This window comes from Nuphar pumila, chromosome 13, assembly GCF_984573655.1.
Source record: "Nuphar pumila chromosome 13, dmNupPumi1.hap1.1, whole genome shotgun sequence".
Taxonomy (NCBI): Eukaryota; Viridiplantae; Streptophyta; class Magnoliopsida; order Nymphaeales; family Nymphaeaceae; genus Nuphar; species Nuphar pumila.
Window position 1 is genome coordinate 16831258 of NC_143261.1, and position 72089 is coordinate 16903346.

Sequence of the window (72089 nt, forward strand, 5' to 3'; positions counted from 1 at the left end):
ACCCGGTAGCTTCCGTATCTGGGTCGGACCCGGGGGTCCTTGATCCGGGTCGGACCCGGTGCATACCAGATCCAGGAAAGGAACCCGATATACTCGTGAAATACGAAATGGGGATTTTGAAAAACCCTATTTTGTATTTCACTCACTGCCGCCGCCGCCTGCCGGCGATCAACACCACCGCCTGCCGGCGATCAACGCCGGCGCCTGCCGGCAACCAATGCCGCCGTCCGCCGGCGACCAACGCCGCCGCTTGATGGCGTTTCTTCTTCGGCGAAATCAGCCATCCGCCGGCCAAAACCAATGCCGCAGAAGTCTTTAGAAATCCGGCGACTCAATAGTCGTCGGCGACAGCTCCTGCAGCCTTCTGATGGCGGATGAAGATGAAGACGCCGGCGGGGTCCTCGCCGACAGGAAAAACCCCTCAAAAAACCAGAGGTAAGTTTTTTTTTTTATATTATACTGTCGCCCAACGGCGACAGTCGCCGGTGCCGGCGATAGGCGCCAGTGACCAGCAGCAGGGTCACCCTACGGTGACCTGCGTTTCTGGTCAAAACCGGAGCACACCCCACAACGGAAGCGTTGTGGGCCCATAACCCAAATGTGGAGTCCGGCGTGATTTTCCGGCGAGGCGGCAAAACAGACGGCGACACTGTAGCAGTGGCCCTGCAAAAAACAGAATAGAAACACAGGAAATATAGACAGCGTACCTGATGCTGCCATTTACGGAGGTTGGAGGTCGCCGGAGAAAGGGATTCTTCAACTCAGTCTGTCCTCAGCCACCACAAGCGCAGGCCTCCTTATGCAGACGGTGAGTCGACCTCTTCCCTCCTCAAAATTTTTGTATTTTCGCTTTTGGAAAGGGTTGCTCATGAAACCCTTTTATAAGCCACGAAATGGGAACGGTTGAGTAACCGTTCCCTCTGTTTTCAGGTTTAACGGAAGGAACATTTCATGTGTGAAGCGTTACCCACATCGTGGGTAACCACCACCAACGTGGTGGTTTAACCCAACACTCCTCACTAACAGGCTTAAGGCCATCACTAATTGGTGTGACAACATTTTTGCTTTCTACATATATTCATCGATAGAACTTGTGCCTTTCTTTAGTCATTGCAATTATTCCTTCAGATGCATGACTTGAGTGAGTGTGCAATGTAAGTGACCCTGAGGCAGTTCCAAACTTCATACTAAGATTTGAGTCCAACTATATGAGCGTGGTCCGGTTCAGATAAAGAATAAACAGTCCAACTCAACAAGAGTTTGTCGTGTCTCAACCACGAGACACTTGGCATATTCAAGATTCACTCCTAATGATTTTCCATCATACATGCGAGGAACTTTTGAAAACATGGTTTCGACCTGTCTATATATTTATAGAGGTCACATGATAGAAGTTAGGGAGTGAATTGAGGCTCTCATAGATTTTGTAGTGAGGAAATGTTGTAGACTACTCAGTGCAGGCAATAAAGGCAGCAAGAAGGAAGAACTTATCTCAGAGGATGTGAGGTTCATCTGATGGGATTTGTGATGAGTTGTGGAGCTTGATTCAGAGTTTTTGCCCTTGTAGGAAGGGGGCTTCAGGGGCTCCCCCCGGCGCGGGTCCTGCTGCTCAGCGGGCGGGAGTCCAAGGAGAACGCCCCTGGCGGGGGGTCATGGGGGGCAGCGCTCCTAAGAAGATTTTTTTTGGGTGCTTATGTTTGAGACCCAGTTTCTTATGAATTAGACCCGATTTGTTTAGGTTTAGGGTTGTCGCCCTTACCTTGTATAAATACTTTCTTTTCTTTCTTTCTTGTAACAGTCGAAAAAGAGTAATAAGATTTCTCTCTGGACGGCCATGGTTTTTTACTCTCTCTCTAGTTTGAGGGCAGGTTTTTCCACGTAAATTTGTGTGTCCCTCTTCTTTGTGATTTGATTGTTTTTGTTTTTTCGTTTTCTTGCATGAGCGTTTCCTAACAATTTGTTGCTAGCCATTAACCTTTATTGATGGCTATGATACCATTAAAGAGCAAACACAGTAGTTGAGAGAGAAAAAAGTGATGATCTTCGATGATGAGTATTTGGATGGAAAGGAATAATGAGGCGCTCAAGGAGAGAAGAAGCGACAGAGAAGTGGTCCTTATCAAGATCAAATGGGAATCAAAGAATAGAGCCAGACTCAAGTGGCCCAGCCTGAAATAGACTATCTTTGTGATGAATGGGCCCTGCTTGTGATGAGACAGGTGGAATGGCCCCTTGCTTGTACTCGGTTTCTGCTATGGTGTTTGTTCTTTTTCTTGCTGGCACTTTATCTTTGAGAGTGATATCTCATCACTTTCTGCACTGCAACAAATTTTCCAATCTGATTAATGAATTTCTTTTTCTCAAAAAAAAAAAATCACAAACTTTTAACTTATTTAGAGAGAGAAAAAGTGTGAGATCAGTGACAGTGAGCATGAATAAAATGGTTCGTAAGTCACACTCACTAATTTCTTAAAGTAAATCACACTATTATGCAAAATAAATCAAAACTACCAACAAGCTCAAATGGCATTTATTTTCCTACATAATAGGGAATGTTTGGTTGCATCTCGTGTGATTTGGAGCTTTGATTTCAAATCACATATTCCACCTTGTGATTTGAAATGGCATGAGATTCACTATAATTATTTCTCATTCTCATTTTCTGATGTTTGGTCAGTTATACAAATGAGATTCATTCTCTCATTTGCATGAGATTCTGAATCTCATAAGAGGTTACCATACATAATGCTCAATTGTCGAAAAATTTCCACAGCTGCAAAAAGAAACTTTGGAATCTTATAGTCAAAGGTCTAAAATATAACAGGCTAAGCCAGCGCAACTAGATCCCATATGTTGGAGGCGGTTTCTTCGTGTCATGAAAAAAAAGACCTTGAAAAAACTGTGGTGTTGCTAAAATATGCAGTTGCCAGAGCCCGCTACGGCACCCAGTGATTAGGATAGTGAAATGGTGTTTGGTGAGATGGTGGAACTCTATCTTATTTAGGATTTATTCAGCTTATGATCATACTGGTGGCTGGCCTGGTGAGTTTACTTTGCAGAGTAGGACACCTGGGGTTTATTGCCTACGAGGGTAGGAGCATCAAATGACCTCCATTTCTAAACAGGTTCCTTGTTATTAATAGAAATAAAAAATAACTTGGCCAAAATGTGGTGTTGAAGATGGAGTTATCAAAGGCATTATCTTGTGAATGGTGTTGAAAAGTGGTGTTGGGGTAGTCAACTCCATCCCTAACTAAATGTTTTGGCAGCAACATTGCTCCCAAACAACATAGGGCTCGGAAAAACGGCGACGACTGCCTCGGAGCGGCAGAGGGTGTTTCTAACACCACAACACACCTCCAATTCAAGGCTCTCAAACAGAGCTCGTTGGAAGTTGGATTTAGATTTAATTGTATCAATAATTACCAAGTACATAACGACTGGTTTAAATAGCCAATGCGATATGCAAGTTACAAGCAATGGGATTCTGATTTGGGGTTGGATTCATATATAAGAGTCCCTATACCAGTTTAGAAACCAATTAGTAATCGGAGTTCATGCATATTTTACAGGATCCACTAAATGAACAGTTGGGCACTTTGGTTTTCAGCTTACCCGAGATTACACTGACGTCCGTTGGCGGGGAAACTTCAAAATTATCGTTCAACGGTTATAAAAAGTGGATTCAGCCTACCTACCTCTCTCTCTCTCTCTGAAAACAAAGGCCAACAAAATGCAACAAAAGATCAAATGAAAACCGAGGGCCAACTATTCGAGGTTTGACGTGACAAAAACGGATGAGAAAATGCAATTTCAAGGACTGAATTGGGCTTTCCTTTCTTTGAGAACTAGGAATTCCTTGCGTGTGAAAAACTTAAAAATCCTTTACTTGCCTTTCCATATAGATTGATATCCTTCTTTTGGAGTAGCAAGAAAATAATAGACAACTTAGTGCGCTTCATTCAGACTGACTGTAGTGGCTGCCTTGCCAATTTGCAAATGCTTGGTGGTTTTGATAAAAGAACTAAGCACTTGTTACTGTTGATTTGCAGGGCAAATGATGAGAATTCTCTAGAACTGGATTTCGGGTCTCTCGAGTCTGCACTTCCCCACCTTAGTTTGCCTTCTTCAATCGGAGATGGAATGCATTTCATAGCCAGATATTTGTCTTCAAAACTCACTAAGGACTCTTACGCAAAACAGTTGCTGGAGTTTCTGCGTTCACATAATCACAGAGGAGATGTAAGAGTCATGAACAAATAAAGATTTAAGCGATACATTCTACAATCTAGTCCTTTTCTTTAACGCCGTGATCCTCTGATTTGTTAATCAGAATCTCATGATCGACCAAAGTATCGATACCGTGTCAAAGCTTCAAACGTCGCTCCTCATGGCTGAAATTTTCCTTTCTTCACTTCCCAAAGACACTCCCTATCATCAGTTTCAGGAGAGGTAGTTAAGAACACAAAAAATGGGCAAATCTTTCAGAGAAACTTAGGCCTGATATGTGTCATAATTCTGAATGTCTGCACAATTTTCACTTGCAGGCTTCATGGATGGGGGCTGTTGAAAGGTTGGGGAAACACTGCAGAACGCGTGAAAGAAACAATTCATTCACTTTCTGAGCTCCTCCAAGCACCAGATCCAGCATCAGTGGAAAAGTTCTTTGGCAGCATTCCTACCATATTCAATATCGTTATCTTCTCACCCCATGGTTACTTCGGCCAAGCAGATGTTTTGGGCCTACCAGATACCGGTGGTCAGGTGCGAGTTCTACTCAAGCGTGAACTTATATACACTACGTAATCAACAGATATTTCCATCACAATTCATCTGATTTATTGCCATTATCCAATTCTCAATCTTCGGGGAACAGATAGTCTACATATTGGATCAAGTTCGAGCTTTAGAGGAGGAGCTGCTTCTTAGAATTAAACAGCAAGGTTTGGATGTCAAACCTCAAATACTAGTGGTAAGCAACTTTGTTAAAAGTCTCTTAGCTTCGTTCAAAAGGAAGCACGACTGGTGTTACATCCATGGTTTTTAAATTCCACAGGTAACGCGACTAATACCAGAAGCTAAAGGGACTAAATGCAACCAGGAAAGGGAGAAAATTTTCAACACTAATTATTCATATATCCTGCGGGTTCCCTTCAAAAAACCAAATGGAATTTTACGTCAATGGGTTTCCCGCTTCGATGTGTACCCATACCTTGAAAGATTTGCCAAGGTAAGTCTAGCGGCATGTCCAACACATACATTAGAATTCATATTTCATTCTTAGATTACTGAGTTTTCCTGAGATGTCAGGATGCTGCTGATAGAATTATAGAAATGATGGGAGGGAAACCTGATTTGATCATTGGAAATTACACTGATGGTAATCTGGTAGCATCCCTAATGGCCAGCAGACTTGGAATTACTCAGGTACAGTTCTAGTTGTGGACCATTTGCATATGTAAATCACAACCTTGACTGCAAAGTTATGTATATGTTGGGGAAACAAAGATTCATTCATGTACTTCAAAAAGAAAACAGTAACGGAGAAAGGAATCCCTCGCATAATAAACTAAATTTGATTTTTGATTCTTTTCCTTTTGTTCTTTTCATTGTTCATTTTGCTTTCGGCAAAAAAGAAGCCTTCAAGCATAGTGAAATCCAGATGTCATTATTTATTTTTGTCAGTTTATTATACATGATTATCTGTAGACTGAATTTTGCATTCCATGTTTCCACTGTCTTATAACTGATTGCTAATGCATTAAAATGCTTTGACAAACTCAGCTCCAAGAGTTAAAATAAGAGAACAACCAATGACTAATCTGCTTTTATCTCATTCAGGCAACCATAGCACATGCTCTCGAAAAAACAAAGTATGAAGACTCAGATGTCAAATGGAAGGAACTGGATGCCAAGTATCATTTTGCATGTCAGTTTACAGCTGATATTTTTGCCATGAATACTACAGATTTCATCATTACAAGCACATTCCAAGAAATTGCAGGGAGGTTAGCACCTGACATGAATTAATTGGGTTACATATTTTCATGATATTTTTTTTATAGATATTTATCTTTTATGATAAAAATCATCTCTTGACAGAATGTGATCAAATTAAGATGGTTTCTCTTGCAGTGAAAATAGGCCAGGACAGTATGAAGGCCATGCTGCATTTACCATGCCAGGCCTTTATCGAGTCCATGGAATCAACGTCTTCGACCCCAAGTTCAATATTGCTTCACCAGGCGCTGACATGTCTGTTTACTTCCCATACACTCAGAAAGAGACGCGGTTAACACACTTTCACCCAGCAATTCAAGAATTACTCTATAGTAAGGAGGAAAACAGTGAGCACATGTAAGTTTACAACTCAAAATAGTATTTTTATTCTTCGAGCATGATTTCTTACTGCACATTATGATTTGTACCATCTGAAATGTGCATTTAAGTTATGATTTATAAAAAATTTGAACTCGGTTCTATGTAATTCATGAACTGTGCACAGCGGTTTCCTAGAAGACACAAAGAAACCGATTATCTTCTCAATGGCAAGGCTTGACACAGTGAAGAACATCACTGGTCTAACTGAGTGGTACGGAAAGAACAAAAGCCTAAGGAGCCTTGTCAACCTTGTTGTCGTTGCCGGCTTCTTTGACCCAGCAAAATCAAAAGACAGAGAAGAAATCAGTGAAATAAAGAAAATGCATTCTCTAATTGAAAAATACCAGTTGAAGGGCCAAATCAGATGGATAGCAGCACAGAATGATCGAAATAGGAATGGTGAACTATATCGCTGTATTGCTGATACCAAGGGAGCATTTGTTCAGGTCCAGTGCATGAAAGAAATTCTCATAGTTTTGATTTATTGCTGTATATTACTCATTTCACCATTTTTTTCCACCAGCCTGCACTATATGAAGCGTTCGGCTTAACAGTCATTGAAGCAATGACTTGTGGACTACCAACATTTGCAACAAACCAAGGTGGACCAGCCGAGATCATTGTAGATGGAGTTTCAGGTTTTCATATTGATCCAAACAATGGAGATGAGTCTAGCACCAAAATTGCTGATTTCTTTGAGAAATGCAATCAAGACAGCCAATACTGGACAAGATTCTCTATTGCAGGACTCCAAAGAATATATGAATGGTAATTATTATTTAAGATTAAAAACAATGACTAAATTCTGGTTCAGCTTTGCCTCATGAGGCTGATGCTTAGCTTCTGATAAGCATAATTATGCACTTTCAGCATGCTCAATGGCAAGTCAGAATTAATTTGCTCAGTGTTGGTTGTGCCCCATAAAATGTCACATATTGTTGAGTCTACAATTTTGCCATTGGATCACTGTCAAACTGGGCCAAGTCATCTGGGTATGGGCTCATTGACTATAATCTTTCAGTGTTGGCAGCAGGAGCTAAGTTAAGCTGCATTGATCCATGTAACCAACCCTGCATCCACGCCACCCATTTTCATATCACGGATGCATGCTGCATGCAGACGCACACTCATGCACGTGTGCTGTTAAGATCCTGGTGGTTTACGGACTTGATTACCTGCACCTTAATCACCTTAGAACTTTTAGTTGGTTAAACACCTAACATTTAGCATCGGCGCAACTATCGTGGTCTCAAGTTCAATTCCCACAAGGGGTGACTTAGGAAAAGGGCAAACTGTACCAGAGTGAGAGCCACCAAAAATGGAAAAGACTACCTAGAGTTAAAGGGCAAAGTGAAAGACATTCTAAGGTGGTAGTCTCTCAAGATCCTGGTGGTTTAAGGACTTGACTTTACATACCTTAATCATCTTAGGGAACTTTCACCTTTCGGTACATTGGTTAAAACCTTAGCAGCGAACACATGCATACTTGAAATTTCATTAGTTGTGCCATGCCTAGAAATCAGTTCCTACGAGGAAAGTTCTATACATAGTGATTTATTTGCCACTCACACAAAAAGTAAAAACTATTTTTGAATCCGAACAGTTTTCAAAAACCAAGCTGCAACAAGTGGTCATGCAGGCGAGTTCTCCAGGAACTCAGAGAGTTCTTGGTTTCTTGAGCTCGCATAGGAGCACCATGCCTCAGTTTCCATATAGCTCTCCTATATTTTGATAAATTCATCCCTCCTGTTTTGCTCAGTGGATTTATAAGAGAATTTCACATTGGATAAAACTGATCCCATCGATGGACCATATGATTGTTCGCAGTTATACATGGAAGATTTATGCAAGCAAGGTTGTTGACATGGGCACAATCTACAACTTTTGGAGGCAACTCAACAGTGGAAGCAAGCGAGCGAAGCAAAGATATCTACAGATGTTTTACAACCTTCAATTCAGAACCTTAGTAAGCATTGATGAACAAAAGTCTTCTTTTTTATTCCGGGTGGGGGGACACACACCCAATCCCTTACAGAAACTGATGACTTTCATTTGTAAATTAATACAGACGTGCCACCCCCCCCCACCCCCCCACACACACACACACACGTGGTTTTTCTTTCTTGTTCGGATCAACGGATAGAAACCACTGTTATGATTCGGATGATGGTTATCACTTAGAGGTGCCAAAGTCACTGAAACCCTGTTTCAGTGTCTGCAGTGTAAAACTCCAGAAACGCACACTGTCTGCCCGCCAGGAAAAGTGGCTGCTTTTAAGTCGCACCTCTCAGCTTAGTGGTTTCTCATCATTATTAAAGGAAATACTCACATAGAAGGCACGTTTAATCAATTGTTGTGAAACATTTTCATGCAGGCAAGGGCAGTTCCTATACCGGATGAGCCAGAATCCACCGTGGTTGTGCCAATTCAAGGACCTCTAAGGCCGGTACCTTCTCCCTTTTGTATCTAAAACAGACAGCGCTTGAGATACCCTTGAAGAGGATCCTTGCACATTATTTCAATGCCTGTTCCCACCAGTGGCCTTATCTTTGAGATGAACCATGTGGTTGATACAACTACCTTATGCACAAATATGCACCGTCTTACCAACCACCAACCATTAGTCACCTTTTAAGCAAGAGCCTTCCATCTTGATTAGATCAACCAGTAAGCCATAAACCGTAGCCAAGAGAAATCATAAACCAGAATAGAAGAGCTTGCCCCACCCATCAGTAATTACAAGTCATGGCTCTAAATTGGTGAACCATTAAGAGGGGCGTGCTTTACACACTCACTAAGGAAGCCTCTTCCTTTGAACATATATTTCTCATAAACATGCTTGTTTCACTCTTTGAAAAGAGGCCGTATAAAAGAGAGCCTCTTTCAGAGGAAAGCATGAAACAAACGGCCATTAAGAGGGCCTCCAAACCCCTTGGATCTCTATCCATTCTAAGATTCAGAGTTGAATCAGCTCAGGAAGAAAACTAATGAGTTTCATTTATTAATTCCACAGCAAACACTCTTCGTCCAGAATTAAGAGGTGAGAAGCAACACCGAAGAATATGAGACAAAGAAAACCAACATGGAAAAGAAAAGCCATCGATCAGCATCAACTTATAAGACAATTTCTTGGATATTGCTTTTATTAGTTACAGAAACCATGGATGCCTCCACTAACTAGTATTTTCCACGATCAATCGCAGATTCCTAACCAGATACTCAACTTGCGCTTAATACAAAGCTTCAGGCATCCGAAAAGAAAGGAAACATATTGGGTGGCGTCTTCACGTGTACTCCATTATTCAGCAACTGCTACTTTCATGTAATGTCAGTTTCTTTTTAAATTGTACTTCATAAAATCGAAGTAAAAGATGTATGGAAGAACGGAAATATACACAGAATCAAAGGAAACAGGAAATCAAACGGAAGCTGTGAATGTTCATATAATCAAAGCAAAAGGGAAAGAAGGTCGAAAATATAAGCAGAGAATGAAAGGAAAGCAGCAAATCAAACAGAAACTGTGAATTGTTCAAGAGATTAACACTCCCCATGACCGACACAATAATTAGAATCCACTCTCAAAACACAAAATAAGCAGACATAATCCTGAATACACGTGTTGCAAGGCCAACAACATGGCTTTGAGGTGGAACTAAATTTTTTCAGCAATAAAACATCACCCTCTTGACGTTCTCCTTGAGGGCAGGCAGAGGTCTTACGATGGACCCAGCAGGAACACGGGTGCTGCCACCACGTGAACCCGAACCACCGGCACCTCCTGCACCTCCCCTCCCAGGCATCCCACTAGACAATGAGCCACTATCTGATGTCTCTGGTTCCATATAGAAGCGTGCTCTGAAGGCAGCAAGATGTGCATAATAGGCAGGAGGCACTGTCATAACGAATATAATAGATAACTGGTCAGTCCAATACAATATATATGATTGCCATTGCATAGATAAATATTACGCAAGATTCACGGAAATGGCATTCTAATGATAAATGTTTACCTATGGAAACAGAGCGAGTGCACCTAGCATAGCTGCAAAAAAAAAACAATCTTAGTAAATGAAGTATCAAAATCAACCCAATGTGGGGCAGTAAATCAGGGATCACAGAATCATCCATAAGAAAACCGATTCAAGAATAGGTGAATCCAAATCACAACAGCATGGGTTTTGACTTGAAAAGCACCCTGAGAACTAAAATGAAACATTTTGAACGGTGAGGGAAGATGCTTATGGCCTTGTATAAGGTGCAATAGAGTTGAGCAAGGGCATCGACTCCATGAAAACCAACAGGGTTACCAGGTTCAATTTTTCCAAAAACTTGTCAATGTCAATGCCAAGCAAGAAAAGCATGCAGATAAGGGCTAAGAATGTGTACGTGTAACAGAGGTTGTTGGTGAGGGTTTGAAGCCCATCAGCAGTAAATTTGTTTTCATCCCACAGCACATGGTAATGAGCTGGACGACTAGTTCCCTGTTAATTCATAATGCACAACAATCAGGCGATGACAACCGTATACCAAAGCAAATATAGACCCATATTCACAATAGCAGGCCAGGAATTTGCCCGCAAGTAAAATCGGCACCTGGATGCCAGCATGACTACAGAGATAAAAGTCAAATTCAGTCGGATGGCATATCTTTGAGTCCACGACAGTTCCTGCAATATAATGGTGCAAAAGATGTCATAATTTATTTATTAGGATAACCTCCCACACCAACCGTCAACAAGCATGACAGAATGCCTAACCTTCAGAAGAAAATTGAAAACAAATTGTAATTCATATTTAAATAGACAAAGAAAGCTAGACTTTATACATGCACAGAAACAGGTATAAGATGTTATGCCCATTGCCAACTGCCAAGTACACGAGTTAGATTGAAATATACCACATTTACTTGGGAAGATGAAACAAAACAAATTATTACTAGTTTCCAAGAGAAATTTCCTTATGAACTATGACCAAATTGTATTCTCAGCTAAAAAAACTCATCCACATACTACCATTTGCTATATATACCTGGCAGTATATTTCCACTTCTATCAATTGACCGGGAATCGTTATGATTATTAGCAAACAACCTTGTGTGATGCCGTTTTTGAACCACGACAAAAGTAACAGGAGGCTGGTAATTTGGCTCAAGAGAAGCACAAGCCTGCAATCACAACATTCTGTATAATTTAGCATGATGCGTCTAGAGTGTGTGTGTGTGTGTGTGTGTGTGTGTGTATATATAAACTCAGGTAGTAAGAGGACATCTCACCTTCCGAATAGCATCCAATTCATGCAATAACACCTGATAAAATTGACCTTCGCTAACTCCATCCCTAGAAGTTCCATCATTGGCCTAGATTATCAGAACACATCGAATCAACAAGACAAACAAGTGTGATAAAAGGTACCTATAGAATATGATTTGCTGTGGCTTCTGACCAGTTGCTCTTCGGAAAGAAATAAGAAGCTCCCTGAGCCAAACAAAATAGCAAAGAGAACACTATTTAGAGTTCAAAGAGCTCAACAAGTCACCACTGGGACAACAAAAACATGTAAATATGACCAGATGGGCACACACACTAGTTGTTTGTGATGTTCAAACATTCTATCACAGAACATAGTTTAAATTATGACTTAGCAAAAGGAAAAGAAAATCACAAACTTAATCATTCCACCGGTAACAGTCCCACGTTGAGGATCATTCCAGACTTTAAAAAGATCATGGATCAGTTCCTGTCGATGTGCTTGTGCACATACTAAACCAGCATATTTGGTTATCTCTGGCCAATCTTGAGATGCCACAACCTACAAGGACATTATGTCATATCACTTTAGAAAAGCAAGATCAAGGAGAAACAACAAAAGGAAATAGAGAACATTGTACGGATACATAAGAAGGAAAACAGAAGAAATAAGAAACTATATCTAAAATCCATTCCACAACGAACTCTCAGCTTACAGCCGCTATAGAAGGGCTTGAATCCTCTCCAGGATGAGGATGTGTAACATCAGCACCAAAGATTATTGTAGGTCTATCACTGACAAGAGGGATACGCCTTGACAATGCATCGACAAGGACGGTGTTTCGGCCTCCAACCTTCCAAAAAAATAAAAAGGCAACAGATCCACATGATCATCTAAATCAAAATTGTTGACAATTGACATAGGTCAGACAATTCAAGCAGCCCCATGATTACCTTTACATTAATTTTAAGAGCAACATTTGCAAGATATTGCTTACTCATCTTGAACACATGCTTTGTGAGGCAGCATTGTGACACCAAGCCAAGATCTGTCTCACAGATCCGCTTCAAATCCCCTTATAACACATTCAGTTGGAAGTCAAGATACCATCATTGCAAAGGCAAAAGGCAAGATTTTAACGGTAAAAGCCAATGGCATTCAAAAGAATAAACTGTTTAAATGAAAAAGATGGTTCATACCATAAAGTGATCCATTGTTATCAGGCAAAATAACAATCAACAATTCAAGTTCTTTGCCACGAAGGATGTGAGCAGCTTCCTGGTACCGTGATTTCAGAGCCTTCTCTACTTGATCTGGACGTGTAGAGTATACAGGAATTATAGGTTCCGGATTGAACATCTGCACAAGGGGGAAAAAAAGATTAAGCAGACACAAAGAAGCACCACTAATGAGAGACCTAATGAACAATTAATATTTCCCATGACCCTCCCAAGGAGGATATCACGAATACATGTATGGCTTGGCCTATCATACCATTCCAGAAGTCTGACACATCTGAGCTAGTTCTTGACAAAAGCCCCGAGCAACACCATCTTGCACATTACGGGAAAAGTTTATACAAGTCCAGTAGTTCACATTACCACCATTAACCATTTTCTGCAATTATTAATATGAAGCAGAAAATTAGAAAAAGAAATCCAGTCATCATACACATATAGGATCCTATGAATTCTGTAGAACACTCTCGACTGCCAGTTCTGCCTCCAAAGGAAAAACACTTGAATTTACATGAGGTAAACTTTCTTTCTCAAATCAAGAAATATTCACAGACTCAACATCACAGCTAGGTTGAGTTAAACAAAGGGCCTCACAAATTCTCAGATACAAAAGATAGACAAAATGAAATATTTCTATGTGAATGGACAAGCATGAACTAAACACATTGAAGGAAACACGATAGCTACATGTCCAAGCATATCGATGTTGGAAGGCCAAACAGATGTATCTACATGTTAGTCATACTGCAGTTTGTAACCGTTCATACATTTCAAAGTGCTAAAATTACTTATTTTAATGCCTCATAGGGTAACCATGTAGGAGAACCTGCCAAAATTTAGGGGAGAAAATTTCAAGATGGATAGAACTATAACAGCTGCAACTATCAAAGACAAGGCTCTACCTTATTCATCATATTCCATTGGCCCACACGTGGCAAGCAATCTCTTTCCCTACCCGTATCATGATACTTAAGCTGCACCAGGACACAAATTACAAGACAAATATACTAAGTACAAAAACATAAAATAAACAAACAAGATACCACTAACCACATAAAATATTCATCACTTACCCAAGGAGCAGGTAGGATGCGAGCTTCAACTGAAGCAAGCTTCTCATCAATCTTGATGCCAAACTCCTTGGCATAAGGGTCTTGATGATAAGCATTATGACTGACAGTCTGCAATAAAGCACATACAAAAACCATAATATGAAGTATAAATTAGCACCATGCAGAAAAAGAAAAAGAAAACTACCTGTAAAAATATGTTCATGCAACAGCTGAGTAATGAACATCAAACTTTATAATGAAAAAGGCCAATCAACTTGTTACTTAGGTCGTGTTTGCTTCGGACCCCCAACCCACGGGAACTGAATCCATAGAAAGGGGTTCCAGCGCGTAAAATGGGGGCTGCTTTCCACGAGAAAAGCAGCTCTCACGTTTGTGTTGCATTGTGGGGCTCGCGGAAATGGCACGGGTTCACATGCATTTCTGCTGAAAACTCCCCTTTCCCGTGACATGCAAACGGGTCATTAAGGCCATCTGCCAGGATTAAACCGCAAAAATCTTGCAACAAATCACTATCCATAAGAGAAGGATATTAGAGATAATGCAGCACCCGAAGAATATCGAGCTCCCGATCATGTGGTCTTTGGCAAGTAACCTTGAGCAAAGCAGTAATTTGGCGCTCATTCAACCTTTTTGAATATCTTTGCCCTTCAACTATTTTGCAGACCTGCAATCCAAGATAAATCAAGAAAATTGAAAAAAAAAATATAACTGAGATGAATCACATTGTGAAGTGCTTTAAACAATTTAACCTCCATTGGCAGATAATTTGGTCTCTGCTGATTTCCAACTTGCAGACAAGGCCAATTTGTATGCTGGATGGTGAAACCATATGTCTCTTGGAAATATTGAACTACAGACTTTGTAGTACCTCTATCATCAACAGGGAACCTGCTCCCAAATACAAAAGAAACAGCCAAATATTAGATGCCAAGACAGACCTGGCTGTAAAAAGAAAAAGGTGAACATACAGATAGAAGAAAAACTATGACAAGTACATAACTAAAAGAAATACAATTTATCATCTTTATGCAAAAAAAGATCTTGATGGATAACTGTCATTGCCAAACGAATTAAAAACATAAGATTGAGGGAAGGAAATAGAAAGGTTTAGGCTCATTACGTCAACTCCCTTGTCGGTTGAGAAGTTAAACCAGAAATGCGGTATTTTCTGCGCATGTTGCCACGATGAGTTACCTCTACTTTAACACCTCTCAAAGCCTTCTTGATCTGAGATTGATTAAGGCACGCAGTTAACCTCATATGAATCAGAAACCAAGAAGTACAAGTTTAAAGTTGTAATAAATTTTCTAAACTTCCAGATTTGGATGCAACATCAAAGCCGCTCTATACTTGTTATATGCAACATTTGCCTTGACCATTAACATCAGGAGAACTCTGATTTTAACCACAGGAAATTGTGAGATGTCAAAATACTCAAAACTAACTTAAGAACATGGGTCTTAGAAGCTAGGAATGCCCATGTGTGGGATGGCTCTCATTTGACAAGAAAATCCACAACAAGGCATATGGCCAAACATTATCAACCCGAGAAAATGTACACACACCACAAACAATTCAGACATATAGCCACTAACTATGAGTAAAATCAGCACTTTTAGGAAATTCAGCAAGACAAAACCACATGCATTCCAGAGCACATAACTATTGTTATCAACGTTCTACTTTCTACCACCAAATTGGATAAAATAACAATTGCCAACCAGATTAATTAATAGAAGACAAAAGTTTCTAGTGCACCTCAAATAATAGCAAAACATTTTGAAATCAGTAAAAGGATTCCTGACTTCAGTGTATGACCACCAGGGTTAACAGAACAGAACAACTGGCCAAAGACACCCTTAAACACTGCTACAATTCTAAAAGAAATTAAATGAAAGTTAACCACCATATAAGTCATGTTAGCACCAATATCATTAAGACTAATCATCATTCAAATTGGTTGTAACTGAAGCCCTAGAGGCTCTGCCAGGTAATATTAGCTCTCCCAAGACTTTTTTTCTAAAACATCAAAGGGCACCTTTTTGTGCTTCTTTTTTAATATCCACATTTTCTCAAACATCATTATCGCCAACTATTTCACAAGTTAGCCCTAACATACATACTTTTTACAGTTTTCAGAATTGACACATTAAGTAGCAGCATTACCACAGCCCTCGGCAAGGTCAGTTTATTTTTTAAATAGAATAGGAGTCCAATACCAACGCAAAACTTAATTGGGTCTATATTTTGGATACCCAGACTCAACCTGAAGAATATGGCTGCGTCCAAGATGGGCCAGTTCAGCTGACTTGCCCACCCTACTTCCAGGTAAACAACATAAGCAACAAACACCCAAATCCCAGAGCACTCATAATAAAAAAGGAAAAGTTGGACTGATTGCATACTTTAACTCGGTCAGCATCAGATAATGGCCTGGACAAAACATCCCTGTTCAACAGCTGAGTAACAAAGTCAATCACAGGCAAGGGCTCAATGAAGGCAGTTGAAGACATATCTGCAGGACGTACAACATCAAACAATATAAGAACAGCAAAAATAGCATTTAACATGGGATGGAATAAACAAGAACAATGATAAGGGGGGATCACAAAATAAGATTCACACATACCAATGTTAAGAGAGAGACCCATTTGAGTGGGTCTGATGCTCTGATAAAAGCCCCTCCAACTTTCCAGCCCTTCACCAAGTGTCTGTCTTCGCCCCAAATCAGGTGAATAGAATGACCTTCCAACCGGAGAATACCTGCTTCCCACTATCAATAGATTAACCACTTCATGCTGGATAGAATATCCAAGAATTAAAGTAACTTCAGCTTGCATGGAATGTTACCTGTTTGTTGGCAGCTCACGCAGGACAATATCCAGGACCTGAAGGGCTTCTTGGGGAGCATCAGCCTGCTTGCCGGCCAAAAACAGACCCAGATGATGTAGGTCCGCACGTGCAGCAAACTTTATGACAACCTTGAATTGCCTCTCTCTTCTGCAAGCATCCACGAAAAATTAATGCAGATCCAACTTACACATGGATTGCTGAGTCACCTTCATGTAAGTAATATGTAAAGCTAACAAACCAATAGACAAAATGAGTATCAAACTTTTGAAAGAAGGAAAATGGGAAAAGACAGACAAACTGGCACTGGAATTAAACCACAAAATAAAAACTAAAGAAATGGAAAAAGAATGAAGAAGCAAATCAAGTGTGAAGTGGATGGCATACCGTGGGGCACCCATCCCATCATCTTCATCAATCAAATTAATCATGAACTCTTTTGATGTAAAGGGAAGGGGACCTGCTGTATACAAGCTCTTCCGACCATCATATGCAGGAAGCCTCTTACCAAGATGAGATTCTCTGTACAACTTCACGAGTTGATCCATTACAGCCCTGTTGACACCCCTCGATGTAACTTCAGGTGTGATGGATACCTGGATTACATAAATTCAACAATCAACAGAGTATTTTAACTAAAAAAGAAGAAAACTGAAAATGCTTTATAGTGTGATAGTTTTACATCATATTGATGAAGATCCTTGTCTGGAAGCTCAGCGAAGAAATGATTAGCTTTCACAATACATCTGATTCCAGTCTGGCCCTTCCCAGGTCGAAGGGGGAACCGCATGGCTTTGCTTGAAGAGGGTGCAGCTGCCAGCTCAGAAGAAACTTCTGATGGAGTGATGGAAAGTTGCTGAAACTGCTCCTGCATGGGCTGTGATTCTGGCAAACTGGATTCACCAGCAGAGGAACCAGGTTCTTGCAGCCCAGCAGACTGTGAGAACTGAGGGGTGGGGGTGCTGGTACCATATTGATGGACAGCTTGGCGCAGATCGGGAACCACCACCTGCGGGCGGACAGTAGAACCAGACATGCCAGGAGACTGGAGCGGACCACGCTGGCCACCTCCACCGCCTCCGTGGCGTCTGCCACCAGACTGAGGGGGCCCGCCAGGTTGCTGTGATGGTGGGCCAGAATAGTGAGGAGTAGGTCCCCGAGGCGCTCCACGACCTGCATACGTTTGCTGTGGATATGGCGGCCGGGGTTGTGGCTGTTGCGGAGCCCAACCCCGACCCTGATAGGGCCCTGGTTGCTGAGGAATGGGGCGCTCTACTGGCGGCACTGCAGGTCTGCCTCCTTGTGGGCTACGATGAGGTTGAGGGTCTGAACCCTCACCACTAGAGGATCCCTGACCTTCAGTTTTCCGACGCCTTGGCATGATGGTACTCCTTTTTCACTGTATCGACGAAGAAAAACTAAGGCAAGCACATGAAAGCCAAAAAAAAAGCCATCAGAATAGGAAAAAACAAACAGTACACATACAGGAAAACTGATAGCAAATAATGCAAAAGAAAATACAAGGCAACCCAAATGAAGAAAACCTTAAAGTGAAATGAGATATTGACACGATAATACCTAAAAAGAAAACCATATAATACAACCAAGAACAAATGTCATTTTGTCATATACACAACTATTCCAACCAACCAAGCAAGATGATCCAATTCATTTAATCGGTGAGACTACACAAGCATTGAAACCCAAACAAGAATAAATCAAACAGGATACAAACAGGAAAATCAGTAAAAAAAACAAATAAAGCAAACTGATAAATGAATAAGAAAAGGAGCAAACTCCCAAAAAATAACGACACCGAAAACTTCTGCCACGAGGTAATACCGATCAAAGCAACGCACAGGAAATTTCCCAGCATGTATTGCTCCAATTAATCCCAGGAAGAAAACCCAATTAACATATCAGAAGATAAACATACAAAGCGCTGTGTCTGCGTGGAGAAATACCCCCAAACTCACCAACAAAAATAGAAACTACCACACCCATCAACACTAAGATTCCTTCTAAACAAGAAAATACTTTTACATTTGCCGCATAAAACGAAAGCATCCGACTATCGGCACGAAATGAAAACCACAGTCCGAACAGGCAAAACGAAAAGAAGAGATCAGAGAACAGTTTCCATCCAATACTTACACGAAACAAAAAAAAAAATGCATACAAATATAGAGGAGAAACCACACAATCCCAAAAACAGAACCCCCTAAAACGCACAACGCATGTCACCGATCATTCTAAAGCAGTTAAGACTAAGAGCAAAAGGCACCAAAACAAAACTAACAAAACCCTAAACCTCCAAGCATCTCCAAAACAGAAAGAAAATCGCAGCACATAAAAACTTAACCCTAGCCGTAGGACTAAAGATAAAACACATTCGTCCCATGATCCTCCCATTCTGAGGCACGATAACGAAGACGCATCAACTCCAAGCCTTTATCCGTACCGATAATAAGAAGAGAAAACGGGAAAAGGGGGGAGCAGAAAATAAACGAAGAATGAAATCCGAAACCCTAGCTACAAGCCGCAGTAGTGAAGAGCGCAAGACCTCTACAGATAGAGATCCACCGGCAAATGGGAGAGATTTACCTCGATTGAACGGAAAACTACGCCGAAAACCGTCCTCGCAGGATCGCTCAGATAGAGAGAGACTCGACCGAGGGTTTAGAGCCGGGGGCTCCTATCGGTAATTTAGGAGAGATATAGAGAGAAAGCCCAGAAGCAAAAAAGGAAGAGAGAGAGAGAGTGAGAGTGGGGGCAGTCTCTCTCCTACGTGGCATCGGGAGTAGGGTTTGACTTGACTTTACAGTGGACGAGTTTGGGTTTGGCTCCCTTCTCCACCGTCCCCTTTCAATCCACGGCAGGAGATCCTCATCCTACTCTTGTAATACCCAAATATCAAGCCCTTTCCAGCTTGATCAACCAAGAGTAAAGACGAAAGGATTAGTTCCCATATTTTACCTAACATTTTAATTTAATACCTTATCGAGCAACTACGGTACATTCGTGGCGTTTTTTTATTGATGGCTTGTTTCTTATTTGGTATAGTTTAACACATTTGTGGGGTGATGTACAAAGGAAGAACCCACTGCGAGACGTGCTCACATGATTGGCTGCACCGCATCTCGAAGCGATGCGGGGTTTTTTTTCTTCCCTTTTTCTCCTTTTTGTAAAAAAGGAAAAGATGTGAAATGACTGAAAAGGATTTTTGTTTCGGGTGAAATGACGTCTGTGGAAGACACTTATTCCCGTCTTCCTTCGTTGGGGTTCGGTGGATCGAATCTCACAGAATCTCCAGGTCTTATTGGATCCGGACCTGGACCCTGAGCAAAAACTGTACCTTCAACAGGCTCGTAGCGTCCATGTCACTATCAGACCTGCATTTCATTCGTGTCGAGATCCAAACCACGAAAGTGAGGTTCTACCTTACAAGCTCCTGGATTTCGGATATGGTAGAGGTCTTTCGACATTGTATATGGATCCGGATCCACGAATGGTAGAGGTCTAACTATTCTTTCACCTTACAGAACCAGAAATCACTAATCCAGAAAAGTTAACCCTAGCATAATGGTATTAAAAAAAGTTGGAGAGAAACTGATTTAGCTGGGACCCACGCGCATCCACCTTTAGTGAGGCACCATCCCAACCGTCGATAATGCATGATGACGTTACTAGACAATCTCAAGTGGAGAGAGATGAGCAGTGTGGTCCGTCCGATGCTCAAGATGAACGGGGACGGGCAAATCTGTGTAGCACTACAGGGTATGGATTTGTTTGTCGTCTTCCGTTTCTTTTTAGAACGAAAGGGAACAACGTTTATATCGCATATTTTGCGTTAGCTTCGTCGTTGGCAATTCATTGACTTAACGATAAAATTTAACGGTTCGGATTTTTAGCCTTTTTAGTAGGCCACGTTAACGTCGGGATGGCCCCACTGTGCTTTTCCGTTGTCAGCGATGTAACCAAATGTGTTTTTTTTTTTTCGAGTTGAGGTTAGGCAGACCTACCAGTTATACAACCATTTCATTTTGGGTTCGAACTTGCAACATCCAACACAAGGTGACGTGCAATAACTGCTCCTGCCAGACAACCCGATCCCCTGTTATAGAAAAAAATATTTTTATCATGATAAGTGTTTTCTCGTATCATAATGTCACAAATCACAATCTAGGCAAAAATCTTGGTGAGGCAAAGTCTCATGATATTCTAAAAAATCTTTTGTAAACTGATAAATAAAATATTGCATGAATGTTTTTATCATGTTAATATCGTGATAAAAATATGATATTTTCATAATAACAATATCTTAAATATTTGTGTGTATTACATCAACTATCAACCTTCAAAATATCATGGTGTTTCAAAAATATCGATGATATTTGTGGCATATGTTTTCAGTTACCAAGGGATAGATGGGGCCTCTTGGGTCCAATCTAGGTCGACCAAAACCAAGACCATATTGAGATGATAGGTTGCCTGGATCCACATTGTTTTAAATATATGGATATGGGTATTAAGCATATAAGTTGCAACAACAACCTAAATTATTCCATAATATCTTGATTTTTTTTCTCATACAGTTCTTTTGTTTATACGAGACCTTTTCTCTATTCTTTGCTTTCATCATGAGTGTGGCCTAGTCCAACATTTAATTTGTATTCTGAAAGTTTGTGCTTTTATAAGACTTGCAGCTGACAATGAACTTCGGATCAGGTAATTGTAACGTGCGTGTAGTTTTTTCAGGAGTTTCAAAAATTAATGGCCCATGATACACTAAAAAATTCATGAATCAAAAAATTATATATATTTTTTAAGTTCAAAACGCACGAGGACAAGGGTTATAGCCTCAGAATTTTATGCTTCTAGGGCAATGATCGACTAGGTATGGTTGGCTGAGCTAGTGCAACCAGGTCTTTGATCTATTTCTAAAAGATTCAAAACACCCATGCAAAAACACAACGATTAACATGGTTCTGTTCAATATGAGCCTACGTCTACAATCTGAAAATTTCAAGCACTCTCTCATCTTTTTTCATTCATTTCATTATGCTTTTTATGTACATCACATCTAACACAATGGTAGTTTACATGTTTTGGACTCTGGTTACCATCTTTGCTGTCATTCTTAGGTGGTGCCATATCAGGTAAGGTTAGATGATCCATATCAGTTAATATCCTATCTTTGGTAGGACTCTTATCACTACATATGTCACCCACATTTGATGGTAGGCGATTTGTTGAATCAGGTAAGTCTATCTCCACTTTATCTTTCTTTCTTCTAATAGCCTCCCTCAAGCTGAGAGTTCTTTGATTAACATTGAGCTTGTTACATAAATATTTGAATCTTAGACTTGGCAACGGCTTAGTCAAAATATCTATCAGCTGATATGATTTATACTTTTATTTCTTTCTTGGCCAGTTTATCTCCCACAAAGTGCAGGTCAATCTCTATGTGCTTAATCAGATTGTGATACATTGGATGGGCTGCTAAATAAGATGCTCCAATATTACCCCCCACCATATGATGGGGCACTTGCTTAATTGAACTCAAGCAAGTTTTGTATCCACATAATTTCTGCAGTAAAATTAGCCAGTGCCCTATATTCAGCTTTAATACTCGACTTTGACACAATTGACTTCTTGCGTGAGCTCCGAGATATCAAGTTGGGTCCAAAAAATACTGTGCATATCCCCTTGTAGATTTCATCATCTAATCGAGCCCAATCAACAACTATCTAAATTGACAGAACAAGAGCAACCATTTTCTTTAATTGGAGACCATGTTCTAATGTACTCTTAAGATATCTCATAATCCTTTTAACTGCTAACTAGTAAAGATCTATTGTAGCATGCATAAACTGACACACATGATTAACTGCAAACGATATATCAGGCCTGGTCATAGTGACATATTAAAGTGCTCCTACTACACTCTTGTATAAAGTAGGGTCTTTAAAGGCAAAACCCTGTTTAATAGACAAGGCAGGAGATGTGACCATAGGCGTGAAAATAGGTTTTGCACCTTCTATAGAGACACGTAAAATCATATCAATAATATACTTTTTCTCGGATTGAAAGACTCCTTTTGAAAATTCTACTTCAATACCAAGAAAATAATGAACGGATCCCAAGTCTTTTATTGTAAATTCATAAACAAATCTATCAGATTATTATATCATCTACATAAACTAGAACCATCTACATAAACTAGAACCATCACCATAAAATGAGTCATTTTCAAGATAAAAAATGAAGTATTTATTTTGGCTCCTTGGAAACCCATTGTTTGCAAAAATAAGCTTAATTTAGAGTATAAGTCTCTTGGAGCATGTTTAAGGCCATAAAGAGCCTTTTTAAACTTACACACATGATTTAGATGCTCAGGGTCGTGAAAACCTAGTGGTTGTTCCATATACACATCTTCTGATAGAAAACCATGTAAAGAGGCATTTTGCACATCCAATTGTCTAATAATCCAATTTTTTAAAATTGCTATAGTCAACATGGTTTGAATAGCTATGGGTTTGACTACAGAACAAAAGGTTTCAAAAATAATCTATGCCTTTTAACTTATTGTAACCTTTACTGACAAGTCATGCTTTAGATCGCTCAAGAGTACCATCAACCCTTCTTTTAATTTTAAAAATCCAATTGCAACCCACAACATGTGATGCTTGTTTGATTGGGGCTAATAACCATATTTGATTCTTGATGAGGGCATCATACTCTGATTTGATGGCTTCACACCAATTGCGATCTTGACATGCTTTCTTGAAACTAACCGGATCACTATCTTTGAGGGTCATCACTAAATAGACCATATATGTGGGATATTTGGAAGTTATTTTTATTATAAACTTATGGTTTTCAAGTTCCATCATGGTATCTAGTGACTATATGATGAGTTTTGGTGGTTTGGGAAATATGACCTAGAATTTTTTGGCTAGTTGAACTAGGTAGAGTAGTGTCACATGACAGCTCTGGAATCTGAACTCTGGATGCTCAGGATTAGGATTATTTTCAGCTGCTAAGTTTTTGAATGGTTTCTTGATCGGACACTATGGGTTCACAGGGATCATGGTGGTCAACAGGTAAAGTATGGGTTGAAGTAGAAGTTATCCATACTTGGTTTGAGGCTTATTAAGTCTCTTAAGTTTTTGAAAACTGATATTCACTTGTAGTTTTGAAAGAAAAATGGATCTCATAAAAAATAACATGTCGAGATATATATATTTTTCCAGTTTCCAAGTGAAGGCAACAATATCCATGATGTTGTAAAGCATATCTAAAAAACACACATTTTCCTTATTTGTAATCTAGTTTATGTGACCTGTAGGATCTCAAATTCGGAAAGCATGCACACCCAAACACTTTTAAAAACAAATAATCTGGTTTTCCCTTTAACATGATTTTCATAGGAGATTTAAAATTCAGCACTTTAATAGGTGTGCAATTTACCAGGAACACTGATGTACTAAATGCATATGACCAATAATGAAAGAGAACATTGGCTTGTGCCATCATGGACAACCATGTATCCATAATATATTTGTGCCTTAGTTCCACAATGTCATTCTTCTCATGCGTATGGGGGCAAGTTACATGACTCTCTATACCATGTTCAGACAAAAATTTTGAAAGAGCCTGAAACTTTCTTCCCTAATCGGAGTGAATTTTTTATGCAATGACCCATAATATTTTTAGTATATTTTTTAAATGCCTGAAATACTTGAAATGCTCTTGATTTACTTTTGATTAAATAGATCTATATGTATTTCGCGTAAGCATCCACAAAAGTCACATAATACCAAAAATCATTTTCACTTATTATAGGGGAAGGTCCCCACACATCAAAATATATAATCTCTAAAGGATTAAAAATCACATTAAAGGACTTTCCAAAGGGTAAACTTTGAGCTTTAACATTTCACAAGCCTCACACACACCATAATCTATGTTCTTATAAAAAGGTAAATCATAAAAGCCAAGACTCTTTTGAATCACTTTTAATGCAGGAGGACCCAGATGTTGATGTTACTTCTCCATTGAAGTCCATTCTCCAAGATGTGCCTCATTATTCTATGAATCAAGCTCTCATTTATAAAACCCCTTTTCACTTATTGCTTGTAAAAGCACCTTCCTTGTACGTAGATCCTTAACAAAGAGGTCATGAGGGTGAAATTCAAACATGACATTATTATTAGAAGAAATTTTTTTAACAGATAAAAGGCTTCTGGCAATCTTAGGCACACGCAAGATATTTTTAAGTAAAAAACTATTTTGAAAACTAGTGGAACCAATATTTTTTATATTCAAATTTGTTCCATCACCATTCTTTACTGCATCCGGTCCTTGATATTCAACATGAATAGAAAGATTATTGATGTATTGGTCACATGATGGGTAGACCCTGAGTCGGGATATCAACTCTCAGTGTTATAGTTGACCATTGACCCAAACTGACATTAATGATATACTTGAAGAGACATGTTCTTTCAAGGCAAAAGATTAGTATAATGATAACATGTTTTTTGTTGTATGTCTTAGCTTCTCACATATTTGGCAGATTAATCTTTCTGGTCTTTCACCTTGGTTATTATTTATACTATTGGAAGTACCTCAACCATGATTCCAACTTCTAGGCTAATTTGACTGATGATAGCCATGGCCACCATAACCTCTATTGTTATTATGAAAGTGCGACCTTGGTACAAAAATGTCAGCCGTGGCAAATTGAATTGATTTGGATTCTTCTTCATCATTAAACAATGTTTCTTTGACCAAGAGTAAACAAAAAAGATTATTCAAATAAATTGGATCTTGACGGGTTTCAATAGACGTTTTGAAAGTCGAGTATTCAACTAGAAGACCCTTGAGTATCTGCATAATCATATCTTCTTTGAGAATGGGTTTCTCGACAATAGAAAGTTGGTGGGCTATGGCCCTAGCTCTTTGAAAGAAGTCATTAATAGATTTTGACCCTTTCTTAAGATCCCAAAAATAAGATTTTAACTGCATGACCCTTGATCTTGAATGAGTAGCATATGTGTAATGCCCCAAAAATTTTAACTTGTAAAATTTATAAAAAAATTAAATTTTTTGTAGTTAATCATTTTTCAGAGTTAAAATGATAGTACAACATAATATTTATTTGAAAAATATCAAGTTAGCGAACCCTGGATGGGTTACAGGCAAAATACTCAACAAATAGATTGGGTCTCCAAATGTCTTAGATTTATATCTGCATTTCTAAACAATCATTCAAACCCATAATGATTCAAACCAAAGATTTAGATAGAAATTATTTTATACAAAAAGTTCATATACAAAATGTCAAAATGTGCTTAAGAGCGAACAAGCAGAGAAAGTGGACTTTTGACATTGCGGCATCATCGTTCCATCACCTATAGCAGTTGTCAACTAATCACCTGGATCTCATAAAAATAGTCAGACTCATAAAAGTCTGATAGGTACAACGATGTCACATAGTTATATAAAACTAATACATGTATGACATATAGTCAATGTAATAAAATGTGTACAAGTTGTATCGATAATGTCATAATACATGCAACTGAACGATCCACAAATTTGTATAAGAGGGGCATCATTTCCATTTCGATAAGCAGTGTGGACATCATGTTTTTGTTTCGATATTAATCTACCTGTAGATAATCACATGACAAAACCGTGGTGACAGATTGAGACCATTTGGAGGTTTATTATTTCATATAAATTAATACCTTGAATGACTAGCTAAATCTGATCCAAAGGGAACGATATGGCTATCGAGAGAAAATTTCTCAGAGGCTTAGATAAACACAAATGCATCCTAACTTATGCAGAAGTTGTAGGATCTACCACCTATGATAATTATTAGTAGCTTTGTCCCCTAACTCTAATGATCGGGAAGACCGAATCATTGTCACTCAAGGAGCATAGAAATCAAGTGTCAATGAGTTATCAGATCCTCTTTTATTAAGGAGATTTATCATATTCGTACATGCCTCATTGGCAGGCATCATGTACATGTTCTAGGTAGGCTCTCAAGTGTATTCATTTAAGTAACTTATTCACTATATATGCTCTCATCTTTTAAACTAAATTGAGCATCTTGCTTTTGAAGGCGATCTCATAATTTGCATGGAATTTTTTCTACGTATGGTGGATTGTTGCACTAAGAGATTTGCTATAAACCTCAACTCATTTATCAGTGTACGGGCATGTCTTGCATGTCTTATAGTACACAGTGATGATAATCAACCCGATTTTCAGAAAAGATTAATGTTCTTGTATTTGAAAACCACCAGAGGTATTTTAAGAAATTATCATTGTCAAAACAATTTTTTGAACCTCAAGTCGAGGTGAATCCAAGTTATTCTCATATGCAATATAGGAGAACTTGATGTACGTGCGACTAAAGTCCATGTAATCGAAGTCCCGCATTTACCCATTTAAAACATATGCAAATGTATAGTTCCAAATCGTATCAAAACTCATTCTTTTGGAACAACTTTTAAAGTTTGAACCATGCAGGGGTAATGTTTTATAAAGTTCAATATATAAAAATATATGATGCATGCAAACACAAATCTTTTGTTTATTTCATAAATTATCGAATGCATGCGAATGTGAAATCTCACACACATGCAAACATAAGTCTCTTATTTATTTTGCAATGTATCGAATGCATGAGAACATAAATTCTCGCACACATGCAGATGTAAATCTCTTGTTTATTTTATAAATTATTAGATGTGTGTGAAAGTAAAATTTTGCACCCATGTAGATGTAAATTTTTTGTTTATATTATAAATTATCGGATACATGTGAATGTGAATTATCGCACGCATGCAGACGTAAATCTCTTGTTTATTTTGCCAATTATTGGATGCATGCTTACATGATTTCTCGCATGCATGCAAACGTAAATCTCTTATTTATTTTACAAATTATCAGATGCATACGAGCATAAAATCTCTCACACATGCAGACGTAAATTATTTATTTATTTTGTAAATGATCAGATATATGCGAGCGTAGTATCTCACACACATGTGGATGTAAAACTGTTGATTATTTTGCAAAATAGTGAGTGCATGCGAACATAAAATTTTGCACATGTGCTTTTGAAAAGTGAATTAAAGCACACGTATGTATGTTGAAATGTGCAAACGTAAGTAAATCATGCATAATTTAAATAAAGCATAGTACGCAAAACTGCATACGTAAATAAATGCACACTTAATTTAAATAAAGTAGTGTAAGCAAAACAAATAAATATACATATAATTTAAATAAATCAGTGTCCGCATAAATGTCATCAAAAATAAATATGTGCATAATTTAAATAAAGCAAGCATATGCAAAATTACGTACATAAATAAATACACGCATAATTTAAATAAGGTAGTGTATGAAAAACTGCATACGTAAATAAATAATAAATATATATGTATATATATATATATTTATTTATTTTCATAAATAAGAAATACATACATCTGGACTCTACAAATATGATCATCACGTGTATTTTTTCTACCTTGAAGTAAGTGCAATTTCTTGGCGAATCAAAATGTAGGCGAGCGCTCGATCATGCCTCAAAATTCATGCCACTCGAATGGAGACACATATGTTTTTACATCATAATGCACATTTATTGGTCGTGAAAATGGATCTCACCATGGTGAAGGCGGCAATAGCATGATTCCTGAAGTGATTGTGATCATGGGGCCCAACCAATCCGGTGATAATAGCGGTGGTTCGTGGGCCGTTCATTTCTTTCTTTTTTTTTCTTTCTTTTTCCTTCTCTTTTTCTTTTCTTTTTTCTTAATGCACAGGGCAATGGAAGAGCCAATCGGCTCTTTCGGTTTTATCAAACAATAGGAGAAGGGCATAGGGTGAGTAACCCTATGTCCGTCGAAAAATGTGAAAGGAGGGGGAGTTGCAAAAGGCTCTGCCGCGGTTGAACACGACCGTCAAGTTGCATGCAGGATCACAGTGCACAATCAATAAAACACAAGAGGGTACTGTGATCATGTAGCCTACGCATTGATCTACCGAAGTATTGATAGATCCACCCATCTCGATCCTTGGTGTCTTAACTCCCTATATGATGTAAAACCTACTCACACCAAGATCAATACTAGTGGCTCTCAAATGGCGCCAAATCCGGTGGACAACAGGGCAGTCGAATCACGACAGTAACTGCTATCATACAATACATAACCCAACAGAATCACTGTGATCAAATGAACGTTTTTATGCCTTGTTTCGAAGGAAACCCCAGGTGTCCTAAAATCACCTCTTGTCTGAAAACACGTCGGCCCTCTCCTTGTCACTGGATGCTATCAGACGACAATCCGGTCCAAAAATCTTCTGAAAAAATTGAGACGTTAATATTGCAGATTCTGCATCGATCTTCCAAACAAGATTCGGACACCGTTCTTCCATAGAACTGAGCATGTAAATAGTGAAATTTGGGATGCTTAAGATGAGAAACCTGAATATCAACTTATTTTCAATCTTCATACGACATTCTGACCAGAATTTATACCAGAATCAGCTCGCCAGAAAGGAAAAAAATAAAGAATAAGAAGATGGTGATGGTGGTCCTCCGACCACCCGACTGTGGCAAAGAGAGGCACACAGCATGGGTGGTTGGGGGATGTCGGCAGAGAAAAATGGCTGAAAAGATGGTTGTGCAGTAGGGGGTTCTGGCAAAGGAAAATGACAGTAGACACTTAGATGGGAGAGGGAAAACCACCGGCGGTGGTTTCCGGCGACCACTCAGAGGACGGGAGAGAAGGAGACTGGACGAGAGAGTTCTGCAAAGAAGAGAGGGGGGGGGGGGTGTGCTAATGTTTAAAATGAATAAACATTAAAGGGAGAGGGTTTAAATAGAGTTTCGTAAGGGAGACAATAAGGCAGTGGGCAAATTGGGTTGGGTTGGATCCAACCCAACAGGGTTAAGGGTGATGTGGGTTCAGTGGAGGGTATTGGATTTGGTGAGACCCATTTTGGGTCTTACCAAATCCATAAGGTATGTATGACTTATATATATAATGAGATGTTTGGGTCCAAAATGGACTCTAACCATCTTTGAGATCCGTTTGGATTTCAAATAGATCCGAACAACCTAAGCATAAGTGAGATCCCTTCGAGTCTCATAAATGGGTCTAATTAGAAAAATATGAATAAATTTGAAAACGAGTTTTGGATTCGAAAACATAGCTGAATTTTAAAAGGCACCCCAGAATCTGGGGCTCACTTTTTAAGTAACACGACTTTCCTCTTTCAATGAGCAAAAATCAAACACTCTAGAAACTTTTGAATCTTCAGCGATTGGGCTTTAGCTTGCAAGTGACTAAAACATCATACATGGAATCTAAAAAAAGGTGAGGTTGATGATGTGAGGCACCATCAATGCTTGAAAAAGCACAGAGACAAATACACTATATATAAATTATATATATAAAAAAAGAGGAAAGTGAACTCACGACGGGCTTAAATAGCCCTCCTAAAATGTTAACTATGATGAACAATGAATCTGGCAACACCTTCACTGGGTACGAGTGGATCATAGGTTAGGTGATCTAGACTTGGATTTGGCAAGTAGATTCAATAAAGTAAAGACGCTTTGGTTGGGTTATGCTCACAATGCGGCAAAGCTTCTTTACTCTAGTTATAGATGGCTAGAGTAGAGGAGTGGATCCTTATTTATATATTTTAAAACAAATTTTGGTCTCGATCTTATGAATTTTGAGTCTAAAGATCCGAATATAACTTTTGATGATGTGGTACAATCTTATTGGTTAGGAGTTTTCAAGTCTCTTTATGATTGGTTGAATCTTATTGGTGGAGTTATTTAACTTAAGAGTTAAACAACCTAAAACTGACAAAGTTTAATGAATCTAAGATCAAAGCAATCCTTAAGAGATTGTGAAGACTTGTCTTTAAGATAAAGAAAGAGTTTAATGGGTTTTCTAAAAAGATAATAATCTAAGGGCTTTGATGAGGTTTTCATAAGTTTTTCAAAAACTGGATATAAGAATTTCAGATATCAATATTTCAAATTGGGTCATACTTCAGATCTATTGTAACATGCTAAATTGTTTTGATTATAACTCTCGGTTCAAGTGTTAGATTGAGACACGGTTTGATGGGTTGGAAAGTTAGCACCCTCTACTTTAATTTATCATTTAAGTTCAAAACCAAATTTTATAGTTTTTATAGTAAAAAATATACTCAAACTAGGGTCTACCTAAATACAAGATTTTGGTCAAATATGTCACCTTGTTTTTGTCATCTCTTTATTTCAATGTTGAATCGACCTGGTTTTTATCTCATTTGAAAGCTAAGACTCTTTAATTTAATTCATCTTTTGGATAAAACCCTTGAGAATGTCATTTTGAAGATTAAAAATATATGTAAACATAATTTTGACTTAAAAATGACCAAACAACCTTGTTTTCAAAACTATTTGATTAAAATTGGGGTGTCTACAATTAGCAGAAGTCTTTGACCGCCGTTAATAAGTTGGGCAAAAAAAAAAAACTTTAGCGATGATCGCCGCTAAAGGGTATTTTTTCTTTAACATGTGCTTGTTATTGATTGCGCACGTGATCAGTGGCAGGTGTGCGTCTGAGTAACAGTGGGCGAAAACCTTGTCCATTGTTACTCTCTCTCTCTCTCTATATATATATATATATATACATATATATATAGGAAAATATTTGCTACTAATGAAGGTAAGGAATTAATGAGTTAGAAATCATAGATGCAAGTTGTATTGACTCAATCTAACCACATAGATGTGTTAAATAAGGTTTGTTTACTAAGGATCAAGCCTTGGATCATGCTTTTTTTATGTAAATTTGTAATCTATTGCGTTATAAAACTTTGAAACATTGTGGGCCATTTATTTTTTGACCTTTTTAAAAACTTAATTACTTGTCATAATCACATTATTCAAAACAAGTTTCCTAATAAACGAATCATCACATCCATAATATTTGATTTACAAAAATTAGATTTTTTTTAAGAAAAGAGTGATTTCTACTCATTAGTTCCTTACCTTCTATAGTAGCCAATATTTACTGTGTATATATATATATATATATATATATATATATATATATATATATATATATATATATATATATATATATATATATATATATAAAGAGATAGAGAGAGATAAGGTTAATATTTGGTACATTTGAAGGCACCAAATTATATGAAATTATTGAGTTGAAAATCATATGTTTTAATTTTTTTTAATTAAATCTTATGGAGGTGATCTACAGTGTTTGTTTAGTGAAAATGAGTTTTTAAATCATATGATTGTGACACATAAGCATATTTTTAAGGGCTTAAAAAATGAGAATGCATTAAAATTTCATGTCTCAAAAAATCATACTTTTGGATCAAAATAACATGACCCAAGCTTGATTCTTAGCAAACAAACCTTTATGACCAAATCTATGTGGTCAGATTGAGTTGATAAAGCTTGAACTTATGATTTTTTGGGCAATAGTTTCATATAATTTGGTGTCTTGAAAGACGCTAAATATGAACCCTCACGCACGCACATGTATATATATATAGAGAGAGAAAGAAAGAAAGAAAGATGGCCAACGTAGTAACAGTTAAGGGTTTGGCTCATCACTCAGCGATCGAAGTAAGTTTGCAATACATTTTTATTTATGTATTACAAAAAAATAATGTAAAATAAAGAATACTGGGAATACCATAAAGAAAAGCATAAAAGATGTAACATAGACTTAAAAAATTGTATTAAAGTGATGTTTTGATACCTTCATGGATAAGTAAAACCCTAGTAGAAACTGTAATATTAATTTATTTATTTTTGCACATCTGACCCTCCATATGTGTTCCACGTGTTTCGGTTAGTAGAAACCAGTGATTTGATAATGTTATTCTAATTTGTACATAAATTTTTGTAAGGGTTGAAAAAACAGCAGCTTATAATGTACCAAATTTGCAACGCTTACGGCTCATGCCCACAAGGGCTCCCCCTCATCTGGTAGGGGCAACTTGTGGATGTCACCAAGTTGACGGGATGTCACAAGTTCGAAACCTATGGGTGTTGTCCCTTGCTGCAAGGTCGAAACTGGGTGTACTCTCGGTGGGTAGGGGGGACCTTAAGGGTTTTAATAACCGGAGGCCAGCCAAGGTGCGGTCAATGATTGAGAGTTTTCCCTTGGATTATCAAAAAAAAAAATTTGCAACGCTCATAAATAATATTTTTTCATTGAAAAAGTATGATCCAAACGCTAACTCCTAATACTTTGACTATGCTGAGCACATTGATAGGATTATATTTGGTCAAAACAACCTCTCACTACAAGTTCCAACTAGGTTCCTTACCCATAAGGGTACCAAATACTTTCGATGCATTTGATTGCACAAATAAATAGTCACACAAAACAATTTGTCCCCATTTGGCATGGGGCCACACTACAGGCAAACATGGTCTTCTAGATAATATGTTTTGGACAGATTTTTTGTCCTGCCCTACAAACACCTCCACAATTATAAATTTATAATTGTCAAACTTGCCATTTTTTCTCTAATGAAAGGAATTCTTCAAGGGAACGTTTGGAAGCGAGAAAGATGCGCAAAATGGAAAATTCCAACGAATTCTCTGACCCTTCCAAACGAGAGATACTTTTTTGCTGAGAGAGTTTTTCTAAAAAGTACACTTTTTGATAAGAAACACTCCTCCATGGGGGGTGGAGAAATGTTTCCTACTAAGAGAAAATTTATTTTTTACACTCCCCATCACCCATCTCACCACCACCCACCACCACCCTTCTCATCCTCTCTCTCATTTTTTAATATTTTTCATTCTGTTTTTCTCATGCTACAAAACAAGCGAAAAACTCTCATTGGGAAAACTTCTCATATTAAAAACTCTCATATGAGTTTTTTTCTCTTCCGAACGTGCCCCAAAATAAGGGGTTTTGGTTGTGGAAGTAAGGCCACGGTAAGTGCACGAACATAAAGTGATGTCTCTGGTTGGTTAGTGGTGGATTCTGGTGTAAGGTCATCTGTAGTGCTTTTGTCAAGTACCATTTCAACAATGAGGACAACTAAAAGTTTCTGGTTGCTACTCATGTATCTTTATATCAAGAGTGCCAACAAAGTTGAAATCAAGTAGGTTTTTTTGCCTTTTTATTAAATCCTATATCTTAAATAGAGCAAATTTGATGGTTCCGCAATTTAAGATGGATCCAATGGTTTTAGCTGAGACAAGTGATTTTGAGTCAAAAGTGTAATTTTATTTGACTCACAACTCATTTGAAGGGTGACTCTAACTGCATCGTAGAGTTGACTAGCCAAGTTTACCAATGATGTATGTGTGTGGCAGAGGCGGAGTTATATGATGCACTACAAGAAAATCGTGGATTAGCGACAGACGATATCCATTGCTAATCCGTCGCTAAATAGTTTAGTGATGGATTGGCGATGGATAGCGCCCATCACAAATTTTTGCTCGTTAATTAGCGCCAAAACTTATATGTCATTACTTTTGTCGCTAATTTGCGATAGATTAGCGACGAAAATTATTCGTCGCTAAATTTAAAAATAAAAATAAAAAAAATCGATCCCTGTCGGGCGGTATTCTGGCAGCAATAAGCCGGACTTGTACTGCACCCGACAGGCATTGCACAGGGTCTTAGACCCGAGCGGACCAACCCGCCACTGCGGGGTCTTCTGCACAGAACTGGTGTGCTCTTTGGCGTGCTCTCTGACACGCTCTCCAGCGATCGCTTTGCCTCGTCACCGTCCTTCGTGAACCGACGTGCTCTCCGATATCAGCTCTGTCGTCCTCTGTGAACCGGCGTGCTCTCCGGCGTCACCGTCCTCCAGCGATCGCTTTGCCTCGTCACCGTCCTTTGTGAACCGACGTGCTCTCCGGCATCGCCATCCTCCAGCGATCGTTCTGCCTTTTTGCCGTCCTTCGTGAACTGGCGTGCTCTCCAGCACACTCTCCGATGTGCTCTCCGGCATCGCCGTCCTCCAACGATCGCTCTGCCTCATCGCCATCCTCCGTGATCCGACGTCGTCGTTCTCCAGCGATCGCTCTGCCTCGTCGTCGTCCTCCGTGAACCGGCGTGCTCTCCAGCATGCTCTCCGGTGTCGCCGTCCTCCAACGACCGCTCTGCCTCGTCGTCGTTCTTCGATATCATCTCTTTCGCTGTTCTTGAACTTCGTCGCCCTCCACGAAGAAGTCGGTTTAAATCGAGCGAGGTCGGTTTAAATTTCGAACGAGAAGAGAGAGAAAATTTCGCGCTCTTGATGGGTCAGTTTAAATAAAAAATTAGCAACGAATTTAGCGAGAAAATTTTTTCGTCGCTAATTAGCGACGGATTAGCGACAAAAAAATTCATTCGCTAAATCCGTCGCTAAATTGTTTTTCTTGTATTGAGAATTAGCGACGAAAAATTAGCATCATTAATCCATCGCTCAGTAGCGACAGATTCATGATAAAAGTTTTCTCTAGCTAATTTGTTGCAAATTTGCGGCGGAAAAAAATTGTCGCAAATTTTCGTAGCTAATTAACATTTTTCTTGTAGTGATGGACCTGTGTCCACCCTAACTTGGATTTTTGGCTCTGCCCCAAGCATGTGGACCACTTGTTCATGCATGGGGACCTATGGAGTTGTAGGACACCCAAGATTAGCAAGCCCACCACGACCACCCAGCATTCCCCTCTAATACATACCCTCACGAAGAAAAGAAAAGAACAAACAAGGTTCCCCTCCTTATGCACCTTTCTCCATACTCCGTGACCTCATAGATGCATTCATCATAGTGTGTTTGGTAGTGATTACTCTTTGGGCTGTGTAGTTTGATTTTTTTTTTATTTATTACTTGAAGAAAGAAAGATAAAAGGGAGATCGATTTACATGATTCACCAAATCACTACCATCAAATGTAGGTGACTTATTTGGTGATAAGAGTCTTACGAAAGATAGGAGATCAACTGATATGGTCTATCTAACCTTACTTGAAGTGATACCACTTAAGAAGGACGCAAAAGATGGTAACAGGAGTCCCATATAAACTATCATTGTTGGAGAAGTGTTCTATATAAAAAGCATATTGAAGTGAATGAAAAAAAGTTGAGAGAATGCATGAGATTTTTTTATCATGGACATAGGGTTATATTGAACTGTCGTTGTGTTTTTGTGTATTAATTGAGTGAGTATTTTGAAACTTTTATGTTATCAAAACCATGTTGATGGAGATCACATCATCAGATTCGTCAGCCTGTTCATCAGGCACTGCATCATGCATGAGATATGCTTCTCTTCCTTTGTTTCAGAGCCCTAGTAGTCTTCACGAAATTTTGGCCCTAAAACTTAATGATGAAAATTACATAATCCCAGTCTGTTCTCTGTTTACCAATGATTTAGTGGGGTTGATTGATAGTAGTAAACCGGACCCATCTAAGTTATAAGAAGGGCCAAGTAAAAATGAATCCTGAATATGTTGAATGGTTGAAACGACACAACTTTTGTTGAGCTGACTGTTATCAACTCTATCAAAAATTGTGCATAGTCAGGTCATAGGCATGACGTCTTTTGATGTTGTTTGGAATGCGGTTAAGGAGTCAAATTGTAAAGTTTGCAAAAAATTTTTTGGATTTTTTGAAAAATAATGAGTTATTCTGGTTTTTTCTGGATAACCATTGATATTTTGGATTTTATCAGGTTATTTGACAATTATATAAAACCTATGAGATTTTAAAATATATTTGGATTCGGATCTCAATGAAGGATCCACGGATAGACCCCCATGAAATCCAGTTCAAAACTGTGCAGTTAGAACACTTTAGTTCTATTGGATCTTGTAGTTTAATTGAGTTTGGATCCAGAGAGATCCAAATTTATAAACCGATATGATCATGATCCCAGTCCAAGTTAAAAAAAAAACTTTAAATTTGGATCTATAAAGGGATCCAGGTTATTTGAACCATAAGACTGAGAACAAGATCCATTAGGTGAATCAAATCCCAAAACAAGTTGGATCTAAAAGAGATCTGAATTTTTGGGGATCTAGGCTAATGCACCCATATCAACATAGGGTGCACGTTCGATGTTTTAGAGGTCCAATTATATGAAACTTTATGTTCTTTTTGTCTTCTTCATGTGGTAAAGAAAAAAGGCATGCACCGATTTTTGTTAGGTAAAAAATGGTCACAAGTCAAGAGGTTACGTTTGGTTGCATGAGAAAAAGTTTTCAAACAGAGAATTCTAACTCGAGATAAAAAAAAAATTTTTACCCAAGCAAACTCTTTCACATGTTTGATGTGACAATGGAAAAAGTGTTCTTAAAAGAGAGTGCATTGAGATAATCATTTCTCCAGCAATGTGAAAAGGTTTTAGAGGCAAATTTTATCTTTTTCCTTTCTAAACCCATGCAAAAAGCATAGGCCCCACATATTTTTTGTGATTTTCTTTTAAGTTTTCAAAACATGCTCTATAGTCTTCAAAATTCTTACTTTGCATCCTTACGCTTGCTTAGTACCTAAATTAACTGTTACCAAAATTCATTTTTCTGTATATAAAATATTTTAAAAGAATCCTCCCCTTCTCATTTTTTGTCCAAAAGGTGCTTAACGTACTTTATAACTCAACACTTTTTAATTATGATGGCTAGATTTAAAATTTTTTTTTTTATCTTTTTCTATGGTCAATGTGTGTAAAATCCATCTCTCTTTTTCTACTTCTATGTAGTATTTTTAATCGCTATATTTTATCATAGTAATGGTATTTTTTAATTTCAATTTCATTTATAAAAATATGGGTATAGTAATACTATGCTAAGTGTTTCCTAGCCAAGGGGTTTGGCTTAGTGGGATGGGGCCTAGACCATTTGACGGGCATCGCCCCCTGCCGTTTGACTTGACGGACAATCTAGGTTCAAATCTCATAAGCGTCACTCCCTGTGTAAGCCAAAGCTTGGTGACTTTTTGGGGTCGAGTAAGCCCTCAGAGTTTTACGCCAACATAGACAGCGACCATTAGTATGGCAGGTTGAGCCAACACGGTTAGGTCTATGCGCCTGGGGCTGTTTATCCGAGTAAAAAAAAAAAAAATTTACTGTGCTAGTGTTTCATAAAAGGGGGAATACTAGAAAGGATAATATTATTTAAGGGGGCGACCTAACACAAGTGGGGTTGGCATTACTAGTCTTATTCTTGTTTGGCACCTAACGTGAACCAACCGTATAAGCCGTACACCCTCTTGCTGGAAGGTGAGAATCACGAAGTATAGTTAGGGGTATCAATGGGTCGGGTTTTGTTCTGATCCAGGTTAAACCAGACTTGGACCAGATTTCTCAGTATGGTATCGGGTCTGGACACAAGTCTAATCGGGTCTACTATAAGAAAAACTATACTCAGACTCGATAAAAACAACATGAACCAGACCTGAACCATACTAATCGAAACTCGGGTCGTGAGAAATTGTCTGAAAGTTTCAAATTGCAATTTCTCGCGAAAATTTCAAATCGTGACAAATAACATGATATTTATATTTTAAAAGATATTTATCATGAAAACCCACAAGATTTTTATTTTTAAATGCATTTTATTTATATTTTCTTAAAAATATATATTTTTTCATATTTTTAACTTATTTTTTATTCCCAAGATTTTGCAAAAAAAAAAACACAAGATTTATAAAAACACATTTAAATCGGACCTTCGAGTATGGACCTCTATGACAAATATTGTGAGATTTATAAATACTTATATTTTTAAAAGACATTTATCATGAAAACCCTGAAGATTTTTATTTTTAAATATGTTTTATTTATATTTTCTTATAAAAATCATTTTTAATATTTTCAATTTATTTTTTATTCCCAAGATTTTGCTGAAAAAACATGAGATTTATGAAAAAATTCAAAAGCTCCCAAGTTTTCTTCTTGCCGAGATTTTGCCCTTTTTAACTTTTGTCACTATGGTCCGGACCTGGGTCTTCTTATTTGTCACCACACCTGGACCCTATAGGGTCAGGTCTGGGTAAACCTGACCCGTTGACACCCCTAACTATAGGCACCCTTATAATTGGTTCCAATTTCAAAATTTGCCCCCACAAAAATCCCATATCCAATCAAAGGTATGAATAATGAACCAGAATGTGGATCGGATCCGTAGTCTGATGCACCAGTCTGGGTTATGGATCTCAAAATAAGATCAAAATATAAGTTGCGGTGAATTCAGATTTGTATGATTGGGCACTTTTGGGTCTGGATTCGACCTTGGATTGGCACTACTATGTTCTGGTAGGATGCAATCGATTTGCACCCTTCTACCACTTTATTATCAGATTCAATATTGCCATTCAAAAATTGGATTCGAGTTTAACTCTACTACAACGGATCTGATTTGGATTCAGGCTTTCTGTTCAGTGTTTGGATCTACCATGATCCGGTCAGCATTCAGGCCCTGCTGCCCCAGGGAAACTACAAAAGCGTTACTGCAGCAACAGCATCCTAACTTGACTTGGGTTGGATATCTGATCGATTAAAATGGATCCTTTTAGTTGGATTAGATAGTGCGCTTCCCATGAATCGATGATGAAATTGTTGGGTGTATTATATGTTCCCGAATCCAAATTCGATGAAGATTAGAAAAATATAATCAAGCCAGATAAGGTCCAAATCCAGTTAAGTTGTTCGGCATGCATATTTGGATTTGATGAAGTTTGGAGCTACTCCGAATACCAGACTTGAAATATCCGAAACAGTAACGGACGTGGCCCCCACCCTCTTCCCCCGCTTGTCACGAAACAGTACGAGACGACCACGAGTGGGGCCCATATGTGGTCGGTCCCACGAGCTAAGCAGGGAGTGAGTGGTTGCACGGCCACGTCGCTTCTCTCCCGATGGTGGGCCCGGCATTCAGCACGTGTGCAGTGTATTAGCGTCGAACTGGAGTCGGCTCAGCAGCTTGAGCCGATCTCATCAGCCCAAAAGCCTCGCGTCACACCCAAAAAACAAGAACGAGCAAATCATATATAACTTAAAAAACAAAAGGCGATTTTTTGACTTTTTGTTTTTTCATATCCGGCTGGCTGTTATCGCTCGGCTAGGCTTATCGGCTCGGATGGAGCCAGCAAGCTTGCAACCCTCACCCATAACGGCGTCCCCCAACGGGCACGTGCGTGCAAGAATTAGGTGGCCCGAAGGTGACGGAATATTCGAGAACAGTGACTCCCAACGTGAACTCTGTCGGGTGATGCTGGACCCCACACTTCGTGCTTCCCCATGCACCCGCCGTAGCCGTACGCCAGCTGGCACGCCACCTCCGCCTTCCCTTTCCTATGCGCGTGGGGCCCACAAGTAGAGTGTGGCCTAACGGCCTATACCACGTCATCGCAGAGCTGTCCGGCTCCGTTTCCCAAGGGCCTGCGCCAAGCCGCGCCGTACGCCCGGAGCCAGATGGGGCCCCGGCCCGAGATCACGAACCAAAGAGATCCGAGTCGGTCCGTGTTCCCGAGTCTGGGGATCCGGGCGGGAGGACCAAGTTTGGGTCCACAAAAAAATGCATTTTGAGCTCGACGTGGGTTCGGTACCGGTTTTTCGTCGGTGATTTTTTGTTTTCACAATGGACAATTCTCAAGAGACAACCCCGACCCACTCCCCCCCCCAAAAAAAAAAACATCAAGACCCGAACCAAATATTTCTGTTTTCACAATGGACCTTTATTTTCATTTGCGACTTCAAATATATATAAGATCAAGAGATGTATAATCCACTATTTAAATTGGTTTTTTTGGCAAGTTCATGTAGAACCCCACTTGTTAAATAGGCTACGTGGGTCGGATCCAAATTAGTCCTTTATAACTTGTTTTTTTTTTCGACAGCAGTCCTATATTACTTGTTAAATAGGATACGTAGAGTGGGAACGCGGGCATCTTGGCCGTCTGTTTGTATTTTGGATGAATGCCACGTGGTTTTGTTGACTTTTGAACTTTTTTAAATGCAAATCGGATGGCCACGATGTCAGCATCAGCAAAAACGCTCATTTTCAGCATCACCTGATTCTGCTTCCCACTCTTAGTGTCACCTTAGAGTAGTAGCCTTCGTGTGCAACACTTAGAGTACCACGTTCTAACTAAAACCCATACGGTGCATGTGTTATTTGAACTCAAAAGTATGTTCAGCATGGCTCGTTGACAAGGGGTGTTGGGGTTAGACATACCCCTATCAGATATCTCTTAAGCCCCATGTGGCAGATGGATTCGAACCTGGGCCTTCCCCTTGGCACACGACCCTGCTTACCACATGGGATACCACAGACTTGATTGGCCATTTAAGATTAGTGCAGAAGATAAGCCACTAAGCATCACTTTGAGATAATGACACCACTGCAGAGGACAATGTTTTCAATCTTATTGTGGTACTAACACCTACAATAACATAATCTGCCAAGACAAAAAAAAAAGAAAAAGAAAAAAGATTGGATTAGCTTGTGTAATCTAAAGGTTGCAGAAGTTAAGGTATGATAAACCTCAAACAGGATCCAGATACAACATGATCACAAACACGTGGATCTGGAACTGAATATACCATAACCAATAAAGATGCTTGGATCCTGTGTGTATGGATCTCAATCCAGGGAAAGTTTCATATTCACCAAATGTTAGTCAGATCAATTTGGATTCAAAAGCAAATCCAGATCACGTTTAACCAACCTACATTCGGTGGAATGTTATTCTCATATCTATATCTAACTAAATTGTTTTATGATTATACCATCACTTTTGTGCATTGTTATTCAGAAGTTGGTCTTTTTATCTTTTGGTACTCTCAATACTAGAAATGTACGTTCTGTTTCTTCGATCCAACTTTCTGCAAGCTCTGGATTGGCTCTATCGGCGAAGATTGGTAGGTCAAGTTTGATAAACTTTTCATAAGTTATTCTTTCGAAACTTTCGCTGTGAGGTGAAGACAGTTCTTGCATCTTTTCACGGATGACGACAATTACCAGGTTGTTGAGTATTTCTAGCAGGAACCCTTGCATGTAGGACTCCTCGCTCGGCATGGTCCTCCTCATCGTAGGAGTCATTTATCTATTCGCACACAAGCAACATGATTCAATTTCTCGATGTATATAAAGAAGTAAAATTTTATTTACTTATATACATGTCATCACAAATACATCACATTTACATACAAGTGTCACGCCTCACCGGCAAACATTGACGGTGAGAAACCATACATGTGAGTCTATCGACTCCAAACATAACTAGTTTCTTAAGAATTGAGTTTCTTCTTCGACGTAAAGGATCTCAAATAGGTTGATCGATCGCCACATCGCCTTGGCTTAGGTGCAGTTGGAGTTGGCTCTGGCAGCACTTCCAAACTCTCAGGTGAGGCCGGTGGGTAGGCCGTTGACACCCATCCATTCTGTGGCATGACAACATCATGACTCAGAGAATTTGAAATCATGATGGGCGAATACAATGAGTTGTATCCCTCATCTAGACTATGCAAGCTAGGCGTACATGATGCCGAGTGGTAGCTTGACAAATGATAAAATTCCATAGAGAATATCCAATCATTGTCTCTCATTTCATCTGAACTCGATGGAGTACTACTACTCTCAACACTCGAGTGATGTGGTCCACTGATGCACGAGGTCTCATCTTTAAGGCCAAGCGATGCCCATCGACCCATATTGACAGTATATTTCTGTTGGCATTCATTGATAAAATACTTATCTTCGTTACAATACTGGCAGTCTTGGATTTCTAATGGGCATATTCACTCATCGTGTATGAACCTGCACCAATAATAATAGCCTCATAAATCGTGGGTTGCAATCAATATTTTAACAAAGATGCACCCGATCAGAAAGTATAAAATTATACTTACAGTGCGATACTGTGAGCATGACGGATTTTGAACCAGGTTCCTCAGACACAAGCTCTGATAACAATTCTGTAATGCCCCAGATTCTCAAAACAAAGCTAAGTTGAAAATTTTATAAATTTCTTTTATTTTCTTTGCAGCGGAACTTAGAAAAGGTTTTAGCAACAAAAATAGACGATAATGAATCATCAGTTTTAGAAAACTTTGGGCAAGTCACAGATATGTCTCCAAGCACTCATTGATCACCAAAGTATTTCATTGATCAAAACCACTTGTTTATTAGAAACATCAGTACTTGAAAAAGTAGTTTTTAGTTTTATAAAAGAAGCAATACAACACTATCTAGAGAAACCCTAAAACTCGATATTGTCTTGCTCTGCATATCGCATCGCAGGTTTAACACATGTAAGCACCCATTAAACGGGGTCAGAACCATTGTTGGTTTGGTAAGCAAGCATTCTTCCACACATTCAATCAAGCAAATGAAATCCACGGACTGCTCATGGTCACAGTTTGTAATAACGAGACTCAAGTCTTCATGAATTAGCGTATATCGCGAGAGCCATTTCAGGACTACGAGTTGAACATTTTGCTTAAGTCTCCATGACTTGGCGTGAGCCTCTTCAAGGCCTCATTTGGGATATCAAACTCAAATCTCCAAGACTTAGCACATATGTATCCCACGAATCCAAGTGTGAGCTCCTCAAACATAACTTATCGTATGGATACAACATGGATCTTTGCTCTATCGGTCCAATAGTATACCAATCATGACATATTTCTCAAAGTTATGCAGTACTTGGCAGAACAATGTTCATTCACTCATACATTCATTCATCGCTGAACCTAGAACTAATACATTGTTTCGATATTAACTCGTTCACTCCCTAGTACGCAGAAGAAGCTAGAACTTGGGCATCAACGTGATATTCTAGAGGTTTATTATTCTATGTATTTTAGATACCCCAGAGGCATGTTGATCCTATCCATGATAGGACGGTAGAACTCATACTAGGATAACCCTAACATGTCAGTTTGGATGCATTCTTTACTGCAGTAGTTGGGTTTAATTCTTATATATTTAAGGATAACCACGACTTCCATACCTTTTAAGTGATGGGAGGCCCCTTGAACTCTTCCTGGTTCATAATCAAATACATGTCACTCGCAGTTGTATCATCGTCGTCTTCCACGATGAGTAATAGTTCTGAATAAGTCTGCCGGTCTGACCATTACTTGTCGGATATTTGCATATCATTCAGGCAAGCTAGTGCATCCTGCACTGAGAAAATATGTACCCAACCCAATTCAGTATTTCTAAGCACGATGCATGCTTGACTCTACTCTCAGCATCTACGACCATCACAAGCACCTCACCTCTTTTAGGTGGACATAGAACTCTGACTCTTTGGCTCTTACGTGTATAGTTGTACAATAATATTTTTCATGAGCATGTATATGACATGATCTCAACGAATCGACTGCTCGGCTTATGTCACTGCAATGAGTACTTGACCTAGTCAAGGCGCAACAACTACTCTAGCTCTTCGGCCCTTACGAGTAAAGTTTCCTTACATACGAACATGGAAATGAGCTATTCTGAAAGCGTTTCGACAACATGGCATTCTCGTGCCATTCAACCGGTTTAGGCAAATTCTTTTGCCAACCATTTCAATAACACTTCAACTGTTTTGACAATAAAAGTGTGAGGACCCTTTCTACGTTGTAGAAAGTACTTGACAGAATTTGGGTAGCACCTTCTTTGTATGATAGAGTAATATGCTACATTCTTTCTGAGCTGATTGAGCTCCTTCAGAAATTTCAGCAGCACTTTTTCTCTTTGATGAAGAGAGCGTGTGTTTCTTTTAAGCTCGGTGAGCATCTTTTCATAAATTTCAACAGCATTTTCTCTCTTTGATAGCGAAATCACTATGCTTAACTCAGAGATGGGTGTGGATTATTGTACATACTTCGCATCCATCGAGGTTCGTTAAACCTTGAGTCATAGCTTGGCCATGCGCAAGTGACTTAGGTTTTACGAAAAAGCATTTTTGCGCAAAAGCAAAGCCTTTTCAATAAAGGCTTCATTTGTCAAGTAGAATTTTGATTGAGGAGCAATAATAGAATCACATTGACAATTTGGAGTTGATCTTCATCTGAACGCTCATTTATGCACACTATATATAATATAAGAAAGAACTTGTGCTTTATAATGTGACAACATAAATGAGTTCATATTTAATGTTTGACAGTAAAAATCGAACTAAATAACTTGTAGAAAGCAAATACATATATATTTACAGAAAGCAGGAGCCTTGGCATTGTTCGACATGACAACAATCTTAAATACATAATTTAAATTACAGAAAGTAGGAGCCTTGGCATTATTCAACGCGATGATAATCTTAAATATATAGTTTAAATTGCAAAAAGCAGTATCCTTGGCATCGTTCAATGTAATGGCAATCTCAAATACATATATATTACCTTAAGTAAGAATTTTTATCGTAAAATATCCAACGATAGTCGCAAGGAGATGCCCGTGAACACCGAAGTGTCCCAGAGGGTATAAACCAAGGACTTGGGTCAGATACTATTTCAAAACATATACGATATATATCACAACATAAATCATCAAATACTTGAGAGAGTGATCGGTGAATCAAACTTACGTTCTGATCGGTGAATCAAACTTACGTTCTGATCGGTGAAGAACAGCTCCAAAACGCTCTGTCTGTTTAGAACTGGGTTCAAAACTTCTTTTGAGAGGTCAAACTAGGTCAGGTGAGTTTTATTTAGTTGAGAACGAGGAAGAGCAGGTCAAGCTTCTAAACCAAAGTGGTTTGAATCAAACTGGATTCGATCTAAGTCAATTGGGTCAAGTGGGTTTAGACTTAGCCCAAGTAGGCTAGGTCTAGGTCAAGTGAATCAAACATGGATTTAGGATCAAAGAGAACTTTGACTTTGACTAGATCCAGCTGGGATCAAGCCAAGTCAAGTGGGTTTGAACCAGGTTAGGTAGGTTCAGACCAGGTCAGGCAGGCTTAGACCAGGTCAGGCAGGTTCAAACCAAGTCAGGCAGGCTAGGCTGGGTATAGGGAAGGTTTTAGAGAAAGAATAAGAGTAAGATAGAGAAGGGGGTGGGGGTCAAAAATATAAAAAGAGAGAGAGAGAGAACTGAGCTATTTATAGCCCTAGCCCACCTTCTTTCTAGAAAAATCCAGAAATTTATTTCCCCTTCTGCCCTTAGATTTAAAAAAAATTCAAGAGGTTCCTTTAGTGTGGAGTCCGCATGGGATATTTCATGGAATATTCTTTGGGTCCTACAAGATATTTTGAGAAATATTTTTTTGAGTCCCACCAACATTTTTGTGGGTCCCATAAAAATTTTGGGTTTTCGGTGATTTTTTTTTAAAAAAAATTCTGAGTACGTCATTATCTTCGTATCAACATAACTAAAAAAGTTGACTTGCACAAATTTCTTAATTTTACTCAAGGAGAAAGTTATGGCTTCCTGACTATTTGATCACATATTCACGAAAATACGAATATCCCACTACAACAAAGCAGTAGATTAGCGACGACCACATTCCGTCGCTAATCCGTCGCTAATCCGTCGCTAACATGGTTAGCGACGGATTAGCGACAACGAGGCGACAGTATGCTTACGTCGCGAATATTTCGACGCTAACTGGCGACGGAATTATTCCGTCGTCAGGTCCGTCGCTAATTGCGACGGAATAACGAGCGCTATATTCCATCGCCAATCCGCCGGTACTAAACGGCGACCACGGCTTGGCGACGGATTTAATTCCGTCGCTATGCCGTCGCTAGATTAATATGAATAGCGACGGATAGTTCCGTCGCTATGCCGTCGCTAGATTAATATGAATAGCGACGGAATCATCCGTCGCAAACACGAAAAAAAATAAAAAAAAAATTATTTAAAAATTAATTACCGAGAATTGTACAATTTCTATTTCCTGTATAATTTATATTTCCTGTAAATAAAAAAAAAACATACAAAAAAATTCATATAACAAGTATCTATAATAATTAATCGTTCCACCTTAAAATTAAGAAGTTTAATTATTTACAATTCAACAATTACATTTAGGAAAAATAAAAAAAATAGAACTTCTTCAACACAGTCCTCTAATCATCGCCAAGATTTTGTGCGTCTTCTTGTTCATTGTCTTTATCTGTCCCTTCAGCTCCACTACCCTGATTATCGCTAGCAGCCTACACAAGAAAAGAACAGTCAGTATTGATAAACAAAATATAATGAAATAAATTATACACTATATGTGATTCTATCATGTGCTCATGTGTGATCTAAGGCAATAAAAAAACTCTATATGTGATTCTATCATGCTCATATGTGTGCTAAGGCAGTCAAAAAATTGAATATGTGATTATAGCATGTTCATATATGTTCTAAGGCATCTAAAAAAACTCTATATGTGATTCTACCATGCTCAGATGTGCTTTAAGGCAGGCAAAAAACTATATATGTGATTCGATCATACTCGTATGTGTGCTAAGGCAGTAAAAAAATTGAATATGTGAATATAGCATGCTCATATGTGCTCTAAGGCAGGCAAAGTCAAAAATTTTATATATGATTCTATCATAAATGATATATAACATGTTCGTATGTGTTCTAAGGCAGTTAAAAAACTCTATATGTTATTATAGCATGCTCATATGTGTGCTAAGGCAGTCAAAAAACTGAATATGTGATTATAATATGCTCATATGTGTTCTTAGGCAGTCAAAAAACTGAATATGTGATTATAGCATGCTCATATGTGTTCTAATGCAATCAAAAAAACTTTATATGTGATTCTATCATGCTCATATGTGCTCTAAGGCAGACAAAAAGTTATATATATATATATATATATATATATATATATATATATATATATATATATATATATATATATATATATATATATGATTCTATCATGCTCATATGTGTGCTAAGGCAGTCAAAAAATTGAATATGTGATTATAGCATGTTCATATGTGTTCTAAGTCATATAAAAAAACTCTATATGTGATTCTACAATGCTCAGATGTGCTTTAAGGCAGGCAAAAAACTATATATGTGATTCGATCATGCTCGTATGTGTGCTAAGGCAGTAAAAAAATTGAATATGTGAATATAGCATGCTCATATGTGCTCTAAGGCAGGCAAAACAACTTTATATGTGATTCTATCATGCTCATATGTGTGCTAAGGCAGTAAAAAAATTGAATATGTGATTATAGCATGTTCATATGTGTTCTAAGGCATCTAGAAAAACTCTATATGTGATTCTACCATGCTTAGATGTGCTTTAAGACAGTCAAAAAAACTATATATGTGATTATACCTGAGAGGGACCTGGAATCGAAGATCCCCTATCCTGAACAGCGGCCTTGATCTCATTTCGGAGAAAGGGGGCGACGGTGTATTGGAAGTAGTTATTCAGTGATTCATTAATGATCTCGCATACATCATCACCGGAAAGAATAGTCGGCTGCTTGGAGCTTATGTTGGCGCAAGAAGTCGGTGAGCCGTAACCGGAAGAACCAATAACTGGTGAAGTGTTCATATTACTCCCAAACCCGAACACACGACCTTTTTTGGGTTCACCTACTGCAGTCACCCATGTTGTAGGATCAAATGATGGATGCTGAGTAGCGTCTTCGCCATATCGCTCTACCATCTGTTGCTCATATGCCTCCTACAAAATAATGTTTAAAGTATTCATTAATAATTAATGATAACATTATGATAACTTGCATATATATTGCAATGATTATTAATAGAATTAATACATACCGTTGTCGTTCTCGCCTTCTCTGATACGAAGACTCCCGTGGTCTTCCGTTTATGTGTTTCTACAAACACATCCTTATATGGTACACTGCCTCCTTTTTCTGCTTCCTGCGAAGTTAAATGACAAAAGATTTAGTACACAAATTTGCAATAATACTTATAAAATTAATATTATATATTGATGAGTTACCATTTTCTTTAGGTGGCTCCCAAATGTCTTAGATCCACCTGTGTGTAGATGGGCTTCGGGCATCTTCGATCGATTTTGTGAAGCCTTCGCAGAGCGATTTTTAAATGCATCTCCCGCCCACATATCGCACATTTCATCCCAGTAATCTCTCCTGATAGTAATAGGACCATGGCCCTTCCACAGTAATGGATCATCTACTACGCCAGATGCTTTTTTTGCTGCAGTCTTCATAGTGTGCAGCATGTCTGCAAATCGATTGGCAGCCACCTTCTGCCACACCTTCCTTGCATCATTTTCTTCCACCGTAGTTGCAAAGCGATTCGAAGCCTACAAATATTTTCAGAAAGTTAGTAGACATTGCTTAAATAAATTAAATATGAAACACATTAACTATGAGGAACAACTGTATACCATGAATGAGGACCACAATCTGTCTAACACCTCCTTTGGGTACTCTTTTCATTGAGCAACTGGTCCTGGTAGATGTTGAAGAAGTGAATTCCTAATCTCCCGTACTACTTCTTGTGGCTTAAACCTCGTGCTGCACATGAATTGTTATACAGTAAATATCAATATAAAATATTTAAAAGATATGCAATAATTGAAAACAAAATACTTACGGTCGATTATCGATATACACTATTCGAATGAGTCTTCTTGTGCCAGCCTGAGAAGACCCTGTTTCCTGTGTTGGCTGTTGACTTGTGCGATCAACTGGTGTAGGTGGGTCGTGTACAGGCGCAACATCATCTGTAAAAAAATACACACCAAGTTCTTAGAATGTGCATTTGAACTAATCAAGCATCTAATTAGTTATATGATATACCTATCACAGGAGCCCGTGAAGATGAAGGTTGAGCCTGGCTACTACTGGATGAGCGACCACTATAACCTCCACGAACCATATTCTAACAAATAACATATGTCATACAATACATTCAAATAATTCACATCAAGTATTACAATGCATTCAAGTCATTCACATCAAGCATTGCAATGCATTCAAATAATTCAAATCATTGACATCAAGTATTGCACTAATTCAAATCATTCGTTAATTGCATAAATTATAATACATTCAGATAATTGAAATCATTCACATCAAGTATTACAATGCATTCGAGTCATTCACATCAAGCATTGCAATGCATTCAAATAATTCAAATCATTGACATCAAGTATTGCACTAATTCAAATCATTCGTTAATTGCATAAATTATAATACATTCAGATAATTGAAATCATTCACATCAAGTATTACAATGCATTCGAGTCATTCACATCAAGCATTGCAATGCATTCAAATAATTCAAATCATTGACATCAAGTATTGCACTAATTCAAATCATTCGTTAATTGCATAAATTATAATACATTCAGATAATTGAAATCATTCACATCAATTATTACAATGCATTCGAGTCATTCACATCAAGCATTGCAATGCATTCAAATAATTCAAATCATTGACATCAAGTATTGCACTAATTCAAATCATTCGTTAATTGCATAAATTATAATACATTCAGATAATTGAAATCATTCACATCAAGTATTACAATGCATTTGAATCATTCGTATCAAGTATTACAATACATTCAAATAAAATTTTTAATCATTCACACCAAGTATTGCAATACAACTCACATCAAGTATTACAATGCATTTAAATAGAGGTTTGTAGTATAAGATTTTGCTCATTAGCTTGAGAATTCTTCCTCGTCACTAGTTTGACTTTCTTCTTCTTCTTCTTCTTCTTCTTCTTCTTCTTCTTCATTGTTTGCCCATCCACTTGGTACATCATTTGGATCACATTCCTCTATGAATGTTTCATCAGCCAATGGAGATATGACATGCATATCATGCGCAACATCGTGACCATAAGCGAAGTCACAGACGTCATCTGATTGATAGTAATCACTGTCTTCAGCTAACTCATCTTCCTGTAACTGATCATACTCGGGGTATAGTTTGGATTTCACCTTGCAAACTGCCCACCATTCATTTCTATCTGACTTTTTTATACTCGGATATGAAGTATAATAAACTTGTTGAGCTTGCGAGGCTAATATGAATGGTTCATATGTTCCAAACCTGGATTTATGATTCACCTCCACAATGCCTGAAGCTTTGTCGAGTCTTGTTGCAGTTGGATCAAACCAATGACACTTGAATATCGTAACCCTGTTATTCATGCCTAAGTAAGTCAACTCCATTATTTCTTCTATAACATCGTAGTAATCATGTTCATTTTCACCGTAGCTGCTACCCTTTACACACACGCCACTATTTATCATTGATTTGTTTATACCGTAGTCTTTTGTATGGAATCGATAACCATTTACGATATACCCGTTGTAGCATTGCACAACTTTGGTCGGACCATTTTCTAAATCACATATTCCTTGATCTTTAACATCACCATTGCGAACCTACGTACAAACATAAACAATGATTGTGATCACGATCAATTAAGTAACTTAGTGTTGTTTATAAGTACAAAATTTATGTTAGCTTCTTTACCAACTGTTTCAACCACTCCACAAACTTAGTTTCACGTTCTTTTTGTACTTCTGCATCAGTGAGATGTGAAACTTCGTTTCGCAACTCCAGATCAAATAGTCTGCAAACCACAAATACTTATATTACCGAGTCATGTATCCACATATAGAACATAAAAGGATTTATAATTGAGTTGCATATACATATACTTACTCGATGTATGGGTCGATTGCTGAGCAATTAAAAAGAATATAGATGTGCTGCATCTTGCTCTCGATCTGTCAATAGCCTTGATCGGCAACTACCAAATGCATGCCCAAGTGGTTGAAATATCGACAGCTTGTCAGCTACAGTTACTTGTTCTCCATCATCGTTACGGGGCGGGCATGTGTAACGTGTTGGAATATGAGGTTCGAAGTACATAGATGAGAAATTTGAAATCTCTTCTAAAGTGTACGCCTCACAAATAGAGCCTTCTACTCTTGCTTTATTACGAACCTTTTTTTTTAGGTCGAACATGCATCTGACAAGAATATACATTTCAAATTTTAAATATCTGTCATTAAAGAGACAAATATAAAAAAACATATACCTTTCAAATGGGTACATCCATCGATATTGCACAGGGCCACCAACCCTTAGTTCATATGGCAGATGTATGATCAAATGTTCCATAACATCGAAAAATGCTGGCGGAAATATCTTTTCTAACAGACAAACAGTGGTGATAACAGAGTCCTCGAGATTCTTTACATCTGATACAACGACCTCCGATGCGCACAATGTTCTGAAAAATCCGCTCAACTCAGACAATACCCCCCATATACGTTTGTCTAACATATCATGGAATGCTAGGGGTATCAATCGTTGCATAAAGATATGACAATCATGGCTCTTCAACCCATATAACTGTCCATCGTCAATCTTCACAGCCCGAGCAATGTTAGAGACATATCCATCTGGAAATCTCAGTTGTCTCAACCATTGACATACATGTTTTATTTGATCAGGTCTGAGCACGTACTTCGCCTTTGGTTTCAGTACTTTGCCATTATACTCTTTGAGTTCCAATTCTGGTCTTTTACATATTAATTTTAAATCCATACGGGCCTTCGGATTATCCTTCATTTTTTCTTTAATATTCATTACTGTATTGAACACATTATCAAACACATTTTTCTCTACATGCATCACATCCAAATTATGTCGTATCAATAAGGTCGGCCAATACGGTAGTTCCCAAAAAATAGATTTTTTCGTCCAATTGTGATCCTTCCCAAATCCATGGAAGGGTGTAGGACTGCGGGCATCTGTTAATACATCTGGAAAGTATCGCAATCTTCTTAGAATCTCTATGCCAGACAATCTTGAGGATGGACCTTCCGTTTCAGTTGTGCTTGCTGTAAATGCATTCTTTTGACGTCGGAACGGATGATCGCTGGGTAAAAATCGACGATGGCAATCAAACCAGCAAGGCTTCCTTCCATGCCTCAATCTAAAAGCTTTGGAATCCTCCATGCAGTACGGACAAGCCAACCTCCCATGTGTGCTCCAACCAGATAACATACCATATGCAGGGAAGTCACTGATTGTCCATAGAACATCGGCCTTCATGTTGAAATTTTGTTTTTTGTGGGCATCATACGTGGTAACATCGTCATCCCACAGTACTTTTAATTCATCAATCAATGGCCTTAGATATACATCAATATTTTGGCCAGGTGAGGTCGGACCAGGGATCAACAGAGACAAGAAAAGATTTGGACGTTTCATACACAAGCTTGGTGGAAGGTTGTATGGAGTTACAAATACTGGCCAGCATGAGTATGGAGTTGATCTACCCCCAAATGGATTAAATCCATCTGTACATAGACCGAGTCTAACATTTCGCACTTTCATTGCGAAGTTCCGATGAGTACGATCAAAGTGCTTCCAAGCTTCAGCGTCAACAGGATGCGTGATCTTGTTTTCATCGTGTCGAACTTTATTTGCATGCCATCTCATGTGTTTAGCTGTCCTTGAAGACATATACAATCGCTGCAATCTAGGAGTGATAGGAAAGTAGCGGAGCGACTTGTATGAAACTTCCTTTGATCTCGTGCTACCATTGCCTCTTGTCTTTGGCTTGAACCGAGGATGCCCACATGACGAGCATGATATGTCATTTTCCTGCTCCTTGAAATACAACATGCAGTGATTTGGACAAGCACCAATCCTTTTGTAACCCATACCTAGAGCGTTGACCATAACTTTCGCACGATAAAAATTTTGTGGCAATTTCTCATCTTTAGGCAACATACTCTTCACAATCATGCACAAACGGTCAAAACATGATTGACTCAAATTATACTCGAACTTCAAATTCATTAGTTGAAGAACTGCAGACAAGATAGTGTGACTCTCACAACCGTTCCAAAGTGGCTCATCAGCTTCTCTAAGTAAATCATAAAATCTACTAGCTGCATCGTTTGGTGATTCTTCATCTACGGCAGTTCTTACATCACTAGAACTCATAGTAGAACCCAGTTCTGTTCCTGCAGCATCAAATATCAAATTCGTATATGGATTATCGTGCACCACATTCACCCGTGCATCAAAATCGTTTCTAAATTCTTCTCCATGAAACGTCCAGTTCTGATAATCACTCACAAAACCCTTCCTGTATAGGTGATGTCTAACGCCATGAGGTTCTACAAATCGATTATTCTTACAAATCTTGCAGGGACACCTAATCCGACCTGTGGGATCTACCGTACTGACACTTGCCGTTGCAAATTCAATAAAACTATCGACACTATCCATATATTCATGCGATAACTCATTGTCCACTAACCTACGGTACATCCATTCACGGTTTGCAGTCATTCTGTCGTATGATGTTACGAATAGTATCCTAACCAGTTAAAAGAGAACCATCAGAATGCTATGATGAACAAAATATCAAATTTATCATGCAATATATGATGTCATACAATCACAAGAATTATGATGCATGCATTGATAACTTAATATTTTCATGTGCAAACTATTCATGACACGATACATTCATTTGAAGCATGCTTTCAGTATACAATTTCACATGGAAGACATAATCAAATTGAAAGTAACAACATGTAAGCATGGATACAATCACATCAAACATTGCAATACATCGAAATAATTCATATCAAACAAATGTCAAACATGTACCTGCAGCAAACACACTTCAATATCCCACTAACTACTACCATGCATAGCATGGACTCCGTACTCCAAAAATAAGAACACTTCTATTCTCATACATTAAAATCATGATCAGCATGATCTCCGAACTCCAACAAAGCAGTCCTAGATATCAACAACTGAGTGTGTGAGCAATAAAGTGTTACATTCAATAAATTAAATAACATGTGATGCGCTTGCATCACTTACTCACCACGGGTATTTACCTGATTTGCATTATTTTTGTCACTTACTTACCACGGGTGGCGGGGCACAAGCGAGTTCCGTTGAGAAATCTGCAAAAAACACTGTGTTAAAATGAATATTGAAGCTAATTAGGGAAACACAAACACTTATGCAATGCAAAAAACAACTAAATTGTTGATGATATATCTAATGATGAAATGCGATGAAATAAATTGAAAAAGAAGCATTGATGATATATTTTTTTAAACTAGCGTCTTCCCCTAAAAAAAAGGGAGAAAAATTATAAGTGCACTCTGAACCTTGTTTTTGAAGCTTGAACATCAATGTGCACAACTCAACTTGCAATCTATTTTTCTTTTCTTGTTTTCATAAATGTGGACGTAAATCAACATTAGAAATTTTTAGAATTGAATAATGAGAAGTTTTCAAAGTTAATAATCTGTATAATAATAATAATAATAACACAAAAAAAAACATTATTATTAAGCACATTAGTGGTAAGTCGATTTAGAAGGTACATGACCATGTGAAAAGCTTCATTCAGCAAAAGTTTTGGGACTCCATTGTTTTCTGAGGTCTAGGAAATTGTTGGTGTCTCCAATTCTCTATTGGGCAATTGTCAAATAGGTTTAAAATAAGTTCCAACCTTACACTGTAAATCCTTCATCATCCAGACATCTACCCATTAAATGCAGAAAAAGCAATCATATCATTGAAAGGTAAACTATGAATTCATAGCATGTACTAGAAACGTAAATTTATCAAATTACACAAGCATCACACACTTGTTGAAAGCTAAGTTCCTCGTGTTGTCCATTACAAATCAATGACTACCTAGTAGTAACAATCAGAAACTAGACAAGTTCTAAGTTTTAACCACCTTACCTTCCACATAAAACAAAAGTAAGGTTCTTTTCAAAGAAAAAAAAATTTATTAGAAAGAGAGAATATGATATTCATTTTTTCATTTAGCCATTTGAAATTTTAGCATATTTCTCAAGAGACTCAATGTAACAACACCCAAAGTGTACGGGCAAGACAACAGATAACCCTTGGGATAAACAAGAAAAACAGAATCAACAAGATAAAGAAAATGGTAGGTAGAATCTCTTAAAATGTAGAAAATTTATAAACTTGAATTTGTATTGTTGCAAGTAAAAAAGTGTAAATTTACTGCTAAATTGGAAGTATATGATACATGAAAGATCAACATGCTAATTATATACTTCAGTGACACCAATGAGCAGCCAGCTTGCCGAAAACAACAGCAAATCATAACAAAAAAAAAGACATATCAAGTCCAAATAAAGCACACAACACCTGAAATCACCACAATCTTGATAAATATATTTCATTCAGGACAATTTGCTAAGAAGATGAATTGGAAGGAAGGACTTCCTAAAGTTGAGGGTGCCATGATCCTTTACAGTCGATTGCTGCATAATACACAGAACCAACAATATTTCCAATACCGTTTCTCATTGTAATATCAGACAGCAAAAAGACTGGCATCAATCCTCAAAGAAAGATTCAATTGTCAAGCTAGGCAACACGTGAAAATAAAGAAAATCTACATAAAAAAATCATTCAGATCTGGTCCATTTAGATCTAAATTAGTTAGCCAACTATCTCAAATACACAAGGAATCCACAAAACCAGATAACAGACATGAGTGCATAAAATTTTGTATTCTGGAGGTCCTGGAAATGGTTAAGAGGCCTCAGAAGTAAAGAAACACTAACGACAAATGAAGAAGAAGAAGAAGAAGAAGAAGAAGATTACCTGCGCGTCGCCGGGCGGTGGCGGGAGGTTGACGGGGAGCGGCAGCTGGCGAGCGCCGGCTGGCGAGCGGTGGACGGGGAGCGGCGGCTGGCGAGCGGCGGCGGCTGGCGAGCGGTGGCGGCCGGACGGTGGCGAGAGCCGACGGGCGGCGGGAGGGAGAGGGCGGCGGGCGGGAGCAATACAGCGAAACAGGAAAAAGAGAAAGAGGGATGAGATTAGGGATTTACGCGACATTTAGCGACGGCTTAGCGACGGAAACATTTCGTCGCTAAGCCGTCGCTAAATCAAAATACAAAAAAAGCGATGGAATATATTCTGTCGCTACGCCGTCGCTAATAAGCGACGGATTAGCGACGACAGAGTTCCCTCTCTAAATCCATAGCTAAAATGGTGTTCTTGTAATAAAAAGTAGCGACAAAAAATGCAGTCGCTAATCCGTCGCTCAGTAGCGACAGATTAGCGATAAAATTTGTTTCCTCGCTAATCCGTCGCGAATTTGCGACAGATTCTATCTCTAGCTAATCTGTCGCTAATTAGCGACGGAAAAAATCCGTCGCTAATTTCCGTCGCTAATTAACAATTTTCTTGTAGTGTCCTAAGTATAACTGGTTCATTGAATTCGATTTGATTCGTATTTCGGCTTTATATGTTATTTTTACATGAAAAATGCCTCATGAATTTATTCAAAAATTTTGCTGAAATTTTTTTGGTCTTATAATTTTATTGCTTGAAAACCCTTTTTGGTTGGTCATAGTCATTCAGTTTTCGAGTTTGATGATATAGTTCGAGATTCTCTCAGAAATCATTATGGAACAGAAGCAGGATGCTCAGTACGAGAAGTTGAGAGCACGTGCTCAAGATGAAGGTACAACCTTTTATATTGAGAATGATGGAAGGATTCAAATTGAAGAATGACTTTGAGAGACAGATAACCCTGAATTGAGAAAGGAAATTTTCGATGAAGCCTATATGACTAAATACACCATTCATCTTGAAGGTATAAAGATGTTTAAGGACCTGCAGAAGAAATATTGGTAGAATAGTATAAAGCGAGAAGTAACAACATAGATCTCGGGGTGCTTGACTTGTCAGTAGATTAAGATTGAGTACCAAAGACCTGGCAGGATAATACAGAGAATTGAGATTTCACAGTAAAAATAGAAATACATTATCATAGATTTTGTGGTAGGTCTACCAAAGACCCGTAAGAAACATGATGTGATTTGGGTTATAGTCGATAGACTCACTAAGTTCGCTTACTTTTTACCCATCAGGATCTATCAACCTTTGAGAGCTTGACTGATTTGTACATCAAGGAGATTCTGAGACTTCATGAAGCCATTATCGATCATTTTGGACAGTAATCCACAATGCACATCACAATTTTAGGGACAACTACAACAAGCTTTGGGTACAAAGATAAAGTTAAGCTCCACGTTTCACCTTCAAACTGATGGTCAATAAAAAAAACTATAAAAACCTTAGAAGACATGCTACAAGCATATATATATATATATATATATGCTCGAGTAGAAGGGTGACTGGGATGTGCATATAAGTTTGATGAAATTTGCATACAACAATTAAAAAACCAGAAAAAACTTAATGTTATGACAGATAACAAGAAGTTTACTACCAAATGTGATTAAAGAAAGGCACTCAACACACTGAAATGGTAGCTTAGTGGAATTATTGTAAAAACAGAAGGTTCTGTCAACTGAAAGATACTTTAGTTCACATTTATTTATTGTTACCACTTGCCACTTGTGTCTCACACTTTTTAAACATTTTACTCTCCTCCCAACAAACTTTATTGATTGTCCTATTCATCATTTTCTCAAAATAAACATTTAGAAGGGTCCTGATTGATTCATTTTAATTTGGGGAATTCATTGAGCATATTAATCTTGACATTTATTCTAAATTCTAACTCCACATGGAAAAGGATGCATGTGCCTTGGACAAGATTCTAGAGCGCTAAAATTTGCATGGAAGTCAAGTCATGTTTACTATTAAAGTAAGGAACGTGCAAGATGTAGAAGAGTACTGATCAATAATAAGAAGTATTAGAAACCAACCTACCCCACAACTGCCAACAAGAATGGTAAAAGAGAAGCAAATGAATATCAGAATAAACAAGTAGGAGCTTTTTGATATTTACCAGAGACACGGCCCCGAAGATCAGACACTTAGTCGCGTTGGCTCTGCGTGCCGTACTTATGATCACTGTCCTAGCAGCGTAAAACTCAGCAAGTTTACCCCTTGCCCCAAGGGAGTCGCCAAAGTAGGAGATTACAAAAACAAGATTGTCAAACACGGGAATTCTGAAACGATTGCCGACTCAATGATTTTGCAAAAGTTGATATTCTTCCAATTTGAAACTCAGCAGTCTTGATTTCAATAATTAGGTAATGACTTTGATACTGCAGTGGGCATGTTCTGTGATTTGGAAAGCATTACATAAAATAAATGATTCATCAGTCACCCTCCACCTTGATGGCATCACCTCTGCTCATCCAAAGCACAACCCACTTCTCCTAAACTGCGTTTGGATAAGCCAAGATTGAGAATAAGATCATGAACTCTAATGCTTTCAATTAGGGTTGATAAACTTGGTCACATGCACTTTCTTTCTACATATCAGCCATGTACCACATTCGATTCCGCGAATTATCAGCATCATCTGCAGGATCAGCACAGATGAAATAATACTATTGAATCGATAATTCACAACCATGGTCGCTGGAGTAATTAAGGAGCGGTACTAGATGTAGTGTACAAAATGTGAAATTAGAAGCAAGTGTTTAGGAAATGCCTTAATATATATGTGAAACATGAAAAACCTTAGGAAGCATAAGGGAAAACAAGTAGAAGTGGTAAAAATGTAGACAAAATGTGTGCATTTGATTAAATGTATATTTTAAACTTTTATATAAAAAAATGCCCACATATAGTTTTTATATAAAAACATAACTTTAAAGAAAAGTGCAATTCTTTTAACATAAAAAAATGCATTTTTATTTCATATTGAAAAAAATAAGCTCTCCGTTCACAGGATGATAGCTTCTCATAGAGTATTAGAAGCATTAAAGGTGTGTTTTCAAACTTTTAATTGAGGTTTCTAAGAGCTTCCGGTGACTATGTTGATGACACGTGAAATAAGGATTTAAGAAGATGCATTTCTATCATTGCACTTTTTTTTTCTTTTTTCTGGATTTATAACTGGAAGAAACCGCACTCAGCATGAAGACCTGATCATGCTGGCTCAGCCTGCCATACCTAGCTATGGCCGTTGTGCAGGCAGCATAAAACTCCAAGGCTAGTACCCCTGCCACCGGGCCCTATGCTACGCATTGGCTTGCGTGGAGGGGCGACACCCATGGAAATAAAAAATCATTAAGCCCTTGATCACACCATAACAAACTAAAAGAAATCCTTTTAAACACATCTACACATAGGCATGGACTAATGAGCCTCCCCCTTTTTTTTTTGGAGTAATAACTAATCAGCTACTTTTAGCACCAAGGAGTTTGTGCATTCAGTGGAAGGGGGCCTTGGCCCCTCGGCAGGCAGTTAGGGTTCCATTCCCACCGGCGTCACCCCTTGTATTATACTGAAGCAAGGAGACTGGTTGGGAGTGAGGGGTGCACCACAGGTTTACACTGTTGGGACAACAACGGTAAGTATGACAGGCATATATAACCAGCGTGACTAGGTCTCTCTTCCGAGGGTGGTTTCTCTGTTTCTCATAAAAAAACTAATGCTCCCCTTTCATTTCATGCCTTCCCCCTCTTGGTACTCCACTTGTTCTTGCCCCAACGTTTGGTTTAGCAACCTGGAGTATAATAGTCCCTTCTGTTTTCATGGAGCCCACAAAGCTTGTTGTTTTCTAAACTATGTTTGACTGTCAAACAGTGAGCAGGTTCAGAAGGCTCAACATTTCCCTTGAGTGCTTTAAAAATGAAACATAGAGTTAATGAACTTGGCTACCCAAGGATGTGAGGGCACCACCGATCTGATCCAGATCAAGACAGGGTGAATCCATGTGATGTCAAATCATATGTTCAAATAGGCTGAAAAGAGATTTATCATAGCAGTTTTTTTGTCATATAATGAGTCTAAAACCAGACATAAGGTTAAATTGAAGATGACACACCCAATATCAAGTCACATCACCGGGGGAGGGCTGTGTTTGACTGCATCGAAAGCTACGGACATGCTGATGGTTGTTACTTGTTAGTATTGGAATTTTCCTTGGGTTCCTCTGAAGATCAAGATTTTTTCTCAAATTTTAAATTTTCTATACTGTAGTGAGAACAGTGTAACTCTCTAAAGGAGTCTGTATTTCCCGTGGCATCCAAACTCACCCACTAGGCTGCGCTAGGAAACATATATGAAACCTGACAAACTCACAAGTCTCTACAGTTTCCTTGTCTAGAATATCATTGAGTCAAATGTCAGATGTTCAATTTTACAAGGCTGGTACGAAGAATCATGACCCGGACCCGGCTTTTGGTTATATTTTTTATGCTTATTGAATTGACTGATTTCTTGTATTAGAAAAATAAACCACCCAGCCCTAGGTTATATATATATATATATATATATATATATAGAGAGAGAGAGAGAGAGAGAACTCTAATATATAAACCAGCAAAATATGTAAACTAGTATGAATCAAGATTTTTATAGGGTTTTTTGCAAATCTAAATATGTGGAAGCATTCGGCGTGGTCCATTAGCTTGGAATTGACTATTGGATCATTGTAATAGGATAAAGAAATGTGATTTTGTATGCTTAAATATTTAAGAACATTCTAAGCCATTGATTTTTAAGCCTTAAAAGATCCTTCTTATGCATCATAATCAGATGATCTAAGAGTCTGTTTCTATAAAACCAAGCATCTAGATTACATCTGTACGGTGAAATTTTAGAAAAAATAAAAAAAACTTTATAAAAATCTTGATGCATACCAGTTTACATATTTTGCTATTTTACATATTTGAGTTACCCATATATATATATATATATATATGTGTGTGTGTGTGTGTGTGTGTGTGTGTGTGTGTGTGTGTGTGTGTGTGGTGCTTCTACAGCAGTACACACTTGATTTACATAGATCTAAACTCTAAAAACAAACTCTAACCTGGAATTATTTTATTATTTTCATTTGTTAAAGTTACTTAAATATGATGTTTTATATTATTTTTAAACTACCCTTATTTTCATGAATTGTGAGTCATTGATTTTTACAGTCTCATAAATAAGATATTATGGTTTATTAAACATGATAAAACTTTTTAATATACTAAATAAATTATGCTAAACAAATATGTACAGTTAGATGGCTAGATCTATGCAAACAAGAGTCTATCTCATGATACAGAACCACGGTTGTCAACAACATAGTTGTCACCTGATACATGGTTTGAGGCAATGTTATCAGTATCGGCCCATAAGTATCGCATCGCCAGAAAATCAACACCATACTGACCTGAATCAGTTATTTTTTAATAAATATAAAAATAGCTTAAAATATTATTTTAATATTTTTAATGGTTTTAACACCTGTCAACGTTCTGATTGACACATAATATTTATAAATATTTTTTGGCAAATTCAGAGGGATATACTTGAGTATCGGTATCGGCCAATAAACCTGACTCGTTGGCCAAACCATACCCGTCCAATTCCGATACTGACAACATTGGTTTGAGGCCCACGAGGGGAATCCCTTGCCATAAGATCGAAGCTAATGTTCATTGGTAAGCACAGGGACCTCAAGAGTTTTACCAACCGAAGGCCTGCAAATGCATGTACAGTCGGTAATGGTTTTTATTTATTTTTTTCGTTTGACCTAAACAAAGAAAAAAGGGTCACTGATTACTCGTACCGTTTCAATGTGATTGTTGATTATTCTAAGTAGGTCTTCCCTCATGGATTCACTGACGACCCTGTGATGGTCCAGTATAGGCAATAAGATCCCTTTCCACAAGTCCCATTCATCAAACAAACTCCCAAGTATGTACTTCCATCTTTTATGGTTAATTGCTCAACGCATATATGGACACAGTACGGTCCATATTAATTTCGTGTTTGCTGGTCAGGTTATACGGCTTGCTGTGTAAAGGTTTCTTGGTTATGATGTGGACAACCAACTCTGGATCCTTTGTCTGTCTAGCACCAAAAGGATGAGTCCAAAGCAGCACTATGCTCACTCTTGGACAATGATCACAAAATCCAACTCAAAGCTTCACGTATTAACCATGGTTGCATTGAAAATATTGCAGCAGTAAAATGTTCTTCATCTATTCCATTGATGGTTTAAACCATAGTCACAAATATCGTTTATTTTTTAAAATCATGCAATTTTATTTCAATTTTTTTGAAAAACACGATATAATTCAGAAATCATGATATTTTTAAAATTCTATTATTTTTTTCAAATATCACGTTTCTATCTTATTGTTAATGCGGTTTATATTTTTTATATTTATACATATTTTCTTATGTATTTTTAAGATTACTTGTTGTAACATCATATCACAAGAAAAGAAGTGGTTCTCTTCAATGTTGTCAGTATCGGAATTGGACCTGTTTAGTTTGGCCAACGATTATTCAGGTGAATCGGGCTGATACCGATTCTCAAGTGAATCGTTCTGAATCGGCCAAAAAAAATAATTAAAAATATTACCTGTTCAGGTACACATGTTAAAGCCATTAAAACAATGTTAAAAAAATTAATTTTAAGATACTTTTACATTTATTAAAAATAGCCTATTCAGGTCAGTATCGTATCGATTTTCTGGCGATACACGGGCGATGAGCACAGACACTGACAACACTGGTTCTCCTCTTGCATTCAAATTCAGCTTTTATGGTACTTGGCATCCAGGAAACGCAATAAATAGCAAAGGATGATTTCTTCGTTCACGTCCTCCTTGTGATGTACCATTTACCATGGAGGACTGAATGATGCTTTTATGCATGGTAAAATATATAGAGCTGTCAATATGTTGGACCTGTACCGGACCTAGGTGGGTCCAGACTCTGTCAAACATTGAAGTACCACTATCAGCTCTGAATGTGCAAACTGAATCTAGCATAAGCATAACTAGACACAGGTTAGATAACATAAATTACATCTTGTGAGATTTAATTTTATATATTTGTTATGCTGAAAAATAACGAATTTTACCCCAGGTTGGACCCAAGTCTAGCATAAATTTCATAAACCATACCGGGCTCCAAATCTAGCATGTGCCACAACACACACACACACAAAGAGAGAGAGAGAGAGATTTATGTTAATAAAGGTGGCAACGAGGAAGGTGGTTTGGTAAGGCCCAACGAAGAATTGTAATAAGCCAGTAAAAAGAAAACCCACGTCATATATGAAAGCATATTGATATTTGAAAATATATCTAATGGGAACATATTTCAAAAGAACAAGAACCATACACTAGCATAATGTTTAAAATTAAGTGGGAAAATCGAGTATATAATTTCTTATAAAAAGATTCCCTTGATTCAATAAATGGAGAGACATGCAACAGCAATATGATGCATCTGAAAGGCAGTAGTGCACAACTGAGATTCACAAGGTATTGGCAACCATTGGTATGGGACGTCTGTGCAACTACGGTGAGAATCATTCTCACCCATATGAGAGTGATTCTCAGGGGGCTCCACTCTCTCACATCAAACCAACCGTGAGAGAATAGTGAGTGAGAAAATTACTCTTTTTTCATTTGCTGCCAGAATCAGAACCTTAAGGGACCCCCTTGCAATTATGATTCATATGATTCCAAATCACATCTGACTTAAAATCGTACAGTGGGCGGTGGAGCGGTAAAGCAAACGTACCCATAATGTTCAGGTGTTTCAATAGGACAAACATGAGAGAGAGAGAGAGAGAGAGATCACTTGCATTGCATTGCAGTAACTTGAGAATGCACATGGTGTTACATTTTGAAACAAAAACTTTCAATTATGCAAAGAAGCAATCAAGTTGCCTGCATCCTCCGCTATACAAGTAGGGCTATTGAAATCGTTCAAGAAAACGAGATGAGCTTGAGCAAGGGCTGAACCTTGTCCATATAAACGAGCCGAGCTTGAATAAGCAATTGAGCTAGGCATATATATATATATATATATATAAGATCATTTTTCATATATATGTATACTGTTAAGTACTAAGAGAATAATAAAAGTATTGTTACCATAATGATTAAGGTGTTCGGCCTTTACATGGGTGGTGGTGAGTTTGAATCCTACCCATCTGTTATTCTTTCTGAAAACAAAATTAAAAGAAAATTGTTTAGCTCGAGCCAACCTGAGCTTAGCTCGAGCTCGACCTGAGACGGTTACGGACAAAGGGTACTCAAGCTGAGCTTGAACACCCAAATTTATTTGACAAGCGGAGCCAGCCCAAGCTTGGCTCCAACCTGGCTTGAGCTCGTGTGCAGCCCTAGATACAGAAGCAGAAAGGAAATGGTTAAGACCTTAATTGGGAAGAACTGAACCAATAGATCGTACGCTGAAATAATCACCGGGACCTATTTAGCCCATTTTTTACATATTGACCATACATTAAGATAAATCTTCAAAGTCTGTTATGTTGTGTGTGTGCACTCATACTTGAACACCAGTTATTTAACGTTCTTTTTTTCGTATGCTTTGTGATTTAAGCCGTATGGATATAATCCACATACCATATTTGGATTGTGCAGTTGGGATCCACATGCAACTTTTCAAGAGTTTTAAAGATCAATGGCTCAAAATGCATCAAAATTTCAGGATAGAAAAACAAAATTTGATGTTGAGATGCCTGCAGAGGTATGTTTTCTGCTAAATGAACCATGGAGCAAACAGAGTTGGCAACTATAACTTCCTGCTGAACGGTGTGGTACTAACGATTTACTGAAAATGCATAAATAACTTCAAACACACACACACACACACACACACACACACACACACACACACTAGTTTGACCCAGACACAATTGACCTAGAAAATCATAGCTACAAGTTGTTTTGACTCAAACTGACACTGTAGATCAATTTTGTTAGGCATCGGTCAGTGGATCCTTTTTTTCTTTTGGATGAAAAATGATCTTTTAACATTATAAAATCTTGATGTGTTACAGTAATTTATGTTTGAATGAGCACAAAAACTTGCTTACACAACGCAATCTGTAACCAAAAAACGATCCCCACTAAGCAAACCATGTAGATCACATCTTTAGAGTGAGATTTACCAAAAAAAAGAAAAGAGATATTAAGACATTCTTATTAGGAAGTTACAAAAATCAATTACAAGTGTTTTTTTGCTTAATCTCACCCTGTGAATGTATTTTGTCATTGCTTATGTATTCAAAAACATGCTTTGGACTGAATTGATTTCACCAAAAATTTTGAATCTTTTATCATCAAATTTTATGTGATTAGAACCATTGACCTTTTATCTCATTAAAAAATACATCTACAAGTTCAGATTAAACAAAAAGCACCTAAAACCAACACTTCTTTTTTTCAAGTCCCAACGGGTCCTACTCGTGTGTGCGTGTGTACCGTACTGCAAGTTAAACTAAAGATTTTTCTCCCCACATCATGAAATGAAGAATGGCATACAGCATAGGCAACATGATTGACCATAGAAAGAGTGCTCTTCAACGAGGTATGACATGCGTATTGACTAGTGGGTGGTTCAATAATGAGGTCATAGTTTGTGTAGTTGAGCCAAGCTGTCAGAACTTGTCCATATTCTGACATAAACTTTTATGATATAATGCTTAACTACGAATTGCAGCTATTACCAAACAACAATCAAAGCTTAATTAATACAAAAGTTAGCCAGAATATGGCATTTCCATACAGATTTTTTTCCCACCAGCAAAATCAGTCACTTAAAAGAGAGATTATATAATTAAAAAAAAGAGATATTAGATAAAGAAAGAGCAAAGATATTCCTAAATTGTGAATGTACAACAAACTTTACGATGAATAAATGGACAGCAAGGAGAAACACCCACAATCAGGAAGTTTCAATTAATATGCATTCATGTCGGAAAAGCAGCCGTTTGAACACCTGTTCCCACAATACAAAACCAAGACGCAAATGATTTGTCCATGGTATATGATATGATGCACCAAAAAGCACAGAAGGGGCTTTTCTAACCCGTGACAAAGGAACAATCTTATGCAAAAATAAATGGCAGATTGTTAAAAGAATTAGTTAAAAGAAGAAAAATAAAGAATTCACTATGTAATTCAGTAGATAACTAGAAATACCACTTCCTCACCGCAATACCAACAGCTAAATTGCAGCAACAAGAGCAAGAACGAAGCAAGGGGAAGAAGTATGAGATCAAACAGATGATCATCCCACATCCACCAGAGAGAGAGAGAGGCTTAGATCCCATTGTGCAGAAAAAGGGTTGGCCAATAACTGTCATTTCCAATGCTTTGAAATCCATGTGCACTTACCTCAAGTAGAGTATTGAGTTAGTTGAGTTTATAACATTCAAAATTGATGTAAAATGAAGTAGCTCTTTGTTAAACGTAAGCATGTAATTGATAATAGTAGACTCTGATCTGGTTTGGAGTGAGTTTCTGTCTAGTGGGAAGTGTGGTGGAACGTGAACCTTATTATCAATTTGCTCACCTTGAGATCTGATTCATCTGAAGCACCACCCAAATGAATGAATCATGTGATTACATGACACATCTCACTTTGGGATTGATTTTTTAGGCCATCCTCCCACCTAGGCCCACGCCTTGACCCAATAAGACAGGTCAGGGTTGTGCCTCACTAACAATTTATTTTCTTAAAGAGGCAAAACACAAGTATTGTTTTATCTACACATACATGCACATGTAGCCTTTGCAATAATGCAAAAGTACATAACACACGCACATGACCACCGGGGAGAGAGAGAGAGAGAGAGAAGTCGGTACTTCATATATGAATGACAAAAATATGAAAATTTCATCAATGTTTTGAAGGATTCAAAGTTGTGCATCCAAAATTATGCCTGGACTGCCCTCACAACCTTTTGTGTTCTTTGGCCTTTCCTATTGTACCTCATAACTTGTACCACACCCCCTTGATATCAGTTCCCTTCTAAATTATGAATGCCCACAATTCCTGTTTCTATCCTATCTCTTACTTGAAATACCCCTTAACATATGCATCTCAAGATTCTCAACCACACGGGCCCCATCGCTTTTTTGCATTTTTGGATGTAACCATGCATGCCTTGCTGTTTACACACAGAAGCAACATCAATCAAAATGCACCCCTCCCCCATGACAATCACTAACTTCATCCATGTCCTCTTACAGATTCTGCTGATGACATAGTTAGATTACGTCCTCACTACTTGTCATAATTGGTTTGGTATGTATGACATGAATAGGACAAAAGGAGATTGCAGGAAAAACTGAATCTTTAATACACAACACTGCAAATTCTTCCACATCAGCCACAAGCTTGCTTATTCACATATGTTTTCTCAATCAAACTGCCATTCGGAACATCCTGCTTCCATTCTACTGATTTTCTTAAGCCTCTTTCTTCCATTGTTTTCCGTCCATCTCCAATTTCTTGATTGGCTCTTCCATACTGCTAATGGCTAACAAACAATACACAATCTAGTAGAGGACTTGGACACTGTCAATCCAACATAAAACACCTAGACCGCTATTTAGTAACCCAAATTGCCCCTGAAGTGAGGTTTGTTCATCTGGACCTCTTTACCATCCAAAGCACACAGCTCCCACAATCATCATAAAGCGCATACCTAGTCTTAACCCAAAAGTCATAAGAAAAACCATTAGGAAACCAGAGCTTTCCATGCTAATTAGTGACTTATTGATATAACCACCATCTAAGGACCAGTTCAGCAGAACTCCACATAATGTGGCTGAAAACATGCACTTGCACTTATGAAAATCTAATGACTTTTGCTGCCCTTTTGGCATTAAATCCAAATGAATCTTTTCTGTAACAATAAATAAACTTGATCAAGTGATGACTTCGAAATACATAAATCTTAGTGAAAAAGATGAACTTAGGCAACACAAAAGTGATCCAGGCAACTTGCTGCCTAAAGAATCTTGAGCAATCATGTGGGACAGCCCCATGGGGTCATCCAGTTCGTTAGGGTGAGCTTTGGGAAGTCCAGAGGCCCTGAATGTGGTGAGTTTAACTTCAGTTGGGATTAAACCTGTAACATGTATGGAACTCCGTGGGGCCGGCCTACACTCTCCAGGGGTTTACCACTGTGGTGGAGACAATTAGGGCTCAATCCTGGTGAGTTCGTCGTCATAAAAGAAGAAAAAATGCAGGACTTCACTGAACCTACTAGTCTATGCTCTGGGGTGGAAATGCAACTGAAATGCTAACAGTTGGTCAGAAACTATGTAAAAGTTTGCAATTCTTTTTATTAAAAAAGGATTTGATTCACTCCATTTCCAAGTCCAGGACCTTTACTAGTCTATGCAAGGTAATACATTGAAAGTTCACATGAAACTATAGCAGCTGGTTATTCACTTCAGGTGACATTCTTAGTAGTCAAAAGTGTTGACAAGTGCTTGTGTTGAGGTGCCTAGGACACCTACAATGGCCTAGTGTATAGGTGCTTAGGCAGGTCCCTAGATAGGGCCATGTCTATGATCGAATGAATTTACCGAAATAGTTTATATTTTATTATAACATTTCAGTGCATTATGAAGCTGATTTCTGCTTCCTCTAAAACACACATGAACACGAAAAATACCTAATTTAGTAGGTGTTTTCTACAAATCAAGCTATGGTGAATACACATGCAAGTTCGGATTAAGCAAACACCTGCAACTATTTTGTTGGAACTGGTTATGATGCTTAGGAGAATAAATTGTTCAAGCACACACATGTAATTTTTTAAAAATATTTTATCAGAATTTGACAAACTTTATATCAAAATTTTCCCCAACATTTCCAACATTTTTATAGATTTCATTTCTTATAGTAAATTTATTAAATTTATATGGGTCTCTAGGCGGTAACCAAGGAGCAGTGCCAACACCCGGATGTTGCCTAGCACCACCTTTGACAATGAAGCTGACAATTTTGTTCTCCCTTCATGGTCCTAGAAATTTGATGCTAATTCAAGCTTTCATCACACTCCAAAGCACATAGAGAAGAATGTCTCTCTTAAGTATATGCTCATAGAAAATGAATAGCCACACTATCACTTGCATCTGCATTTACTATAAACCACCTATAAGAGTTCACATTTTCCAAATATGCACATGAATAGAAAAATGAGAAAAACAAGCTAAGTATCTCTTAGATTAATAAGTAAACATTAAAATATTTACATATGCTGATTGAATGAATTCTTTTTTTAAGCATATATATATATATATATATATATATATATATATATATATATATATCACGACTCCCTGGGGGCAAGGGTAAACCCACAGAGTTTTATGCTTCCAGGACAGCGATCATAAGTACGACAGGCAGAGCCAGCCTGGCTAGGTCTCTGATCTTGGGGTGGTTTCTCCCTGTAAATATTAAAAAAGCATCTATATAGGTTATTCCATTGCACTCTGCCGCTTGCATTTGTTGCTTTAGGGAAGGAAACCAAAAGAGACAATTGCCTTTATGCTTGATGAATTACTATGCCACTTCTACCTAAACTCATTGTGTAAAGCTATATTGTTCAAGAATGTGGTGGACAGGAAACTAGCCGCTCTTTGTAATTGAAGATGCATTTACATAGAGGAACAAGTTCCAAACAGTCTCCCTCGATTGACCATAGCTTAAATTGATATAATCATTTTGAGGAGACTTTTCCAGCTTTGAATAAGAGGCATGGTTGTTTGGCCTGTCTACAAAACCTTTTCTCTGCACCCATGTTATGAACTTACATGATTTAATGCATTCCAATACAAAATTTGCTATTCACCTAGTACTGAGACAAGATTGAGACAGCAGTTAACATAACCTGCCACATGTTAAATGTCTTTTATCATTTAATATAAATTTTCAATTTCTTCAGTTTTTATATCTTATTTACTGTCATGTTTTTCAATTCTTCATAAGGATTGAACATTGGAATGTCTCAAGGGTCATAGCTCAAGCCACAGTTTGCTTTTTGCTTTCAATTTTAATTAGTTACTCCACAATGATTATATGACATAATCAAGATTTCAACAGAACTATTTGCATTCAAACAAGATTATTATTTGACATATTTGTTAATCAAATGTTACCAAAACATTTAATAATTAGTTCTCTATAGAATGTAGATATCAAGTCAGGGTAACGATGTCAAAGTAGCTCATTCAACTGCATCAGTAAACAGCAGTTGCCATAACCAAAAAAAAAAAGGGCAAGAAAAAACATATTGAGCTGCTCCTAAATACTCATGGATCCTACAGGAAAAACAGACACCCCTTAATGCACTATACTAAGAGAAGTGTACCAAATGCCAGTTGTGGAAGTGAAACAGGAGGTTGTGATGACTGTAATGAAGTTCGTGACAGAAAAAAGGACCAAAATGAGGAATGATATTGGTTGGTAAAGTATCATACCTCATTCAAATAACCACTTCGCTTGTTCTCATTGACTTGATCCAATTGGCATTGTAAAACATAACGTATTTAATTCGTGTTAATTCGTAGAGGTGTATCCATCTCCATACAAGAAAGACATGCACATTGCACCTACATATTCTAGGAAAGCTATAGTATGAAGCTAACTAGCTATCAGAAGCAGTGAACCACGGCAGGTGTAGTGCTTTAAATTGATCACAAGTATGCATGTATATTATTACTTGAAACAATGAAAGTTGAAAGAGAACACGTAGGCTTGGTCCTACAAGTTAGAAAAGGTCACCACCTAGAACGGGTGTGATTAGGGTATCTCTTCATACAATGTCAAAAGCACTAGGTAACACCTATGCACTTAGGCACCTAGGCATTGAACTCGGTTAAATTAAAATTTTAAGTGAAAACCCGTGGAGTTCTTCTACAACTTCTTTTACATAGGCTCATCCACTTCCGAGGAGGCCTGACTTCTACACCCTTCTTTCTTTGAAAAGGAGGTTATGAAAGAAAGGTTTTCAGGTAGGTTAGAAGCTACCACCATTCTAACTGTGGCAATGTTTGTTTTTCTAATGGTAGACGGGCTATCCGGCACAAATGCATTCATGGTATGGAAACCTAGTCGGGTGAGTCAACCTAGTGTCCTGGCCAAATTAAGCCTTGACAGTTTGTGGATCAGTTCATTGGATTGATACAGTAAACTGGCAGTCTGGGTTGACTTGACTGCACCAACGAGTAGACTGGACAGGTTATTAATCACTAAATATTAGGATTTTTTTTTTTACTAAATGATGGTTTTATAATTTGGTAACATTCCATGCAAAAAGTCTATCATTAATGGCCCCTTGGGCACTAATCTAGAGCCCACCATTTGCCTAGGTGCTGATAGGACACTGACTATGCACTAGGCCAGCACCTAGGTTGCCAAAATGTTGCCTAGACATGCTTTTACCAGCATAGATGTCCTTCCAACGGGTACATTGCATTTTTGGAATCAGCCGAAACTCCTAAGCATCTTTGGCAAGTGGGCAGCCGACTAATAGGT

The 72089-nt window shown here is 38.1% G+C and overlaps 2 protein-coding genes across 4 annotated transcripts; one reads left to right on the forward strand and one right to left on the reverse strand.

Moving 5' to 3' along the window:
* Window positions 1-4059: 4059 nt before the first annotated feature.
* On the forward strand, window positions 4060-9707 carry LOC149817928 (sucrose synthase 7-like). The gene is made up of 13 exons (XM_089986119.1): window positions 4060-4242; window positions 4334-4452; window positions 4548-4764; window positions 4877-4972; window positions 5057-5230; window positions 5311-5427; window positions 5842-6008; window positions 6136-6357; window positions 6506-6827; window positions 6905-7149; window positions 8209-8347; window positions 8756-8827; window positions 9531-9707. The coding sequence occupies exons 1-13, from the start codon at window positions 4144-4146 to the stop codon at window positions 9705-9707; spliced, it is 2166 nt and encodes a 721-aa protein (XP_089842245.1). The 5' UTR covers window positions 4060-4143.
* A 92-nt stretch (window positions 9708-9799) lies between these two features.
* LOC149817929 (protein argonaute 1-like) lies at window positions 9800-19495 on the reverse strand. 3 transcript variants are annotated; one of them, XM_089986003.1, is made up of 23 exons: window positions 19394-19495; window positions 17472-18207; window positions 17177-17385; window positions 16790-16939; window positions 16569-16702; window positions 16345-16454; window positions 15060-15166; window positions 14689-14827; window positions 14487-14603; window positions 13940-14047; window positions 13769-13840; window positions 13123-13245; window positions 12828-12987; window positions 12582-12703; window positions 12344-12481; window positions 12075-12189; window positions 11793-11855; window positions 11654-11717; window positions 11410-11545; window positions 10975-11048; window positions 10768-10862; window positions 10392-10423; window positions 9800-10273 (listed from the first exon to the last, which is right to left on the reverse strand). In XM_089986003.1, exons 2-22 carry the CDS (start codon window positions 18168-18170, stop codon window positions 10392-10394), a joined length of 2967 nt encoding a protein of 988 aa, XP_089842129.1. In that variant the 5' UTR covers window positions 18171-18207; window positions 19394-19495; the 3' UTR covers window positions 9800-10273. The 3 variants fall into 3 exon arrangements, with proteins under 3 accessions (XP_089842129.1, XP_089842126.1, XP_089842127.1); XM_089986000.1 differs by having other exon boundaries at window positions 12047-12189; XM_089986001.1 differs by having other exon boundaries at window positions 12047-12189; window positions 17472-18188; window positions 19394-19485.
* Between the last annotated feature and the right edge of the window lie 52594 nt (window positions 19496-72089).

Excerpts from the sequence above, each read along its gene's own strand:
- LOC149817928 (XM_089986119.1), top strand. The coding sequence starts at position 4,144 with ATGCATTTCATAGCCAGATATTTGTCTTCAAAACTCACTAAGGACTCT. Across the intron at positions 5,428-5,841 it reads GCAGACTTGGAATTACTCAG|GCAACCATAGCACATGCTCT; the intron begins GTACAGTTCTAG and ends TATCTCATTCAG. Across the intron at positions 6,828-6,904 it reads CCAAGGGAGCATTTGTTCAG|CCTGCACTATATGAAGCGTT; the intron begins GTCCAGTGCATG and ends TTTTTCCACCAG.
- LOC149817929 (XM_089986000.1), bottom strand. The coding sequence starts at position 18,170 with ATGCCAAGGCGTCGGAAAACTGAAGGTCAGGGATCCTCTAGTGGTGAG. Across the intron at positions 12,988-13,122 it reads TGTGTCAGACTTCTGGAATG|ATGTTCAATCCGGAACCTAT; the intron begins GTATGATAGGCC and ends CCCCTTGTGCAG. Across the intron at positions 11,856-12,046 it reads GTTACCGGTGGAATGATTAA|GGAGCTTCTTATTTCTTTCC; the intron begins GTTTGTGATTTT and ends TGTTTGGCTCAG.